Raw genomic sequence first — 72,089 nt, 5'->3', positions numbered from 1 at the left:
ATTCTGTATATGTCAGTTAAGTCTAAGTAATTGATTGTATTATTGAGTTCTATAGTTTCTTTGTTCAGCTTTTGTTTGGAAGATCTATCTAGTGGTGAAAGAGGTGTATTAAAGTCACCTAAAATTATTTTGTTATTGTCTGTTTGACTCTTGAACTTGAGAAGAGTTTGTTTGATGAACGTAGATGATCCATTGTTTGGGGCATATATATTTATAATTGTTAAGTCTTGTTGGTGTATGGTTCCCTTGAGCAGTATGTAGTGTCCTTCTTTATTCCTTTTGATTAACTTTAGCTTGAAGTCTACTTTATTTGATATGGGGATGGAAATCCCTGCTTGCTTCTACAATCCATGTGAGTGGTATGATTTTTCGCAACCTCTCACCTTCAGTCTGTTGATGTCTTTTCCTATGAGATGAGTCTCTTGGAGGCAGAATATTATTGGGTCTTTTTGTTTGTTTGTTTGTTTGTTTTTTGATCCAATCTGCTAGTCTATGCCTTTTGATTGGCGAGTTTAGGCCATTAACATTCAGGGTTATTATTGAGACATGGTTTGTATTCCCAGACATTTTTATTTATTTTTGGTCTTTAACTTGACTTGGTTTATCCTCTGATTATTTTTCCTTTAGTGTAATACCTCCCTCTGCTGATTTTCATCATTGTTTTTCATTTGCTCCTCATGGAAAATTTGCCAAGGATGTTCTATAGTGCAGGCTTTCTGATTGTAAGTTCTTTTTCCTTTTGTTCATCCTGGAAATTTTTTATTCCATCATCAAATCTAAAGCTTAATTTTGATGGATATAAGATTCTTTGTTGGCATCCATTTTATTTCATAGGTTGGTATATGTTGTTCTGTGACTTCCTAGCTTTGAGGTCTGGGTTGAAAAATCTGCTGAGATATGAATTGGTCTCCCTCTATATGTGATCTGATTCTTTTCTCTTGTGGCTTTCAAGATTTTATACTTACTCTGTATGCTAGGCATTTTCATTATAATGTGACTTGGTGTAGATATGTTGTAATTTTGTACATTTGATGTCCTGTAAGCCTCTTGTATTTGGTTTTCCAATTTCTTCTTCATGCTTGGGAAATTTTCTGATATTATTTCATTGAAGAGATCACGCATTCCTTTGGTTTGAAACTCTGTGCCTTCCTCTATCCCAATAACTCTTATATTTGGTCTTTTGATGCTGTCCCATAATTCTTGGATGTTCTGTTCATGGTTTTGTACTATCTTCACTGTGTGTTCAACTTTATTTTACATATTGTATACTTTGTCTTCATTATCTGAAGCTCTTTATTCCAAGTGATCTAGTTTGTTGGTTATGCTTTCTATTGAGTTTTTTTATTTGGTTTATTGTTTCTTTCATCTCAAGGACTTCTGACTGTTGTTTTTTTCAGTATCTCTATCTCTTTCTTGAAGTAATCTTTTGCTATCCTTATTTGCTCTCTTATCTTTTTTTTGGAGTGATCAATTTTTGCTGGTATTTGCTCATTTAGGTCATTTTTAAATTCACAGATCATTTTAATTATGAACCTTCCTAACTCCTTCTCTGATATTTCATCAACTTCACTCTTCATGGGTTCTGTTATTGTAGTATACTGGTTTGTTGGGGGCACTTTTCTCCCTTGTTTTTTCATGTTGTGTCCTCCTTTCTTGAAGTGTGTATCTTAAGATACTACAGTTTCTACCCTATATTCTTGTAGTGCCCATGCAGATTGTCTGTACCTTACCTTGATGTTGGGCTTCCAGACCCTGCTGGTGTCCGTCAGTGTATGATACTGCAACTAAAGGTGGTGGTGGTGGCAATAGTAGAGGTAACTCGAGGTAATAGTACGAGTGTCCCAAGATGGATGCAACATCTTACAGAGATGGGGTTGAAAGGGTGGGTCTTACACTGTCTTTGGGATGCCTGTTCTAAGATGCAATTGCTTTTAGGTCTTGTCAAAAAGGTAGGGGCTACTGCATGAGGAAGGCTATGGCAATGTCTGCAGTGTCCCAAGATGGAAGTGGGTTAGGCTTGGACTCCCAGGTTGGGGGTGGGGTGGAGGGGTGGCGAACTTGGACCTACCCTGGGCCTGGGGCCCTTGTATGTTGGTGTGGGCCCATCTGGGCTGGGTCTGGGCTCCAGTGGTGGTCTGCGGGTCTGAAGAGTTGTCTCCTGTGCCAGAGCCTGAGCTCTGGGGGTGTCTGCTGGTGGCGGGATGGACCCGGGCTTACTCTCTCCCGATTTCTTTAGTCCATTTTCTAGCCTTTCCTTTTGCCCATCCCTCAATGCAGGTTCTCTTATTTTGAACTTGGACCACCTCCATTTACTATTATATTTCCTTACTGAGTCTCAGCAGAGGCAGTGACCTATGTAGAATGACCTACTGTGTGATAGGCACTATGATAAGCATTGGGAATATGGAAGTTAATAACACAGTATCTCTACTCCAAGGAGCTCAGAGTCTGTGGATCTCAGGGAGGTGCTCTGATCTGCCAGTTCTTATAACACACTGCCTGTATACAAGCCCGTGGATAGCCACTTGCCTACACTGTTTTTGCTCTGTTGGTTCATCCCAGACAATAAGACATGAAAGTTTATGTTATTGGTAATCATTAGAGGAATTATAATGTATTGAAGTATATGTTTAGTCATCAATTTAATAATTTGTTGTATAGTGCATTTATATTTATGGATGTCATAAAAATAATTTCGGATAGTTTATTTTATGAGGAAACCCAACACAGTGTGCTAGACTATTAGACTAGAAGGATAATTCTAAATTAGATCTATTTCCATCTCCAGCATAAGAGGAGCTTCTGATTATAGATATACCTTCCAATTTTGCAGAATTTTTTTTCTTCCCTAACCCCCATTTCTAAACCTTTGTTAATTGTACTGTTGCAAAAAAAAAACAAAAACAAAAAAAAAAACTTGGCCAACATGAACTACTATCCATATTTCCAACAAATGCAGCACTGGAGGCAATTCAAGATAAAGCTCCATGAAGAGGGGAGCAGAGAAACGAAACCTGTTACTCAAACCTCAAAGAAGATTTCTGAGAAATAAACAACCCAGCCTTGGGAAGTAACTGGTGCCCTGCATCCCAGATGCCTTCATTAAAGGTATGTGACTGTCACAGCTAATCTTCCCTCCCTTCCATTTTAGAAAACTGGCTCCATTTACCTTTGCTAGGCACTTCTTTTATATTGGAAAGTGAAATGTGAAACACAATGGATGGTACTGTACTTAAGAATTCTCATCCAATTCCTGCTTTAGGCACTTAACCTTAACAACAAAAATGATGATTCAAGGACTAACTTGCACAGTAAGTAGAAAGGGTGTTTCAAAATCATCAAGCAGGGATCCAGTAGTTTCAAAAACAAACAAAAAAAAAAAAGAAAAAAGAAAGAAAGAAAACAGATTCATAGACTGTTGCATCTTAGAGTGGGGCAAACAGGATGTATGGGTAACAGGAGGCAGCTCCAGTATAGCTGGCATGGTGTCAATCAAAGGGCTAAGATGCCTAAGTATAGTCTGTGTGGAGCTCATGGTGCAAATCTTATCCCAAGTACATAAAACCTTTGCTTCTCAATTTAGTTTAAATTAATTCTAAAATTTAGTCCAAGTAGTGTATGTTGATTTGAGGGTGCTAGCCCTATAACAGACTGCTTAAGTTTATGTCCTTTTATAGCTGGTGGCTTTGGATAAGTTTCTCCAGTATCTGTGCCTCAATTTCCTAATCTGAAAATGGATAGAATGGTAGCAACTACTGCACAGAGCTATTGTGAGTTTTACTTGTTGTGAATACAAGTAAAGCTCTTTGCAGTAAGGGCTTGTTGATTTCCTATTAAAATGTGAAAGAAGGCACTTTGTAATCCTAGTCTCTCCCACAAAGAGAAAACCATTCTATGGTAAAAAAAGAACAAGTCAACACACAGACGGAGAGGGAAAGAGAAAGTCTCCATTTGAGCATTTGCATTGTTGACCTTAGTCATTCCTAGATCTACCTTAATCCTGCCCATACTACTTACTTATATGAAAGAGTACATCTTTATTAAAATATAATCATTTGGGTTTTGTGAATTACAGTCAAAGAATTCTGATTTATAAGACCTTAGCCAGTATCTAGTATGAGGCAGAATATGTATTAGATGTCTACTGGAAAATTAAATTCTGATGAATTATTCTAAGCTTTGGGATTCCATTTGGATTAATTGATTGCTGCTTCCCTATTCTGCTCCAGTTTACTTTCATGTTTCATTTTATTGCTTTCCCTGTTTCTTTTATCGTATGCATGGTTCTAACCAGAGTTCACTCTTCAAGTCTTCACCACTCCGTCTCATGCCTCTCTTACGTTCCTAGGGAATAATCTTATCCTTGTTGATGATAGCACCATATTTATTTGTGGTTTTTTAATTCTGTTTTTTTAAAGGAAAACATTTTTTTTGTTTGTTCTATACTTTCTTGATGGGGAAAGGATTGCTTCAGTATTAGTGGAAGTAAAAAGATAAACACTGAGCAGTGTAATGTAAAACTCAATACTATTTAAACAGGTTTTCTTTTAAGTTCCATTATCCAGCCCACGATTTGTATTTTTCTCCATTCTTTTACTTTGCCTTTGAAAAGCAAAGCAATTATCTAATTCCTTCATTTCATATCAAACAACAGCAGGGAAGAATTTGTGTATACAGTACAAACAGGAAGTCATGCTTTGATTGTATTTGATAAAAATTATACTGAACAGCAGAAAAGAAACTGGAAAAGAATCCTAATAATGAGAGTTAGTACAACTAAGGACAATCTCTAAAAGATTTAAATATGTGAGAAAATAGAGGCAAATGATGTTCTTCTATATAGAGGAAATTCTATTTTGGAAAGGATTGACCTTTACATAGTGGTTTGGACCCATTTCATCTCAAGTTTTCTGTGATTCTCTGATTAGAGCTCTTTAATATTAAATGTGTACTGTAAATGTATCTTCAAAAATTTTGTTTAAAATAAGCTGATGAGGCAAAATATGAGAACATATTTCTGAGAAAGTATTTAGAAAACCAGAAGTCGTACATCAGTGAAGAAAAAGACATGATAATATGTTCATATAGAGACTGAGAATTTGATAAGAATGCATTAAACAGAGTTGGTTAGCCAGAGATCATTACCTCATCTGGGAAAACTTTAACATATGAATGCCAAGATATTGAAAAAAGTTTAAAAAGAACTAACATTAATTATGTCTCAGTAACTACTATTTGTTTTCTATTGTTCAGCTGTGTTTAAATAAAATGAGAAAATTAGACCTAATTTGGTTAGCAGATTTAATTTCAGAAACCCTCTTCTTCAATGGGTCAAGTAAGAAACTCATTCCTTTAGAAAATACATGTAATTGAACCAATTAATATCCATTTTCCTCCCTGAATTCTTTTGAAAATATGATGGGTATTTATACAAAATCAGATCAGAGCATATCACCCTTAAGAGCTTAATATAAGAAAAAAAGGAATGTTATAAACTAGTGGTTATTATCAGTTTAATACTTTGCCTCATTTAGTGATTCCCTGTTGTTATTCTGAAAGTTAAAAATCTCCCCCTAATATTTTTAGGTTCTATTGTAGGCCACTTTAAATTTAAATTTATGTATCAAACTAAATCACTTTTGAATTTCTTTCATTTTTCAGGAGGCACCTACTGAAGTTATTAATCTTTCAAAATTTGTGTGTAAAGAAAACTATCTTTCCATCTAGTTTAAAAACTAAAATTAATGTGGTTTTACCTGGTCTGTATAAGTGCATTTATACAGCATTTTGTTAACTAAAAGTCATTAATAAGCATTTATACCAAATATTCAATTATACCAAAATATTCAATTGTCAAATAACACCTCTATGGCATTTAGCATTTGAGAAGAGATAATACATTATGGTTAACTAAGTCCTTCTTTGAAACCTGGGTAGTTTAACATATTTTAATTATCACATGTGTATATTTATTCCTGAATTTATCCACAAATAGCTTTCTTGTTATTGTTCTTTCTCAAATTTCATGGATCCTGGGGTTCAGAGAACAAGTCTATATTATTGGTTATTTTATAAATATCAATCAATTATCTTACATCTTTGCCAAGTTGCAAACTGTATGTCTGTTGTACAGACTGTATATACACCACACACACATGCATACACACACACACACACACAATTTTTTTTTAGCTTTTTCTTTGTCCATTCTCAGAAAAGTTTTCATTTTCTATTTTGTCTCTATAGTCTGCTTTTATTTCCATGTGTCGGTCTCCTACTTCTTTTTAAGGAATTCATCAAAAGTGATCTGTAGAAAAAAAGGGGTGGAAAAATAATATGTTGGAGAGAAAAAAGGGTAAGTCTAGTTTGCAAAGAAATCCACTAATCTGTTTATTCAGTACCAGTTCCTAAAGGATAGTTACAGAAAGCAAACAGGAGATAGTCCTGGGTTGAGACTATGTATCCATTTGTTTGTGTTTGTATTGTTTCGTGTGAAAGGCTCAGATTGATTCAAACTCACATGAGAAAATAGAAATTTATTATGATATTAGAAATACAACAGTTAATAAATTACACTAGCCTTTTGGAAGTTTTGACATTTGTTTCAGGTATATTAGGACCCGTTTCAACTTTAAAACTTAGGTAAACAGTGGCTTGTTACATAATAGTTAAAAATTGTTTATGCACCCAATGCATCTCAATTTACTTCTTAGGATGGTTTTCTTCAACTAGTAGTGATGTAAGACAGTAATGAATATTTACTTAAGAGACTTTAAGGAAATGTGATTAATTTGTTAGCAAAGATCGACTTAGTAGTTTTTTGAACTTGTATTCTTTTTTATTATATTAATTGTTTATTCTAATTTGATATACATGATGGCAGAATGCAATTCACTTCATATTATCATATAGAGCACAATTTTTCAAGTCACTGATTGTACACAAAGTATTTTCACACATTCATATATTCATACATGTACTTAGGGTATTGATGTCTAACTCATTCCACCATCATTCCAACTCCCTTGCCCATTCTTTTCCCCTCCCTCCCCTTTAGCCTATCTAAAGTTCCTCCATTTCTCCCATGCTACACACCCCCCATCACCATTAAGAGTCAGCATCCTCATATCAAAGGAAACATTCAGCCTTTGATTTATTGGGATTGACCTGCTTTACTTAGCATTGTATTTTCCAGCTTCATTCATTTACCTGCAAATGCCATGATTTTATTCTCTTTTAATGCTGAGTTATGTTCCATTGTATATATATACCAAAGTTTCCCTATTCATTCATCTACTGAAGGACATCTAGGTTGGTTCCATAATTTAGCTATTGTGAATTATGTTGCTATAAACATTGATATGGCTGTGTCTCTGTAATATGCTGTTTTTAAGTCCTTTGGGTAGAATCCGAGGAGTGGGATAGCTGAATCATGTGGTGGCTCCATTCCCAATTTTCCAAGAAATCTTCATACTGCTTTCCAGATTGGCTGCACCAATTTGCAGTGTACGAATATACCTTTTCCCCCACATCCTTGCCAACACTTATTGTTGTTTGTATTCTTGATAGCTATCATTCTGACTGGAGTGAGATGAAATCTTAGAGTAGTTTTGATTTGCATTTCTCTAATTACTAGAAATTGCATTTCTCTAATTATAATTTCTCTAATTATAGAGGTGTTGAACATTTTTCATATACTTGTTGATTGATTGCATATCCTCTTCTGTGAAGTGTCTGTTCAGTTCCTTGGCCCATTTATTGATTAGGTTATTTTTTGAGTTCTTTATATATCCTAGAGATTAGTGCTCTATCTGATGTGCTTGTGGTAAAGATTTGCCCTCATTCTGTAGGTTTCCTATTCACCTCACTGATTGTTTCTTTTGCTGAGAAGAAGCTTTTTAGTTTGAATCCATCCCATTTATTGATTCTTAGTTTTAATTATTACACTACAAGAGTTTTATTAAGAAAGTTGGGGCCTAATCCCAAATGATGGAGATTTTGGCCTACTTTTTCTTCTATTAGGCACAAGGTCTCTGATTTAATTCCTAGGTCCTTGATCCACTTTAAGTTGAGTTTTGTGAATTGTGAGAGAGAGAATTTTAATTTCATTTTATTACATGTGGATTTCCAGTTTTCCCAGCACCATTTGTTGAAGAGGCTATCTTTTCTCCAATGCATGTTTTTGGCACCTTTGTCTAATATAAGATAATTGTAATTTATCTGAAGTTTAGCAAATAACAGTTTACAAAACTCAGTCCCAATGCAAGCAGAAATAATAGAAACAAATTTTCAAATAACCAGGTTTTATATATGCCATATCATATTTTTCATGATGTCAGAGTAAAAAGAATACAGATTCATTATTTTTAAGATTCCAATTAGGAACTTTCCTGTATTATTATTTTATTTTTATAAGTAAAGATGTGTTCAAAAACATTTTCCTTATGATTTCCATAGTTATATTTATTTATGATTCAGTGAGAATTTGCTAAGATAAAGTTTTCTCAAAGAAGCTTCCCAAAGTGAGAAAGTACCTTCAAACTTTAAAAGTCATCAAAGTATTCTGAGACATCACAGCATTTCTACATTGTCCTTTTAAATGGAGTTTTGTTTTGTTTTCACAACCTAGTAACCTCCTTTTCCTTATTTTCCATTTTTATCCATTGCTTAAAACCTAATTAGAGACTGGGGTTCATGTTTAAGTTAAATAAAGGTAAAATCATAATTTTTTCTATTTATCAGTTGGTATTAAAAAAGTTAACAAATTTATTTGCTCCTAGGATTAAAATGTTGGTCTTTAGGGCCTAGGAAAATGCCAGACATATGCAAAAGTTATTGAATCCAAGGCTGCCTTGCTTTTGGATTAGGTATGATTGGGTTTGTACAGTATTGGTACTGTTCTACACCAGCTGGTAATCCTCCAGTGTCACTCCTACCTCCCTGGTCCCTTACCTGGAAATACACCTCCTGTCTCTTGATTCAGCATTTAATAGCTTAGCTCCTGACACACTAAAGAGTTAGTTCTCTGGACTTCAGCTCTGGGTGGTCAGTATTCAAAATGATTAGTTGTGATCGATTTTATTTTTGTATCTTTAATTTTTTAGATTTTTAATTTATATATGACAACAGAATGCATTACAATTCTTATTACATATACAGAGCACAATTTTTCATATCTCTGGTTGTATACATAATATATTCACACCAATTTTGTGATCGATTTTAAATATGATCTTTGGTCAAATTAATATTCCAAGTGTGGATTTAACATTATCTATTAGCCTTAATGCCAAAAAGGAGGAATGAAGAAGAATGTTCTAAAGAGTATGAGAGGTGAAAACAGGGAAGGTTAAAGAAGCAGGGAAGGCAGAAAAGAGGCAGAAGGAAAACCTGATTTTAAAAGCCCCACCACCTGCAGGGATCTGTTTCACATAATCACCTTTCTCATGGCCATCATCTGTAGTTCCAACTGTCTTCCTGGGATGGCTAGAGAGAGCTCTTTGAAAAGTCTATGGTACATATCTAAAACCAGACCTGTAATTACTGTGCTTGCAATTCTGACACCATTGTCTGTCTAATATTCTCTCTTTTTTAGTGTTTGTGCTGGTTTGCTGTGGGTTAAATAACATTAGTCAGATTCATATCTGACCCAGGTGAAATCCTGTTACAGTGCAAACCAAGGGAGTGTCTAAATTGTTCCATTGTGCTGGGATTGCACTGAATCAAATATTGTTGAAAATCTGGTACTTGTGAATCTTTTGGGTATGCTGAGATCTATTTTGGTGAAAGGATATTACACTCTGTAATCTAGAAAGCATTAAAAAATTGCTAAAAGTATGAATTACTTCTGCTTGCATTGGGACTGAGTTTTGTACTGTTCTTTGCTAAACTTCAGGAAAAGTGGGAGTGGGTTGGATGGTGGAAAAAGTTTGAGAAATACAATGCATGTGAGAATATTAAAGGCTCAAAGGAGTTACATGGTTTTAAAGGTTTCAACTGTTTTAAAGCCCAAGATTTCTTAAACTTCTGTCTGTTTCTCTGGACATTTTTTCATGGAACATCTAATGTGGGACACCAAGTTTGAAAATGCAAATGTTGGATCAGGGTAATTATTTCTGCATTTATTGAGGAGCTGTTTGGAAATGGGCCAGACTAGCAAAGCAAAGAAAAATAAGGCACAGTGCTTGTCACTGAAAGGCTAGTAGAAGAGATGCAATGCAAGTGATAGAGTTGTTTTGTTGTGTTGTTTTTTAAGTGTGGGAAAACGGGACACAAAGCAAGTGAGCAGAGCCTGAGAACGAGAGTGAGGGAAAGCTTCTCTGGTGGCAAAGTCTGGCTGTAAAAGTATATTCACACAAATGTCAGATAGGAGGGATTTACAAAATAGTGGGGCGGGGGAAGGGAGAGACTCTCTCATAACACATCCCAGCAATAAGAATGCCTTCTACCTCAGAGGAATGTCCCTTAAGACAGTCAGTTCTCATTTCAGGTAGTATCATGGAGGGTTAATAGAGCTCAAAGAGATAATCTGCACTTTCTTCTTTAAAACACACACACACACACACACACACACACCCACACACACACACACGCACACGCTCGCCCCCTTTGGATCTCAGTTGGACATCTACTGAGAGCCTAACTCTCTTCCCATTGCCGGACAGGGACTTAAGGATTGTGCCAGGTTCTCTTGGCTATGAACTTGTCTTTTCTTGTATCCAGCATGCACACTGGCATGGCCTTTTAACTAGTCATTCACAGGATGGGGAGTGGGGATAGAATGGAATCCTTGATGTGGTTCCAAACATTGCTGGCTTTTTCAGCCTTAAAACCAACAGCCCAAAGACATCTGAAGGTCTTTGATGTGTTCTATACAGTACCGAACACACTAGGTGCACAGCAGCACCATTATAGAAGAAAGAAAATGGGACTGGTTGCTCCCCCTTTCTATCCTTCATAGACAATGTATCTTAAACTCTGCTAACCGATTTCTACACATTATTTTGTTTAATTTTTACAACAACCACATGAAGTGGACACTTCAGTACTTTCACTAATACTGCTGGTACAAAAATGAAGGGACAAAGATATTAGGGATTTATCCAAGGTGCCAGAGTAGGGAGTAAAAAAAAGAAATTGACTTCATTCTGAAGCTTAAAAGTATTTTCCATTTTCCCACTGCAATGCCAGAATAAAAGGTCAACTAAGATGTGTTTTTACAAAATATATTCTAAAATAATAGCATTGCATTCCAATTTAGTGTGATAATCCAATGATATATCCTTTAGACAGGATACACAGCACAATATTTTCCTGATGGAAGTAGTAGACCATTACACTGTTCAAAATGCTTCACAACAGAATCCATCATTTCTGTATTCTTTTTCCTTTCTCTAATAAATGCATTCCTTAAAGGAATCAGTCTGGTTTCTTTTGAATAAGGAATGGAGAGATAAAGTTTAGGGTGGTACTTGGAGCTTGAATGGCTGTCCTGGTATCATTGGAAGAGACCAGTATTTACTTTACTTTTTGCCTTGACTATCTCTTTTCTCACACACATACAAAAGCAAAGGCTTTCCAAAATCTTTTGTTAGTTTAAGTTGACCTTTAAATATTTTTAGCTGTTGAAAAATAGTTTCATGATTGAAAGTACTTTGTCCAGAATAATGACTGATTGAAAGGCAAAATATTTCCTTGGGTTCTAAGATTTTTTAAAGGCCCTTACATCATACTCCAAATAATTAAAGAATAAAAGCAAAATTAAAATAGGCAAAGTTTTCAAGTGGATATGAAAAAAATAAAACTTGTCATCAGATGACTGTTTCAAAGAAATAGGATTTAAAGGGAAGATAGATGATCTGGGGTTACAGCTCAGTGGCAGAATGCTTGCCTTATATGAGTGAGGCACTGGGTTCGATCCTCAGCACCACATAAAAATAAATCAATAAAATGAAAATATTGTGTCCATCTACAACTAAAAATAAATGTTTTAAAAATAAAGGGAAGAAATGGATATCAGCAGTTCTTAAACAGTTAGAAGTAGACCCTTTGAGAATTTGAAGAATACTAAGAATTCCTTTTTTAGAAAAATAGACAAATATAGTCATGTCATGTATTCGGTGACTTTATAAATGTCTAAAGCCTTCTAATAGACCCCATTAGAAAGTTTTGATATAATCCTAAAGACCTTGAATAAAAATAGAAAATTGACAAGAATTAAGAAGAGCAAAGGCCATATAAATTCTCCAGGTAAATTTGTGTCTCTATTAGCCTTAAATCCTAATGACCTAATTTTTAAATGTTGCTCTATAGTCCTTGCCCTGAGAATTTTGTTTCCTATTTGAGGTATTCATAAAAACTCCAGGAGTGTACTGACCTGAATATTTCTGCCTTTTTCCAGAAAAAAAAAAAAACCAAAAACTAGGCAACCAAAGCCTCCAGATAGGCAATATTTATGTCAATTCTTGACTTTCTTCTGTTTAGCATTTCCCAAATGTTAATGTGCATGCAGGTCACCTGGGGATCTTCTTAAAGTGCAGATTCTGATACAGTAGGTCTGGGGTGGGCCAGGATTCTTCATTTCTAGCAAATTCCCCAGTTATGCTGATGATGCTAGTCAGTGGAGCATACTTAGTCAGTGGTAAGTCTCTGGTAGTGGCTCCTATTCTATGGATCTTCTGAAGAGCTCTGTTGAGAAGCCCCTCCCATCTTTCTATCATATATATCTTTGCATTACTCTATCTCACCAGTCAGCTAAAACCTAAACCTGCACAGAGAGAAGCCATCCTCGGGGTTTTGGGTAAGAGAAACTGACTTTTATTTTAGAATAAGGTTAAATAGTCATTAGAATTTGGTATTAAGTATTTCTTAGAATTTGGTATTAAGTCTTTCTCTGTCTACTTCTGTGATATTTAACATTTGGATGTTGCAAAGTGGGTAACAAGTAGTATATATGAATGGTTTATGTCTTTAAATTACAGTGAATTTAGGTTTAAAGTATTCCTTTCATTTGCTTTCAAGAGAGGAGCAAGAGATGAAATCAGAGTTAGCTGGTACTAAAAATTACAATATCACAACCTAATTAATAATTTGATGCCAAGCTCATGTAGATATAGCCATGTCCTCTCTGTATATGTTGGAGCTGAGAACCACTATCCTCCATTGCCATCCTTTGATCCTTCAAAATATGGATGATTCAAAGATGAGCAAGACCATAGGTCATAAAGAGAGATTTATTTCTGAGCCAGAGATTTAGAGATTTCTGTATGTTAGACACTTGCAAATGTTTTAGCAGCTGGTGTTGTTAATTACATTTTCAATTAAGAAGTTCCAGACAGTTCCTAAAATGAGGGCTGAATGAGCAATGTTGAAAAATCCTGAAAACTAATTTAGCATTTAATAAAATCATGCATACCTAAAGGCAGTCTAAGAATATGTCATTTCATTTTTTTCTAAGGGAATGAAACTCATGTCTTTTTTTTTTTTTTACAAATATTCTTACAAACACACAGAACAAAATTGGTTAATTTTTCACAGTTTAGTTCAATAATTTAAATATTTCTTTTACTATTTCTACTTCATGGAAATTGGATGAGGTAAAGTGTGTGTTTTTGACTAAATGTTAAGATAAAATAACACTACTGTGCAAAACAATATTCTAAACTCAGAGTGGAATAGAAGACACGTACCATAGAATATTTGCAGCTTGTTCCTGTTTTACCAAAAGTATGTATCTTGAAAAGCACGTCATTGTCTCCATTAGAAATATTCATTTTCCCCTTTCTACATATGTCAAAAATGTATTCTTCCTTCTCCTCTCTTTTGTTAGAATTCTGTTATTCAAAAGTAGCAAGTATGAGATTGTAGCTAGGAAAGTTAAGTCTACATACAAATAGAAGAGAATCCATTTAAATCCTTCATTGTAAGTACAAATGGGAAATTGTAAATAGTTTTTGAATGATTTCTATGTTTTATTTACAATTGTTGCATTTTCTTATTTATTTCAATGTTTATTCTTAATTATAAAATAATCGAAGATGTCAGATATTCATATACTCACCAAATAGTTTTAATAAATGTTAACATTTTGCATAGATATCTATTATGTTGTCTTTTAGCAAGATTTTTTTCAATGAAAATAAAACATTAAAAATATTTGTCACAAAAGCATGTTACAAATTAAAAAAAAACTTGTCAATATTGTCAATGAGGTAGTTAAATCACATATACTGAAATTATCTGCTAACTCACACATAGCAGCTTACCAGAACCTTAAAGGTTGACAAAATGGCCTCTAAGAAGTTCTTTCCTGGGTTTCTTACACCACCTCAGTGTCCAAAACTAACATTAATGATCACCAAGATTTAGATTTTCTTATGGGGAAAACACTTATTAAAAAAATTAAAACGATTTGTTGTATAGTTCTTACAAATATTTATTTTTGAAAAAAATAATTTTTGCTTTTACATTCTCATTTGTCCTGTACTTCATTTATAATCTATTAAACACACACACACACACACACACACACACACATATATAAACTTTAAAGATCTACTATACTCTCTTCTAAAAGTCCTTGATTGCCACTGGATATATTAAGTTGTGAGAAGTAACAAAGTACAAGTTTTAAGGTGTAAAAATTATTAATAATTGAAACAATAAATTAATATTTGTCATGTTTAGAAATAAATGTATACATAAATAATTTAGATGATGGGAGAAAATTTTGATTTTGGGGGGGTCATTTTTAGATATAGCTAGGAAGTGTAAAGTGGTTCATCTTTCCCTTACAGATGAAGGTTGAGAAGGAAATTCTCAAATTTCAGACTATATAGTTATTATTATTAAGTAAAGTTGAAGAAAGAGTTGTATGTGAAGCACTCTGGGCAACCACCTTTGATCGCTTAGGCTGTGAGTGCCTGTGTGGTGCACTGTGTTCCTTTAAATCTTGGTTTACAGTGACGATATTATGTGTATTTATCTTGGGGCAAATATCTTGTTTGTCTCATTTGAAGTCTAGAAAGATAATTCTCTGTCAGCTTAGTTTTTATTATTTGAGGTAGATTATCCCCCTTTTTTGGCTATTTTTTAATCATCATATGATGATACATAATTTTATAAAGCGTTTATAAAATCCTTTCTATAATATTATTTTGGGCTTCTGTGTAAAAGCTTAAAAATATATTTCAGAAATAAACTGCTTATGCCTATTTATTTGATATCTTTTCCTGTTGGACTTTAGACAAAATCTTGCTTAATGAAACTCACATATAATAATTTTTTTTCCATTTTACCCACAGAATTATTAGTTTAAAAACAACTATTTAAGATTGATAATGCTATGCTTTCTACGATAAATTTATAGTTTTGCAGTTTTATTCACTGTAAAGAATGCTTTTTTTAATATAGTTTTCTATGAGCTGGTTTCAATAACTACATCTTTTTGAAAGTACTTAGTTGTTTCAAAGTTTTATTCATAGTGTTTGACATCTTAAAGCATATTTTTCATGATTTGTGAAATATTTTCTTTTTTGCCTTATAATGTAATGAACTAATGGAAATGAACTTTTCAAAATTTTCAATATTATTTAATAGTGACAACCTGGTTAATTTTTGTTTCTTATTTCTGATCAAGGTAGTCAAGATGGCTTGAGATTCCTCAGTTCCTTAAAATGGAGTTCATGAATTCAGCCTTTTTTAAGCTGAAGTGTAATGATTCTTAGCTGCTTATTTCACACTATTAACCATTAGACACTACTGACCTCTCAACTGGAAACCTAGCTTACAGGGTACAGCACACAAACATTTCATTCCATTGAACTTTATAAAGAAAATTTTAAACTTTAATCTTTCATATAAACCTTGAGCTCAAGTGCTCATGCACATGCAACTTTGTAGTAAATCCATTGCATTAGAGTTTTCTGGTAGTTGGCTAAAGAAATGAGTACCGACTTATTAGAGAACATTTGATGAATATTTTCCATTTTGGTAGATTAAATGATTTTACATGGATATTTATTCCACCATTAATAAAATACCACTATAAATCTTTCTTCGCTCCACCCTCCAACCCTTCTGCAGAATTTTTCTTGGTGTTAATTAGACTGAAGTTTGCCAAAATTCAGTTGCATTCCCACAAAAGAAAAGAATTTCCCCCTTCTAATATTGAGGTGAAATATGTTCTCTGCTGGGCTTGCAGAGAACACAGACTAGTGGGACAGCCATGATTTCTGACTGGGTCATCTTGTTGGGTCTGTCTGCAGTTAACCACTCAGTGTTTACTTGAAAACTGGGAGATGGACAATATTATAGCCTCTGCCGTCAAGGAATCTAAACCCAAGGGGAAAGGATTTGAAAAGCATAAATCTCTCTTCCAGTATCGTACAGTACTGAATACGAATTCCACATTGTACAATAAGAATGACTAACATGTTTAGAGATGCCCCATTGCATTGCACAACGTCCATTTATCCAAAGAAAGGGCCAATAGAGAGATTCATGGCGCGCAGGCAGTCTAAAAGAGAGCAAAAAAGAACTCTGGGCATGGGTGAGCACTTGGAAAAACTTCATGGAGGAGATGGCATCTGAGCTAGGCCTTGAAGCACACACTGGGTCGCAGATGCCAGAGAAGCCACTATTAAGTGGGAGGACTCGCCTCTTGTCCGAAAGTCAGCATACCATCGGGCGGTGCTAACCGTCACGGTTTGAGAAGACCCCTACAAATGCAGGGATCTGACTTAGGACAGTCACTTCCGCTGTTCGGTTTGCCAAGTCTGGCTTCCAAAAGTACACCGCAGGGCTCCGGCTCACGCAGGTGGGCACCTTTCTCCTTTCCTTAGTTGTGACTCTTCGGTGAGACTCTCCCATCCGCAAAAGGCTGGTGAGGCTAAAATAGGTGCCTATTCCCCCACCAAATTCTGGTGCTCTGGAGCTGCGCGGTGGTGGAGACCTGGGTCCCGCCTTACCCTGCAGGAGGAGGCGCGGCGCCGCCGCTTTGGGTCGGGTCCCTGGCCGGGTGCAGCTCCCCTCCGCCTCCTTCTCGCGGTGGCAGCGGGAGCTGGGGGAGGGAGGCGAGGGGCGGGGCCGGGGCGGGGCCTCTGTGCTGGTGGCCCAGCGGCGGCAGGTGTGGATGAGCGGAGGTACGGCTTAGTGGATTCACGCCCGCTCAGCTGGTGGCTGGGGTTCGAGGTTCCGGGTTTCGGGGGCTGGGGGCCATGGGTGGCCTCCCCGGATGAGCAGCGCAAGCAGCTTCGACCTGTGCCCAACTTGGGGCACAGCCAGGGACGCGCAGGTTTCACGTCCGGCGCCTGCAGGAGACAGACGCGCGTCCCCGGTCACTGCGCCCGCGCCGGCTGGGGGACCGCGCCTGGTCCTGGGCCGGATCCGGGAGAAGGCGGCTAGGACTGGGACTGGGGCGGGATGCGGCCCCTGCCTGGGCGCGGGGGAGAGGCTGGTGCCGCCTTCGCTCTTCTACCGGGACCCGCAGGTAAGCGGGTAGAGCGTCGGTCCCGCTGCGCTGGGAGCGGGAGGGCGCGTCCCTCGTGGAGTTGAAGAGCTTCGGGGCCTGGGTACTCGGCGGTCAGCGCCCGGGTCCAGGGCCGCTCGCGCCGGTGGGCAACCGAGCGAGGATGCTGAGGCCGGGTCGGGCGCATCTCGGAGAGCCGCGGCCCCGGCCCTGGCCCTGGCCCTGGCCGAAACACCACCTCCTCCTGTCCAGATCGCAGGCTGTTATCCTGGGGCTATTTCCAGAGTCACAGGTTCGCTCTTCTTCACCACGCCACGAAAAAGGAGCCCTGTGGGTCTATGAGAGTGGTGGGGGCGAGCGCTCTCAATCAGGGATGTCGCTCTGAGCCCATTTGCCGTTTTAAATTACTGTCGCTTTAAAACTTACTCTGCTCCCCTCAGTTAAGAGTGAAGGGAAATTAGGCGTGTAAATCCATACCTCTTAGGATTAGAGTTTGTTTTCACTGTGTGCAGTGGGAAAATGATGTTCCATAGATCCTAATTTTTACAACAATACTTCACCTAGAGAACCCCGGGTCCTACAGACAGACAATGGCAGGCGTGAAAAAACAGCGGAAATTTCACAGCGCGGCAGTGGTAGGGGAGAAGTCAAGAAAAACTTGGGCATAAGTGACCTCTAAATGAGCTTCTTTCTGAAAGGGTTTTGCCCCCGCACTAGTGGCAGCAGGACAAGAATGACCACTCGGAGCCCGCACCCAGGTTTGAGCTGGGCCGTGGCTGGACTCCCTGGTCACCTGGGGACCCTCTTGTTTCTGGAATCGGGCCTTTCAACTTCCTTATTGAAATCGTGGAAGCTTTGAAGTGAAATTGGAGAAATGATACTATTTCTTTTCTTTCCCCTGTAGTGTTTATTACCTACTTAAATGTTTTTCTCATGGGCAGAAAAGTTAATAATATTTTACTTTATAATTTATTGCCATGATAAAAAATTGATTTAAAAATCAACTTTAGTTTTATGTGTTGTGAACTTTGTATTTGGTTGCAGGGAAGGATTAACGACTTATTTTTAAAGTCTAATTCTGGTTATTTTAAATTAAGGTGAATCCTTAGGTGAGGCTTTTATTTTGAATGTAAAGCAAAAAAGTAAAAACAACAGGTTTTAAGTGCGCTGGAAAGAACCTTCCCCTTCCACCTTTTTTTTTTTTTCCTTAACTTGTGGGGAGCCTCCTGAAAATTGGCCAATCTCTTTAAATTGAATTTTGGGTTCTATGTTAGAAAGTTTTGATTTGTGTTTATGTTACAGAATTATTGACTTATGGACTTATTAGCTTCTGATTTTTTTATTTATATCATATTAAGTCTTTATTGTAGATATGAATATTGCTTACATGATAGATGATTGTGGAGAGAACTCAAGAAATTTTTTAAAAGTTCCCAAGAGTTATTCTTTGGGTGAAATTTTATAATTTTACAGTCTTAAAAGTTCTGAAAAGTCTGTATCAAGATTAAGCAATTGATAACATGGATGGTTGACTCGTTTTGAATTTTTAAATAGGTTATTAAGAAGGGAGGTATGAAACGTCTTATATTTGAGCATCCTTTTAAAAAGTAGGAGTGGAAAGAAAAGTGAAGGACAACTTTTTGTACAGTGTATAACTAGATAATTCTAGAAGCTATGAAAATGCTTCAGAAAGTAAAATTAAAAGGTAGGTAAACTTGTATATTGTGTTTGTATAACTTTAAGGAGCATTCACACTTGTGAATCTCAAACCTTCAAGTATATAATATTGAACTGGATAAAAAAGAAGTTTACTGTATATCATGTTTTCCCTTAGATTAAAAGATTATCTTAGTTTGCCTTAAAATTGAAGCTCTAGTTAAATTTGGTGCTGATTTGGGATAATTCCAAAACTTTAATTTAATCTAACTCATTTATTTTAATACCTTATTTTCTTCAGTAATAGGTCTTTGTAAGATGCAATTGCTTGGGATGTTGACATTTAATGACATTAGATGTCACTAAATTTTTCAAAATTGCCTTGATTTTCCTTCATTATGTATATTCAGGTGGCATTAGCATATGAACATTATGAGGTCTCTTAGCAAATTTGAACTGTGAAAAAGCTATAGATGCAATTTCTTGGTTATTAACATTTCAGGGATGAAATCTAGCATTAAGATAAAAACGACTTTTTGAAGACATTTTAGAATATGTAATATATGTAATAATATAATTCTTAGAGAATGTTTTTAATAGTTCTTTTAATCATAAATAACAAAAGAACTGATAATTATACTTTAACAATTTCTTGATGCATTTAATGACTGTTTCCTCACAAGTAATCTCCCAAGTAGCTACAAAATTTTCATAGGAATGAAAATTTATTTTCTGTTAAAGCATATTTCTATATAGTAGGAAAAAAATAATCTCATTGAATCTTGAGTAGGTCAATCTTAACTATTAAACAGTGAAATTTAATCTTTGTATTGTGAACTATATTTTCACCGAGGACTTTTTAACTATGTCTTCATTTTAAATGCAAATAAATACATAGAAAGTTAACCAGTTATTCCATTAGTATAATATAAGTGCCCTAATGTGTATGGCTTATTTGTATAAAGTAAGTTTTTTTCGCTCACATCTTATGTGAGAGATGAGTCCAGGAAATTATTGAAAGAGTTTGGGGAAAAAACTTCTAAGTGTGATTATGTTGAAAATGTGTGTTGGTTTGTCATTGTAGGGGGGTTAAAAAGAAGAATTTGGGATCAAAATGTACTTTTAGATTTAGATTTCCTAGCACTTTCTACTTTGTTGTATAATTGCCTTTTTAGTCAGTATGTAAGTTTTGGATATACTACAGCAGACACCCTCCCCCAAAATAAAATAGTTCCTCATTGGAACATCCTTAATGATGGTTTCATCAAATGTACAACCTGTTCTGTATTGTCTGAGTACAATATTCCCAATGATTCAACATCTGAAGCCAATTCAAAAGTTAAATATATTAAAAATTAAATAACTAATTTCCATTTTAAGAGAAATATCCTCTTAAGAGATTGCTTTTTTTAAAATGTTACCAATAGCACCAGTCCTTTGAGTAAAATAATAGTTATAATAATTAAAATGTATACTTTTAGCAGGGGAAAAATGTAATTTATATTGACCTTGGGGGCATTTATACTGAGAAATTTGTGGCCCAGTTTCTATTTCTGTATCTGTGCTGCCTCTTCTAGAGGATTGGTCAGGTACTGAGAGAGGAAGAATTGTAGAGAAAATTAGTAAAACAAGCTATTTACGTTGGTCAGAGTTCTGCCTGATAAGCTTGTGTCCATGTGAATTTAGAACCAGGAGAGAAGCTCTGAGACTGTTTCACCATAGCACTTTTACTGATTCTTGAGAGTTAGAGAAGAAGGGAGCAGTCCTGTCTGACATTTGCAAAGCTGACTTCATGATGTATAGCAAATCAAACCCACGGAATCTTTCAGTCTTGTCCAATTCAGCTTCACTTCCTTGCCAGGGGCATAACAGCTGAAGTTGAAAGTCTTATGCCCAAATGGGAAAATTAGTGCCATTTGTGTACAGGCAGTAGCCTTATTCAAACTGCTTTCAACTTAATTAGGGAAAAAAACCCAAAAGACAGTATGATTTGATTAAAAGTCCTCCAGGGTAGGTAGAATACAGGCTTAAGACTGGGGCTCAAGAATGCATTTAGGCTTTCACTTATTTTGAATTATTAATAGATTGTGTTGTCATTCTCTGGTATGCTATTTTGTGATTTGCTTCAACCTCTACAGTTTGGATGATGAGAAAAATAAAACGAAATGGTGAATTTTAAAATGACCCATGTGGTATAACACTGATCATATATAGTTCTTCCACTTCTGCTGAGATATATCTTTGGGTTTTCTTCATTGTATTTTAAGTCTAAAGTTCTTTCCTTAGAAGTTATTCTGATTCTGAGAAGAGTGGCAGAAAAGGAAAAAGAACTGTATCTAATAGGCAATGCTATCTGACAACTGACATCTTAAATTATCTCTGTCAAATTTCAGGTGGACTTTGGCCTCAGTAGCAAATTAGATATGCATAGAATAAGATAAAGAAATCAACTCAGAAAGACTTGCCTCAGACACTTGCAGCACACCTGATTTTCTGACTTAAATGTGACATGTAATGATCAATCAAGACCAATATAATTGTACATTTGAGGTGAAACTACTTTACAGTTCAAGGTTTAGATGCAAGCAATGGATATATCCCCTCAAAGTCAAACTGATAAGATCATACTAACTAAAATAATCTGAGATTTTTGAATTCCAGTGCATGCTCAAGTAGAAATTCCAGTCATAAAGTCATTATTGAATAACCCTGTGAGTTTCGGGTCCTACCTTTTACTGATTATCTCAACTCCATTGATGTAATTTTTAAAAAGTTAAATAAGAATCAGTGGACTAAAGCAATAAGTATGATTTCTGTGGCAAAATCTACATGTAGTGAATGAAACCTTTTAAATTAGGATGGAACTAGCTTTAAACTGTAGTGAGTTATGAACTAACTGGTAATATGACATTTCCCTTTCATATTCTTTATCATGACTCAAAACTGATCTCCTTTATTATGGATGGAAGTGGATTGAATTTTAAAATCAAATAAGCAAGCTAACCTGAGCTTGCATCTTGACTTTAATAGTCTTATGAAACTGCTGCATGTTTGCTAGCATTCTCATAATGATAAAATTCCAGGTGGCTTTATTATTAATTTTTTGTCTCTGGATTTGGAATTAGGGTGATTTAAAAAGAATAAAAAATGTAACATTCACTTTTTAAATGACTGTATATCTGCAAATTAAGTAGTCTTCATGAAAAATAGTAGTTTAGATTGTAATCTGAAGTACAAAAAAATGACACTGGTACCTAGACCAAGTGTAGCATTTTAATTGCTTCTAATAATCAATTAGAATTGTATTGTAACTTTGTAACTTCTGAAAACAAATTTCTAGTTTACATAAAAGGAAAATTTAATAGGACATATTAATCTTACTAAACATTAACTCATATTAGCCAAAGGAGTTTTCTCATGGAGTTATACTTTTTCAACCAGAAGCAACTGAAAATATTTTGATAGGAAAAAAAAGAGAAATATAGGGGAAAATAATGGAAAGATAGAAAATAAAAGATTAACCAATTTGGATTGTTTTTTGAAGACTCTTTTACTTATTTATTTTGCAGTGCTGGAAATAGAACCAAGGGCCTTGCACATGGTAGGCAAGCGCCCTATCACTGAGCTACATCCCCAGTGCAAAACTCTTTAATATAATTTTTGGTACTTAAAGGTTTACAGATTCTGGAGAAGTGGCTGTAAATCTGAAGTAATGACAAAGGTAATGAAAACATTTGAAAGGTTCAGTTTCCTTTTAAAATAAATGTATTTGATAACTGATTAAGGCTCATGTTCTAAATTTCTTTTTTTAAATTAACACATTGTTAATTTAAATGAGACTCATAAAAATGAAAAACTAATTATAATTCATTCAAGAATAATTTAAAAAGTAAATTTATGTGAAAAGTAAATCTTTTGAAGATAATCATAATTGTAGGATTTTCTTGATGAAATTTACTAACGTAGAAATTATAAAATAGCTACATAATTTCAGAATAATACACAAGTTACTTGGTGTTAGATAGCTATAATTAGTCAAACTAAAACATTTTAACTATAAATATTAAAAAATAAATAAAATTATATAATTCATTATTATCTGCTTATTTCAAAAAACGTGTTCAAATTATTGAAAGTATTAGAATCAACAGAATTATTTTCCCAAACTGCTAGGGAATAAACACCATCCAAATCTTTTTTTCAAAATCAAACATTTAAGTAAGATACGTGTCCAACTCTTCTAACTGCCAGAGCCACAATAGCAACAACAGTTAAAGCTATATGCATTGATCATGTCCTGTGTGCCATGCTTTATTCTACATGCTCTATCTCTGTTACTGCAAATAATCTTCATGGTAGTCCTGTGATCTAAGTGCATGATAGTTCCTATTTTATGAATGTGAAAACTGTCCTCACAAAATTAAAGAGGTCAGATAGCAAGTAAATGGTATGACCCTGGGATTCAAATGTATCTTTTCTATATTCCTGTCTGTGCTCTTGATTACTTGGCAATACTTCATAGTCATTAAGCAGAATGTTTGTGAGACTTTTTTAAAAAGTTATTTGGAAATCATTTGTACAGCATCTTGAATGTCCTAGTTATAGTATGTGTTTTTTCCTTAGGTTTTCTGAACTAGTTCAAAGCCTTTCATCCCTAAGTCTGGCAAAAGACACAGATGATATAGGTTGTGATGTTTATGACCAAAGGAAGCAGCAGATAGTGTCTTAAAGTACTAAGTCTGATATTTTAGAGGAATTATAAATTTTCTCTGAAGATCATTCCTAAGACTTGGCTTATTTTTTTTTTGAAACCACGGTACTGGAATTGAAATACAGTTGTAGGCTTTGGGGCACCTAACTCATAATAGGTGTTCAATGACTAGTTCTTAAAAAATGAAAGAGGAAATTAATAAAATTACCTCTTCAGGTGTTGTGTTTTTTTTTTTTTTTTTTTTTGTGTGTGTGTGTTTTGTTATTTTTCCCCTATGAGCGCTCTAATGTATGCTGTGGATAGAGGAAACATAGTAGGAAGCCTGGTGATTTAATACTAACTATACAACCTGGGACAAGTTCTTGGACCTTCTGGAAACTCAATTTCTTCTCTTCTGAAATGTAAAGCATTCTATCCCCCTTACTAGTTGTAATGGTTATCTAAATTATAATTCCCTTTTATTATGACATCTGACCTTTAACATGGCATAAAGCCTATTGGAACCGTGGATATTAAGAGACAACTGGGTTTTTCATCTTTTGGGTTTTTTTTTTGGGTAGAATTCTAAGAAATGAATGGTGAACCGCTACTCTAGCAGGCAACAAGCGACTCCATTTCCATTCTTCCTCTGGTCAAATGTGTCTCTAGAAAAGATGCCTCTTCATCACCTACCACATTGGCTGGGCCCCGCTTTTCTCAGCCTTTTAAACATTAGAGCATATGAGAGATTTGGGGCTAAAATTCTTGGTAAGAAACATCCCTGGTAATTATAAAGGTTTTACTATTAAAAATAAAAAGTGAAATACTGGAGTAAGCAAAAGTTACACAGTGGCAATAGACCACAGGGAAATGAGCTCTCATTATTTTTCTCTTGTACCATATAAAAATGTATAAAAATTATCAAAAAGCTAATGTGCAGGGATATTGCCTTATTTGTCTATAAAAATGGAGCTCAGTAACATAACTGCTTCTTGGAGCTTTGGAATATTTTATCCTGTATTCTTGTTTGAATTCCTCCTCTATTTAAGATATATACATGGAATCGAAGTGTTTATGTAATAGTTCTATCCTTTTGCCTGCAGGTCAGTTGTAATAAATCTAGGATGTGATGATGAAAAAAAAAAAAGAGACAACTGTCACAGTCAGTCAGTCATAATTCTCAACACATGAGAAAGGGGCCCGTGTAATTGTTTCCATTAAAGAGTGAAAGCCAAGGAATAAGGAGGGCATGGTGCTTTACTGAGTCTCAAGTGGGTTAGAAATTCATCAGAGTAGTAGAGAAAAGGTCTTGGGGTCCAGTACAGAATCTCTAGTGTTTACTATCCTGTGGTTTTAGACAAGTCACCTGGGCTGTCTGTGTGTGAACTGAGGACACACTTCATGGCTGCATATGTTTCTTAAACACAGTCTCTTTTAAAGTTCTGCTTGCTTAGTTTTAAGTGCCTGTTGTCACTGTACCTCTTGTAGGGGAGTTAAGGAAACTCCCCACGGGAAGGCACTACCCTTACACACACACACACACACACACACACACACACACACACACACTTCCATAGTAAGGTAAAGCACTACCTGCACCTATGTTTCCCTGTTAGAACTGTTCTCCCCTGATTCCAGTCTTTCCCACTGCTCTCTATCCCAGTTGGCAAAGGAAGTTAGGACTGATTAGTTTTATCTTGTGGAGGTTAAAGATCTTGAACTCCTGAACAGGATAATTGCAAAGGCCCCTTTCAAAGCTAACATTTTGCAATGCCTGAAATTCAGCCTAGGCACCCAATAAAAGAGCAAAGTTGGAAGGCTGAAGAATGGACTAAGTCAGTTTTCAGACTGAAAAGAAAAAAAAAGACTACAAGAAATAGATAAAAAGATTAAAGAAAAAGAAATAAGAGTATATATGCTATTAAATATATGCATTAAATGTATGTACATTTGAGTTGAAATGAGTTCAAATGTCAAAGCAAAAATGTTAAAAACAATTAGATTTTCATGAGAAAAAAATAAAAATATAAAAGATAAATTTCATAATGGAAAAGTGACTTTTTAATAGTAAAAACAATGAAAGCTTTAGTTTTTTTCATCCGAGTTTCTCTTCAGACACTCATTAGAGTGGAGTGGTTATATTCCAGGAAAGCAAAGCTTTGCAAATGGGGAAAGCAAGTTGAAAGACAGGGTGATGTAAAACAGCATTCCAGAACAACACGAAAGACAACCAAACCTACACATTTTGAAAGAGAGATTTTTTTTTTAATAAAAGAATATTCTAAAGTATTCTGAAAGTAGGAAGCCATTGTCTCTTTTTGTGTCTGAAAATGAAACTCTGCAACTGCACAGATTGAAAGTTGAAATTTAAGCAATGGAAGAAAAAAAAACAGACCAGTTTGTCATCAAAAATAGCGTTGCTGGCACCTGTGGCATTCTAGAAAATGACACTAGTTTGTGCATAATCATATATGAGAGTAAGCAATGGAAATGAGCAAATGTTGCTTATCAGTTACCAACTGAGCAGGGCCTCTCCAACTGAGCAGCAGCTTGAGGTAGGTTGCTGTGGAGGGAACAATCTTAGCACACACTTGTCTCTAGCTCCCACCCCCATGTTACAGATACCAGGCAGGAGTCATGAGCTCTGCATGGACTTTGAAGGCGGCATGTATTTAAATCCCAGTTCAGAACTTAACTTCTGGGTGTGTCATTTGGACTAAAAGCTCCCTGCTTCACCTTTCTCATTTTTTAAATGGGGCTATGCTAAGCTCTAATATTCCCTCCCAGGAATGTTGTGAGGATCAGTGAGCTCATACATACGAAAATATTTTATAACTGTACCTGGATACTTTTACTCTAACACAGAGAGATCTTTTTGGAATTATTTCCAGGGAGAAGAGGGAATTAAACAAAGTGATGAGTCATCTTTTTTTAATTGTTGAAGTTCTTGAGCATTTAGGACATCATTTAAATTCAGGGATTCCTAGTCTGGAGACCATGGATTGTGAGGGAACCTGTAGACAGAATTCAGGAATTGTGAGCTTGTATACAAAACCAAAAAACTGCACTTTATTTTCACTAACCTGTAAGTGAAATTTATCATTGCCTTCAATTATGAAGGAGATAACAAGTTGCACACATATTTAACAGGACCTATGATTTTTCATCAGTAGGAATGAAACACTTTCGTATTACATTGCATGTGCTGATAGCTAGAAATTGTTTAATGCAGCTTTGATATTATAGTAATTATTAGGCCTGCTAGTTTGATCTTGTTATTTAATCTTTTAGTAAAGCAACACACATATGAATGCATCAAACTTTTTGTTTTGTAATTCAGGTATTTTGGTATCATTGGTTTCCTTTATAATCTGATATATTTTATCTTATGCATTTCATCTGAGGAGGGATCCATGGATTCAAAAGAGTTTTTGTTTTAAGTTCTTATTCTGATATGAGAATGGTATGCTTCACCAGATAAGGGCATTAAAGAGTAACCTATGTGCATACTAACTACTTTTCCAAGTAAAAGTTTCCAGTTATGCAAAGAAAAATAGCTGAATATTGTAATATAATGAAACAGTGCTCTGGACAAAAAAATGCATATTCTTTTCATTCTATATCTCAAAAGAGTATTATCTTTGTCAGGCATGGAGGATTCAGGCCAAACCAGGGTGACAATCTTAGTGAATGACAAACAGTATGCACACCTTACAGAGTCAATACCTTCCTAATACCTGTAGATGATGCCTGAACCACTCTGCCTGAAGTGCTCCCATCTAGAAACCCAAATTAAAAGATAAATGTTTACATTTCATTTTTAAATATTGTGTTTTGTCATTATGCATTTAATGTATAAAACTGAGAATAACTGAGATTACTCCACTCCTACAGACCTTTGTTTGAACCTTTGTACGAGTGCTCAGTGCATGCCTAATATATGTGCATCTTTCTCTCCACATAAGTCTTAGTTCCTTAAACTCTCAATCTTATCTTGGCATATTCTCTGCTGACTTTATTTAGCACTTAAGAAGAAATAATTGAGTAAATTATCCTGGTGCACATTTTAGGTCATTGGGACTTTTTATTGCATTCATAGTCTTTTCTGCAAACTCTGCCTTCTGCTTAAAATATTAGACTGCATTTGCAGAACACAACAACTAAGCAAGCATTTATTTCCTACATCAGGTTCATCTTGATTTCCCATGTTGGATATTTAAGCTTCCTCAATAACAGGCACTTGAGAGTTATGTTTATCCTGGGAATTGTCACATTCTTCGTTTTGCTTGGCCTTGGTGTCCTTACATCTGATGATGCATGTCCTTGAGGTCTGCTGTTCTTATGCGACAACCAGGAGCATCAAAACCTTTCTAACCTGGAAGGGCCCAATTTTGTTTTGGGTTGGTGATTGAAACCAAGGAAGGTGAAGGGACTCATTCAGGCTTCATAATGGGTCAATGGTAGACTTGAGCTGCTTCCGTTCTGTATATTTTCATCCATGCCTTTCTACCTCATCAGCCTTTCTACCTCATCAGCCTTTCTTTAAAGTTCATTCTAACCTCTAGATTCTGCATAGGATTCTTTGATCAGCTTTGAAAATTCTGCATTTTATGTATTTTACCTATTAAAGTTTCTGAGAATTTCCACAACAAAAAAACTTGTCTGATTTTTAATACACATTTTTTTGTTTATTTGACCACAGAATCCCCTTTTTCCCTTAGCACCACCTAATAAGAAGTTATACTGTGGGTCTCTACAACTCTGCACAGTGGTGAGCTTTGATGATGATGATGTTGATGCTTACAATAGTGACATTTACAATGTTGTAGACACTGTTTTAAACACTTCATATATATATACATATATATGTGTGTGTGTATGTGTGTATATATGTATGTATATGACTCATATTCCTCATAAAGATCCATTGAAGCAGGAACTATTGTACCATTCATTTTACAGATGAGGAAACTGAGGGCCAGAAAGGAGGCTGAAATGTAGTAGTTTGTTGCTCAAGTAATAGTGTGCTACTGTAAACCAGGCCTTCTCAATATTGGCACTATTGACATTTTGACCTTATAATTTGTTGTTATGGAAGGCTGCCCTGTGCATTGTAAGATTCTTGCCTTTTACCCATTTGTGTCAACCAATAATGTCTACAGATATTGCCACATGTCCTCTAAATTGCTTCTGTTGAGAACTGATGTTGTAAACCTGTAAAGAAATATACTTTCTTGAGAGCCTTCTTAGTAACTTTTGCAGTGACTCATGCTCATGATTGGGCAAATTACACATTGCAGGTTCTGTGACTATGTCAAGCAGTATACACTTGTGTGGAGGCGGATGTGAGTTAAACTTGACCCATGCTACTCTCTTTCGCACCAGTTCATTACACTGCTTCTGGTGAGAGCCAGAAGGCCACAATTGTTGATTCTGCTTTCACCTTCTTTTAACTACCTTCAGCACACACCCCCAATTCATGTATTGTTTCCATTTTATACTTCCCTTTGGACTTGACCCATATAAATACACATTACCCTCACCCCCCCCACACACACACACAAACACACACACACACAAAATCTTGTTTTTTCTCTGTGTAATAGAGGACTTAATACATCTGAATTACTCCACAGTAAGAACTTAGGCCTGAGCCAAGATTAACAGCTTCCAAGAAAAACATACCCAGCAATGAATAACTCACAAAGATTTGGCAAAGCAAAGGTAAAGTTATATGATGAAGTATATTACTAAGTTAGTGGGTTTTATTTTTCCAGTGCGATAACCTATTAAATTCACACACTTCAAATGGATTTGAGGCTTTGGGTCATTGTTTATTTGTAATTTAATATGCCATTTTCAGGAGGAGCTCAGGTATTAAAAAACAGCAGTGAAAACAGCCAGATTTAAATCACGTTCCTGCCAAACATTTACTATGTGACCTCATGTCTTTTTTTTAAGAGTTTGTTTCCCCACTATTAAAATGAGATAATGAGATGAAACTGATCATATAGTTGAAGAGTTGAAATGAGAAAATAGATGCACCGATATTTGGCCCAAGTCCTGGCATGCAAGTTTACCTCCTTCCTTTTCCAAGGCCAATTTCTCAGGGCTTTCAACTTCGCAATTGATTTTTTTTTTCAATTCTTTAGTTGTGAACCAATTGTTTTTTAAGGGGATCAGAGATATCATCAAGTAACCTAGTACAGGTAACTTGTATTACAAGGTGGGGATTGGAGAGCAGGGAGGGTAGGTACAGTATTCAAAACCATTGAGTTTTGAAAGCTTTATATTTAAAGATAGCAAGGTAGCAGAGGGAGGAAGCGTGAGGAGTCACAGAGGACCTGTGGAAACAAAGCTCTCCCTCTGATATTTGTGGCCATTGACTAATTCAACTTTCAATGGATATTTGAATGTCTACAATGTGCTGGAATACTGGGGATTCAAAGAGAGCAAAATACCGAAAATTAGCTACTCTATCCCTGCCCCATGAAAACTTTGTGACCCTGAAATTGGTTCTTAAGCTTAGGTGAACTTGGAAAGATTACTGAGATCCATTAATCATATCTGCTATGGGCAAGAGATAAAGGCAGAAATGGCACCGAGTTTGGTAGTCCTTAGGTTCAATATCTTTCAAAAGGTGGATTTGACCCAAATTATTATATCATGAATCAACTTCTTGAGTCACCACAGTGCTATTTCAGAAATAGAAGAGAAGGAAATAGAGAATTATCAAAGTGTATTATGCATAGTGGTTAGTGTCTTGTAAAACTTGGCTTTAGTTATGTATGTATTGTGTACCAGAGTGTGATGTAAAATACATTTCCTACAACGAGTTCCATAAAAATAATGAGAATAGTGACTACATAAACTACTCCTTTCTCTCTACATTCAAACTGTTTGTATGTCTGGCATTATGCGACACATTTGATAGTCTGGGCCCTGTTAATCAAAAACATAGAATAACGCATTTGTTCTAGTAGTCAGTCTTTAATACATAATATGTTTATTCTTTGAGTCTAATTTCATTAGAGTCTTCATAGTTTATGCAGAGTGGTTAGTAATTATATTTATATTTATGGTAAGTTAAGGAGGGAGGCAAAATAGCCAAGTATTTAGAAGGCACTAGAGTGATGCTTTGCAGTACAGGCCATGCCATTTTAGAGCTGCAAGGCCAAATTGTGATATCACATGGCAAGGCCTTATAGGAACAGCATCAGAGTTAAGCATAGCAATAAAGATGGTGCTAGGTATCACATGTTGGGAGCATGTCCATGGCAAAGAATTAGAAACTGCAAACACTGTTTTACCAGTTGACTTCACAGCTGTTGGTTCCATTTTATTTCAAAAGGGTAGAGAAAGAAATGAAACCCATAATAAGGATAAAAGAAATGTCCATGGGAGAGTATTTGGAAACGACAAGGAAAGAGGACTAGGAGCAAGACAATAAGAAAGATGATCATAACACTTTGCTTCTAATCTAAGGACTGATTTCAAGCACAGAATGGTCATTTCAAAGTCATATGTCAATACTTTGTGATTAGGGAAAAAACCAAAAAACCTTTGTCATGCAACAGGCTTGCATGGCAGTCCCAGGATGAGAACTGGATAGGACTAATTTGAACATAATTTTAAGACATGGTCAATTGAAAGCACCTTGAATTTGGGGCAAAAAAGAATAAGGTTTGAATCTGCTTTTGCCATCCTAGCTCTTTGGCCCTCAGCAGATCATGTCATCTCTTGGAAACCTAATCTTCTACACACACCAAATACATATATATAATCACAGTTCACAGGGTGATTATCAAGATTGACAAAAAGCTCATATGAGTGGTCAAATGGTTATTTCTCTCCAACACTCCACTCTATTGGAAAACACAGATTTACAGTGTATTTTTAAAGCATAAACAATTTCTATGTGAGCACATATGGAAACATGGGCAAGTTGAAGTTGGAAAACATACCAGAAACTTTCCAAAATGATCTTCGATTGTAAAGTAATGAAGTCTGTCACACCCTCCCTGTGTGCCTGTGGCTACTTGTTTTGTCTTGTTGCAGGGAACATGGGACAACAAGCTCACCAAGGTCATCCCTTCCACATTACTGTCCATTGCATTTTATACCATGATCCAGATCAGTGGTTGTGCATCATGCATGTGTAATGTAGACTTAGTATTTCTTGTAGGTTAAAGGGCCTAGTGGAAAACTTATTTTTACTTCTCTTAATTGGTTAAGTGATGCCATTAGACTATCTGGACTAGTTGAATAAGGATTCCATCCAAACTTTCACATCCTAAGAATCTGTGATTCTCCCTTCAATTGAATTGTGATCCACAGTTTGGCTCTGCTTTAGTTTTCTTCCACTTTGTTGGAAGACTTTTGAGCTTCCAGTTGGTTTGGATGGTTAACTACAGCTACAATTAGAACGAAAATAGCTGTCCCATCCCCAGCTCTTCAGTCCCTATCTCCTAAAATTAGTAGCTATAGGAAGGGAGCCCTCCTTTGTTTCCTTGAGATTTGCTGAAAGCAGGACTTCGTTTTCAAAAAAAATACAGCAAGTGCTTAGTGACAAGCCATACTTGCATGTGAACACAAAATGATGTTATCTTTATCCAAACATGTACCTGTTATGACATGTACTTTATAAAAACTCTCAGAAAAGTGCACCTCAGTGAATGGGCACTTTAAAAAAGCATTTATTCATTTAAATTACTGGGAAAACCAAACCAGAGCTGACCTTGTTTGCCCAAATGAAATACACCAAACTATGGTTTCTCTCGCCATTCCAAGTTTACTACCCTCTCTGTGACTTTGGTGTGTGTTTTCTATTCTGCTTCTCTGTAGATTGGCAATAATGTGACCAACAATTTATAGCTTTGCTGGACTTTGTATAAAAAAAATCTAGAGGAATGTTAACTTCATGGAAGGACTTGAAATTGCCATCCTGAATATTGGCAAATTGTCACCACAATTAAAATTCTAGGAGCTACTAATTAAGAGAAAAGACAAATGTTATTCCAACAGCACACAAGTCAGGTGTTTTATTGTTTTCCTGGACTTTGGAATCTTTTTATCAATTTCAAATTTGCAGTGCTTTATATTAAATTTATGAATTACTTTAATTTTACCTTGTAAGATTAAATGATTTAGAAGTTTGATCTTTAATACTTACATTTTGTTTTTTTTACAGATTTACTTGCAAAATACTGCAACTTTGAGTACTATAGAAATAAATGTCTTTTTAAAAATGTTATTCCCCTAGTCAGCTCCATTCAGCTTTTGTGCTGTTCATATTACACTTTTCAGATTGCTTGTTATAATCACTGTGATTTTATTGAATTTTTGAACACTTATTTATAATTTTAGGAAATCTCTATACAATGTAAAGAAAGACTAAATAGATACTAATATACAAAAATAAAATTATATTTAAAATAGATCCACATAAGAATTAAAATGTCTTATCTTAACATCTATTGACCATCCTCTAAAACTTTTTTAAAAACATTTTTGTCAGCTGAGGGGAGTAGCCCATGCCTATAATCACAATGACTCAAGAGGCTAAGGCAAGCGGATCACAAATTTAAAACCAGCCTCAGCAAATCACCTAGGCTCTGACCAACTTAGTGAGACCCAGTCTGAAATAAAATTTTTTTAAAAGTGGGGGCTGGTGATGTTGCTAATTGGTTAGCACACCTGGGTTTAATCCCTGATACAAAAAAAAAAAAAAAAATTGTCACTCAGCATCAAAGTGAGGGAAAATTTAAACAATTTGGTTTTTAGTTTTTATTCTTGCCAGTGGGCATTTTATGCTAATCAAGTTATTAAGTTGAAAAGCTGTCAAGGGTTTGGCGAACTGAATGTCATATTCTCCAAGAGCCAAGCCCTTTAAGTGCTTTTCTAGGGGCAGACGTTTTCTGATGTGCTCAGTCTCAATAATGCTGCTCACTTCTCTAAGTGACCTGATCCCAGGGTACCAAAAAAAAAAAAAAAAAAAAAGCTGTCTGGAAGGCCTCACAGTGTGAAGGCTTGTGAGTTTTGGGGGGCAGAGTGGGGGTGGGGTGGAAAACCTCACCATAGTTAAAAATTTCCAGTACAGGAATCTCTAGGCTTTCCTGTTCTTAGGCTCAATTTTCACTATTGGTTTCACTAGGAATCTGTCTTTTGAGAGATCACCATTATAAAGTCTTGTAAATTGTTTAAGCAAATTATATAATGGGTCACATCTCCATTGTCAATCTAAATCATGGTTCTTGATGATTTCACATTTAGAGTAAATGAACCAATTTCCAGTGCTTGGTTGTTTTGGGGGAGCAGAGTGTGGTCTCCAAGGACAGGGAGTCTTCAGGGAGCACAGACCATGTTGTCTGGTTTTTCAGCTATAGGAATTGATCACATCCTTGAGATTCAGAGTTGAAACTTCTAGTGTAGTGTTTCCTTCATGCTTAGAATAGTGCTTTTATATGTGCTTAGGGCCGAAAGTTTGAAGAGCAAAATGTGGTGCGAATAGTGCATTTTTGTTTGTTCCTTAGCTTGACTTTGCATTTACTTGAAAATACAGACTGTATTCTTACATCTGAATGGCCTCCTGACATTGGTGGGATTAAAAAACAAAACTAAAAGGCTGGGGATATAGCTCAGTGGTAGAGTACTTGCCTATCATGCACAAGGCTGTGGTGTCCCCAGCACTGGAAGAAAAACTCCTTAAAACAAAGCCAAAGATCACAAAAAAATTATAGAATGGCAGCTGCCTGTAGTTTTATTTTTTAAAAATAATTATTACTCTTGACAACATTTTATCTTCAAAGTGTTTGGTGAATATTAATTAACTTTTTAAAACTTTAAAGGAATCCAAGTCAGCTTGCTTTTTCATAGTGAATAGCCCATTGAAGTCATGTTGTATAAGATTGAGCTTTAATTGACCTATAATAGAATTATTAAAAGAATCTTAATGGTACGCCTGAGCTTCAAAGAACAGAGATCTAAGTGGAGTAAAGTAATGTGCATCTAAGAAAGTAATTTGGTTCATGCTGATGAAAAGCTGAATTTATTGTCTTTGCCAAATAAATTCATGGCCAAATAAAATCCCTTAGTGGTGAGTGAAACGGACTGGGTTTAATTTGATTGCTGCTTTTTTTCTTGAGGCTATAGAGTAATGTCTGACCTGACATCTGCAATCAACATTTAGAAGATGTGAATGTTTAGTCAATTTGGGCCCAATACTTTTCCCATACTTAATTGGAGAAGTAGCAAAAAAGTATTAATAATAAGCCCAGAAATCAACCCATCCAAATAAAAAATAAAAGGCCTGAAATAGTTAGCATTCAAAAACATTTTCAAAATAAAAGTACAGGTACTTAAAGGTTGATAACATAACTACAATTTCAAAATAATTTCCCTGCTGAATTTCTGAAAAATTTGCTTTTGTTGAAGGTTTCTCTTTTAAGGTGGTTATTCTAAAATGACATATATTATTTCCTGATGAACTGTTCCCCCATCTACTCACATTTATGCCATATCTCATAAATCCTCCCCTCCCCCACACATACCACAGACAGTTATCAGTGGTGAGTTAATTTTTAACCCTTGTGGCAATGAGGAAGTGCTCCAGTGGATAAATTCAAAACCCTGGACTCTAGTAATTCATAACCCCTTCTATGTAATGAGAGCAACTGATATAATACAGTAAAAGGAGAAATATTGCATGTATACATAATATGTAGACAAAGTAAATAACCATCCATGAGGATGTAATTCAAGGAATGTCTAAGGGAGCCTTTACTTACCCAAGCCTCACTTTTCTAATTTGTAATATGGCCTCAGAAAGCAAACAAAAAACATGTTTTTCACAAATGTGTATTATTTTCAAAGTCAAGATCCTTGCAAGTTCTTGCTGCAGAAAAAGACAACTGTTTAGTTCCTGACTGTTTTATGCCTGAGCATGTTGGCATGGGGGTGATGTCTCCTAGAGATCTACTTTGTTTTTTTTTTAAATATATATTTAAAATTTTTGATTAACATTAATCATACATATTAATGGGATTCTGTGTGACATTTTAGTACCTGTGTAGTGTGCACTGATTAAATCTTTTCCCTTTATCCACGCTGCCTTCCCACATCTAGTTGTCCCTATTCTATATTCATTAGTCTTTTATGCAGTCCTCAGTTCCTCTGAAGCTCTCTCTGACCTCCTTCGGGATAAAATTCATGAATGCTTTCCCTGTCTTTTTCCTCATCTTTACATGCTTCTATTATAGCTTGTATCATAGTGATGCATTATTTTTTATATGCTGGTAGTTCATCAGTGCTGAACTGTATCGAGTTCATCTCTGTTCTCTATTTCCTAGTATGTAAAGGTTGCATATTGAATTTTTATTGAGATAAAATGAAGTAAAAATGCTCACCCCAGTCACTCAAAGGTCTTTAAGATTTAGTTAAATGTAATGGAGCAGCTTTTTTAAAAAACACTCCATTTTTAAAGAGTAATATTATCTTGTTTTTTTTCCTACAATGTCAATCAGTTAAATGAAGAAATTTTGGAAGATACATATAGTAGTTCTCTTATCCATGGTTTCACTTTTTGTAGTTCCAGTTACCTGTGGTCAACTACAGTCCTGAAAATATTAAATGGAATATTCCAGAAACAATTAATGAGTTTTAAATAACTTTCATTATAGAATATAATTACAATTATCCTATTTTATTTTTCAGTTGTTGTTACCCTCTTTCTGTGCCTGATTTATAAAGTAAGACTCTATTGTAGGTATGTGAAAACATAGTATATATGACCCCATTAGTAGTCTTCAAACATATCCTCCACAGATTAACAGGGAGGTGGTGGGGGCTACTGTACATTTTTAATGAAGAACATTGAAATAATTTATTATTTCACCCCTCAGAGATAAACATTAATAATATTTTGATATATTTCCTCAGTCTTTTTACTTAAATATATACATATACATATTTATTTAAGTACAGTGGGGATGTTACAGCTTATGCTATTTTGTAACTGTTTTGCCTTTTGATAAGTAGCTTATACCATCATGTATCAGTAAATATTCATCTAAGATATATTTTAATGCTTCATCATATGAACCTACCATATAATGTATTGGTTAAAATGTAAGTTTTTCTAGTTTGGGTTGTTGTTATAAATTATTCTGTATGAACATCATTCTGTAAAGGATTTAGAATTCAACTGGTTTAACTACACTAGTTTAAAATATTAAAATATTTTCATACTAATTATAAAATAGTCACTGCCTGAGTCTTCTGCATCTCCTTCTGAACTGATGAATTAGTAGTCTAGTAGTGAAGGGGTTTGTGCCAGGCACAGGAGCAGGTAGCACAAATGGCATATATTTTGATTAGTCCTGATGGTGATTTATCTGTTCAAAATAGTTAACAACACCCTGATACTCCACAGATATTTCTCTTTTTTTGAAGCCCGACTTGTAAAAATCTTTGACCAACAAACGTGTCAGGATCCTATCAGGAACTGCTCCCTTGAGTTTCGATAATTCATGGAGACTCACTAAAGGTACTATTTAAAAAGGAAAGGAGAAGGAACCCACAGGGCAGATGAGAATAGAGACCATTTTAACCCCAAAGTGTAAAGTTGAGTGGTTACTAGAAACTGCCAGGAGAGAGCCACTTTGAAAAGAGCTATGACTTTTGATGAAGGGTCACAGTCAAGCAGTGACAGCCCTATGGAGAACAAGCCCAGGAGATGGAGATCCCAGCCTCCTCTTCCCTCTTCCCTCTGGCCTCCTATCAGGGCTCTTCTTTGCTGGCCACCACAGGAAGACCACTGGGAAACCTGTATCTATAGATCAGCCTCTCCGGGTGGAGAATTAATTTGGAAGGGTAAGCCCAGAGGAGAGCTGGCACACATTCAGCCACTATTCCATAATGAAAATTTGTTTCTAGAAAATTTTAGATCCTCAAATGTAGGCTATAATCAGGATATCAGTTGATTATATTTATAGATCATCTGAATTGACTTATGAGGGAGTGCACTCTGCGTCAGTGGTGGGAGGGAAGAATCACAGGGGTATGAGGCACCTGGGGATGTAGAAGCACCTTGGTTAACCCCTCCTGCCCCCAGAGTTCAGCAGCGGGAAGAGTGGGTATACATCTTCAGAGAAGGGGCGGATTCTCAGTTCTTTCTACACAGGACAGTGGGCCAACTCCTAGATTCATGGATGTTATAAAATTATCTCAGAAGAGACCTTAAAGAACATCTCTGTCAGCAATATTCCAACTGTTTTTAGTCACAGAGTTCTTTCATGAAATGAAATTTTATGCAGAAGCCCAACATATAAAGCAAACAAAAGTACAGCTGCTGTGGTGGGTAGGAGTGAGACTCCCATCCTCCCTTCTCCTCTTATTCTGTACCCTGGGGACTTAGAGGATTTGCCTAGGCACACAGCCTCCTGGTGACAAAGTCTCTGCCTGTGGATTATATTCTCTGTCTCTGGACAGAGCCTCCTCCAGTAGTTGTAAGTTTGTCATGAAGGCTTCTCACACAGTCTCCGCTTCACACTATGGTCTTAGCAGCTTGATAACAACAGTGAGCTGTGATATAACCCTCTGTCTGCTTCTGAGCCTTGTGTCTGTGTTCTATATCCTAACCACACTTTATAATCCTAACTACACTTCATAAACAAATCAGTGCTCCGGCCCTATCTCCAGAGAGCCTGCATTGTTCGCTGTGCACTGGGTGGATAGGCTTCAGTAGTTTTCAGAAGCTCAGAGGATTCCAGTGAACAACAAGGGCTGAGAATGTCTGTTCTGGTGGCAGCAAGCACTAGTTCCCAGAAAGGAGGTTTGCTTAGGTCGGACCCAGGCAGCAGCTGATACTTCTAGCAGTTCCCACACAGATTGTGAAATCCAGGGGAAATGAAATGTAAGCTACTCATCAGGAAGAAGATTGGAGTCTGATTTTGTGACATGGAAATTGGGACTAAATTGCTCATAATTATGTTGTTTTTAAGATACTTTGTAAATCAGAAATAAACTGAGTAATAAAACTCCAGTGAAAAGCAAATATCTGTGCATATAATAAGTGCTTGGAGGTAGAGTTATGTTTTCCCAAGAGTCACTCACTCATCGATATCCTATCATATATAAGCAGTTAAGCAGTTACAATGCCTTCTTTTTTTTGCACATACAAAAAATAAGTTTATTGGGATAAACATACAACATAAATTTTAACTGCAGGTGGTTATACTTTTAGTGTTTCTGAAATGGTTCAGTAGAATTATCTTAAGTTATAGAATAAAATTTTAGAAGGATTTAGGTGCATAAAGAGAGTAGTATTTTTAAGGATGTTCATTTCTCCCATATAATAAATAAATATTGTTAAGGTATAGATATGCAATTATAATTTATACGAAGACATTTCTGTAATTTGTTACCCAATGGTTTAAATGAATGAGAAATAAACCACATTTATTTTGGTTTACATTCTCTTCACAAACATTAATAAAATCTATGCTTTGCTTTTTTTTTTTCTAGTGGAGGGATTGAACCCATAGTTTCATGCATGCCAGGCAACCTCTATCCAACTGAGCTGTACCCCTAGTGAAGCCTCTGCATTTTTAGTTTTAGGCTGACTATCTCATTATATTTGAAAAATGCTTTATCAATCATTTTCTTCTTCCAAATATGGTCCACTCTGTTTCTTTATATCGGGTCTCTTTTTCCTTGTAATAAACATTTGGCAATATAGTAAATAGTACGTTTGCATTTTCCTATGGCTACCCAACACTGAAGTTACCTACCTAAAGCATTCTCGATCCTTATTTCTAGCTAAAACATTTTCCATCCCTTTAAAGTATTTTTTTTCCTCAAAGTCCAATAGAAGTTACAGCTCTAGAAAAGAAAACTAATGTAAATGAATTAGGAAAAGTTCTTCCTACATTTTGGTCTTAAAAGTGTAACGTGTTTATTTGCCTTAGAACGTCATGTGATAATTGTACCCATTAATGGCTGTTGTCGGGAAATGAAATTGTTGTGATTTTTGTGCTTCTTGGGTTTCAGAGAGACCATCTCAGGCCGACACCATAATTAAGACACAAGGCTTTAGAGAAAGATAATCTCTCTCAATACCAGCAGAAAAATAAACTTAAGACTATGTGAATGGCTTTTTACTGTAATAAAAATTAAACAGATTTGTAGTTATAAACCCAGTTCTGTGAAAACTAAAAATCCTGAGGCGGAGACTTTCTTGCCAACTGTGGGAAGAAGTGCTTTTCTTTTGTGGTTATATCATATTACTAGATGCTGTAGAGAGATTTGCATAAAGGGACAGTGAAGTCCATGCCATGGTACTGCTACCATGGTCCAGAGGGCAGCCCCTTCGGCTCCCTGCCAAGTCCTGTTACTCTGTCATAGTTGCCTTCTCTTCACTGCGCCGGGCTTGTGACTGGCTCTTCAGGATTTCTTTCAGCATCCTCGTTTCCTCTCTTTTGTTCTTGAATCTGGTATTGGTATTTACCAAGAAATGATGTATACACTTGAAGAAGTATTTCCAGGGCACCTTGAGTTATTTAAAAGAAAAATCTAAAAATGAACACATGTATCCTCACTCTTACTTCATGTGTGTTAAATATTTATCTTTCCTTGATGGGTATTAAAATGAAAGCATTTTAGCCCCGAGATACCTCTAGTAAAAGTGAAGCATAACTGGAGAAGGTGCAAAGGAAGAACATGAGGTGATTTTGTGTTTAAACAAAGCAGAATTCCTTTTCATGAATCAGATTTGGGTTATGAAGTGTCAGTTCTGCACATTCTTTATAAAGAGACTAAAATGGGAATGATGATGTTTGCCTTGCAGGGCTTTGGGAGGCTTGGAAACAATCCAGTAATAACATATATAAACCCCTAGCATGAAGCCTGCAGAGTGTAGAAACAAAGGGCAGCTCTTGTTAGCACTTCTGTTCTCTTCTGCAGACTGCCCACCCTCCATGCCTCACCCGAGTGTTAGTAGCCTCTTTTCTCTGACCATTCCTAGTCTCCCTTCCCTGGTCAGGCCATATTCCCTCCTGGAACCCCCAGTGGAATCCATCTCTGCTTGGAAGTTTGGTAGTCTTTGGATCCAGAAGCTGCTGTGTCAGCATTAGTGGCTCAGGGCATTAGATTTTAATAGAACAAAAGCCTCCATAAAAGCAAACAGTGATTGGGTTCAGTTTGCCAATATGCCTACATCAGCAACACCAAAGTGACTCGCAGGGAAAATTTGAAAAACAAAACTCCCCCAAAAACTTCCAGTAAATAAATGTAACATAGCATTCCTTGGTTTGTTTCTTTGTTGGAAGAAGGCCTTCAGCCTCGTCATCATTCTCATCGCATTAGTCTGTTTGAACTGCCGTAAAAGAAAAATGGCTTAGACAATATTAATTTCTTTTGTCACAGTTCTGAAGGCTGGAAGTCCCAGATCAAGGTTCCAGCTGGTTTGGTTTCTGATGAGGGCTCTTTTCTTGGCTTACAGTTCACCACTGTCCTGTCATGTCTTCACATGGCTTCTCTGCAGTTCCAATCTGTGGAGAGAGAGAGAGACAAAAGAGAGCTCTTTTTTTTTTATAAGTTCACTGGTGTCTCTTTATAATTCTGTTGGGTCAGGTCTCTGCCCTTTATCGCCTTTTCTTTGGTGTGTGTGTGGGGGTGTTTACCAGGGATTGAACTCAGGGGCACTTGACCACTGAGCCACATCCCCAGCCCTATTTTGTATTTTATTTAGAGACCAGGTCTCACTGAGTTGCTGAGGGCCTCACTTTTGCTGAAGCTGGCTTTGAGATCCTTCTGCCTCAGCCTCCCGAGCCACTGGAATTACGAACATGTGCCACGACACCCAACCCTTTATCGCCTTTTTTTTTTTTAACCTTAATTACTTCCTCAGAGTCCCTATCTCAAAATATAGCTGCACTGGGGGTTAGGGCTTCAGCATGTGAATGGAGAGGCACCAACATTCAGTCCATAATAATGGTCATTATCATTTATTTGATAACATTTATTGAACATTCAAAATACTAGGAGGTGATAGAAGGGGTGTATGTTAGGTTTTATTAAGATCTATGTTATAGCTGCTGTAGCAAATTTGTGCGAACATTATTTTTTAAAAAAATCTTAACTATATTGTTTCATTTGATTCTCAAGCAGCCCTCTATGAGACAGGCAGTATATGTCTCCATTTGATAGGTAGAAAATTAAGGTTTGAATAAATTTAGTAATTAGCTGATTATACAGTTTGCAAGCACGCGCAAGGACTGGAATGAGAAATGTGTTCTGTCGTGCAGCTGTGCTCTAAACCACTGCATCACAGCCTTATTGAGATAATGCTTGCATCATAGCTCTCAACAGCACAAGTTGACTAAGGCAAGTGACACAGCAAACTCCAGATTTAGCAGGTGCAGTGTCACATGGCTAGGGTGTGAATTCAGGGAGAATGGAAGTCAGTGTCATAATCAATCACAATGCTGTGTTTGCTCTTATTATACTTGTGCAAAACTTGATCAGAATTTACCAAACTGTGTGGAAATATATGCTGTGTCAAGAATTTACACTTATCCCAACTCCCACTTGGGAACCTACTGCAAGTAGACATTTAGCACCATGCTTGGCATAGACTAGATGCACATCAAGTGTTAAACTAATGGAATTATTAGTATGTTGGTGACCTGAGTCAGTTTCCTTGATATAACTAAGCCTTCTTGGTGTTACCTTAATCACTTATTAACAGGAGATAATAATATCTATCACTGCCATTTTCCTGAGGATTAAATATATACTATTTATTTTTAAAAAGTAGTTGCTTTTCCTCTCCTCCCTGCTTTTCACTGTGTTTCTATAAATTTGGGAAAATAGGAAATAGTTTAATTTTGGCCTGTTTCAGGCAAAGGGTTGTATAATGGGAATCCTCCTCATAAATATCTCCCACACTTTCTAATTAAAAACTGTATGATATTCAGCTAAAATTTTAGATCTCCTTGAAGGCATAAGGTCATTAGCCATTTGCAGTTCATCTTGCATTGTTATAGTGCTGGGGTAGATTTCTTCTTTCTCATTCCTATAGAGAATATGTGCAAAGGGAGTTTAGAGTGAGTAAAGTAGTATAACTGTGTTAATGAGGGCTCTTCGAAGAGGAACAAACCTGATAGGTACTACAGTGTGTGGGGCAGGGGAATGTGAAGCACAGGAGTGAGATAGGCAGAGGGAAGAGTGTGAGGACCTTCGGCAGGAAAGACAAGGATCCGCTGAGGTAAGCAGGGCATCAAAACTTAACTCTGCCCATTCCTCTGTACCTTGGAAGTTGAAGCCTGGGGATCATTTCTGATTGCTGATGCAGATATTGAGTTGTATCTCATGCAAATTCCTAAATTAAAAACAATTATGTTGCATTATACTTTTGATATTTTTCTTCCATAGAAAGAATTGCATCAATATTAAAATTGTACATGACATATATCTGCATCCACACTTGTACGTCTATGTACACAATCTTGCTGCTGAAAAGACACTTTGAAAAGCCTCACTGATATGATTTCCTTTTCTTAGTCATTCCTGTATTGCTTTTTTTTAAACTGTAAAAGTGTCTGTGATTTTTCCAGTAATTATTCTCAGGAATCCTATGATAATGTTTTAGCACAAGTGAATTGAATATATTTTTGCAGTAGCCATTTTTTCCTCATTGTGTCAGTTTTTGTATATGAATGAAAAGTGTATATAGAATGTGACATTAATACCTGGGGCCCTCCCTAAATCTTTAGCCCTCCAATGGCCATAATGTTATCTTTGCTCATTTCTGAGAAATATCATTTCTTCATTATAATAATGCATACACACACACAAACACATTTATGTGTGTGTGTGTATAACTAAAATCTTACTTTTTCGCAACCCACCAGATGTAAGGCAGACACACATCTGGCTTCTATCAGTTAGGGAGTAGCTTTAAGCACATCCTGTTAAATTGTCTGTTCCCAAAAGCAATCCCAACACATTCAGTGAATGTTATTTTTCCCCCACAGTTATGTTCTTGATTGGACCACAAATTTTTCCATAATACTCTACTTGAAAAATAGGACATTCTAGCTCCTTATTCATAATCAGCTCTCACCCCCAGCCTTTTTTAGAAAACTCTTATAAAAAAATGAGACATTAAGTGGATTGTGTTCCAGCTTTGGAAAGATAAGTGAGTATTAGTTGTACCATTTTTTAGTTGCGTTGATTAACTGGTTCTCATTCTTTGTGTTTGTGTACTGATTAGAGCTGGTGTAACTAACTCTCTCCTGTCCTTTACGTGTCTGAGATATACTAGATTTGCTGCTGGTTTTCAATCAATTACTTATAAAGGAAAGCAAATGATTAACTTCAAATAATTTAAAGTTAGTTAAAACAATTTGAAAAATTCTAGACTTTGAATGTTGCTAGTTTTACTACTGAAGGTTTGGAATATAAAAGAAAAAAATTCATCTTTTAGAGCAAGAAAATTATAAGAGGGCCCTGAATTTTCTCCAGTACACTTTATTGACAGCATGTTTCATAATTTAACCTTAACTACTAAGGTAGCCATAATACTTATTCTGTTTTCTAGTTGTTGCATAATTAATAATTAAGCTAGATTTTTACAGAAAATTTGATTTGCTGAAAATTTGATTTGCAGAAAATTTTTTGGAATTTTTGAAGAAAATAGTGCTGAAGGGGTGCATCTTATCAGTAATCTGGTGGAAGCCATGGTTCACTGGATACAACAGAGAAATTAAAGAAAGGAGCCATGTTTCAACAGTGGTAGCTTCCCTAACAGGGCAGAGGATAATCTTCCTTTAAGCTTTCAAATTGTAAGTAGAGAAATTACTCAATAACTTAAAAAGTTAAGTTTTTTCTCTTTTTAAGTATGGAAGCAAATAGGAAGAGGAGGGTAGGGTATGAATTATTGCATTACCCTGTCTTTTCCCTTTAAGCATTCCTCATATAAAATGCTCATAGGACTTCTCCAATATCTGCTGAATCATCTGGTAAATCAGATAATTACTAGCATTCAGTGTTCTCTGCAAAATGGATCTGAAAAGGCCACACAAAATTATTATTTTCAAATATGTAGCACATATCTTCTAAAAATGACACAACCTGTATCTACCTCTTAGTTGTGAATATCAGCGTTAGTAATATTTTTTTTAAAAAAGAATAGGCTTTTGGAGGAAACTTTATTTAATTAAATCTTTTTGATTCTGGATGTATTTTGTTAACTAGTCTGCATTGTATTTGGCATTGATTTTGATCCAGTGCTCTATACTTGATGAACCAAAAACTCCTAAATATTCTTACATTAGTTAGTATCTTTCTCATCAGTTAAAAATTCCAGAACAAGGTTTTATAGGGTCTTGTGCAATAGAACCATGGCACCCACTTCCCACATGAGAAACACATGCGGTATATTGCATATACGTAAGCAAGTGACAGCATGTGTGTACACCTCGTACCAAACTTAGGAAACACTCAACTTTTGTTTCTGAGTATGCTTCTCTCTTATTTGTATCTTGGTAGAACTCTAGCTAAATGTTTTACCTGTGTAATATATCTTGTGCTTATTTCTTTTTTATAAATAATATTTATTAAGTTTTAATAAAAACATGTATAAAGAGAACAACATTTTTAATTCTCTCTAGTTATTTTTAAAGTGAGAAATAATCATTTAAAAGAATAAATCACTCATGAACCCTTCAAGAAAAAATTTTTTTGTATATTCAGGATATGTGTGTGTGTGTGTCTGTCTGTGTATGTGTTTTCATACTTCTTCCTTAAACAATAGCATCACTATCCTACATAGTGTCGTTATTGTTATGCCTTAATCTTTTGTAAGGACCGTGAAATACTCTTTATTTTATGACTGTGTCAAAATGTACTTAGCCAATATCAATCATATTGATGAACATTCAGGGCATTTCTGTTTTTTTACTATTAAGAACATTATTTCAGTGAACCTTCATGGATATACAACTTATTGGTACTTTGCAAATGTATTTGTGCAGTAAATTCTAGCTGGAAATTGTTGGCTCAAAAGAGCATTATTTTTAAGAGCACATGAAGCAGTAAACTAACTTACACACTGTAGGGTAATAGTTTAATAGTGTTTAAGTATATCTGAGTGGCAGAAATTGACCAAGTAGAATTATTAGACTAAAAATAAAATTGTTGTGAGTCACTGGGATGTGCTGTGGACTGTGAATATGGTTGTAATAGCCTATAATTAACTGTCATCAACTTTAGGCTTTATGACTTGGAATTTTTGTCAGAATTTCCCCCTGTCATTTCACAAGCAGTTAGTAAACATTCTGAGGGTTCATTTTAGATCAAAAGCCATTTTTTAAAAAAGGAACTAGCCACAACCTTCCTGTGCTTAACTGTCTTTAAAATCAGACACTCTAAGGAACACTGTGTTAGGAAAAAAAGCTTGCATTTTCAATTAATGATTGTGTTTTCCTTCCTCAGGTGGAAGAGGAGATCTCAGAAAACAAAACACTACTGAGGCCTCTATTGCTCCTGTAACTTGGAACCGGAGAGGAGGCAAGATGCTGGCATAGCTGTTGAGCTGAGAACCTGCTATGCCAACATATTGCCATCTTTCCTGTCTGACAGCAGCCTGGCCTTCTGCACACCATTCTTCCTCGTCTTGCTGCAGATACGTGCCCTTCTATGGATGTGGGTTTTCTTGATATACCACCTTCCCACCGTGTACTGGGACACTCGCCCTGTTCTGGCCATGTTGACCTTTTTGGTTATTCTTGGATTCCACTGAGGATGTTCCTGCCTCTTAGTTTTCTTTCTCTCATCATTGGAGTCTCAGCAGGGACTCACATCTCAGAGAAGCCTTCCTTAATTACACTGTCTGTCACAGCTGTCATGTACCCCATCTTCCTCCTCCCATTACGCTGTGGTACCTTCAGAATCCTAGGTCACTCACTGAATGTGTCTGTTCTCGTGTTTGCTATCCTGTTTCTTGCACTAGAATATGAATTCCTCAAGGTTAGGGTTTGTCTATTGACCCATTGTATCCCCAGCACCAGACACCTAGTAAGCCTTCAGTACGTGTGTTTGAAACTCCAAAGGAATTTTATTCTACAATAGAGGGGTCAAGGAGTTACATTTTTCATGTTACCAATGGCTTTGATGTAACTCTGGCTCACAGGTAATAAAGAAATAAAGAGATGATGTTGAGTTCTTGGCCAGCAAGCCGAACACCTTAAAGCAGTCAAAATAAATGCTTTGTGGGGTCCACAGACCCAAGGCAGTAAGCATATTATAATGGAAAAGGCATCAGTTTCAAAATAAAAATTTCTGTTCCAGTCTCCCCACTGGTGTTTTCCTGCAGGTCCTCAGACAAGTCACTTAGCCTCTGAGCCACTGTTTTATCAGTTGTTAAAAGAAAATATTGATACCAACTCCACAGGATTCTTGCAAGGGATATTTTAACCAGAAGGTTTTTACCTTGCATCTAAAAGCATGTCTATAAAATTTCTGATATATATGCACTAATAAACATCCCACAAATTTTAAGTATTTTACTTTCTAGAAATTTTTTTTTCTTCAGTTAGAAACAGATAATTTTAAGTATGTCAAAACTGTAGTACATGTAGAACTCTGTATGAGACAAAGAAATCTGGAGCAACCAAGGAGTTAAGAAGGATTTCAAATTCTTCTTCTGGTTAGTTCACACTCTTCACCTTCTTTATTTCTAAAGTTACTCATTGTCGGGCTAGGGTTATAGCCCAGTGGTTGAGCGCTTGCCTCGCATGTGTGAGGCACTAGGTTTGATCCTCAGTGCTACAAAAATAAATAAATAAAACAAGATATTTTGTCCATGTATAACTTAAAAAAATATATTTGTTTAAACAGTCACTCATTGTGGACTTCTGACCTTTAAAGATTCACTTTCTTACAGAGTAAGAGTACTTGATAGGGAGTTGGATGGTAGAGCACTTGCCTAGCAAGTGTGAGGCACTGGCCTCAATTCTCAGCACCACATATAAATAAATGAATAAAATAAAGGTTCATCAACATCTAAAAATTTTTTTTTAAAAAGAGTATAAAACTCTGCTTTTAACAAACTAAATTTATGTTAATTTTGATGCTTTTCTAAGAAACAGAAAAATGATCATACTTCTCAACTGATACTATTTATTGTTACTCTGGGTATTAGAACTGTAATATTCAGAAAGTGCTGGTTATATCTTTATTTCATACTTCTGAAAGTACATCAAGTGAAGTTGTTCATTTAACAAAATTGTAAAGCTCAACACTGTGACAATTTTAGTCTATAGCTTTTGTAAGTGTTCTGTGTTAGGAGCCATCCATGGGCTGTGTGTGTGAGCTATGCGCATTTGAGTGTATGAGGGGACTGGTCTGGCGTTGCTTGCTGATTGGGCTGTGCAAAGCAAATGTGCCTTTTCTCGCACTCTGCCTGTGATCCCGCACAGCACCTGAGATGGGTGTGATTTGCCAAGGTGTCAATCAATCTGCTGACCACAGGACATCACCAAGAAAGACTCTACCTTCGAAACCCTACCCCTTGCCTTATTTGGGTGGAATCTTCTATCGAAAGTCTTCTCCCCAATAAATATGGGGGTTTTGGGTGTGCTCGCTCTCTTGCCTCTTGCTCTTTCCAGCACTGCCCAGTGTGGAGCTGAGGTGAGGTCACAGAGCCAACCTTGACCCCCCCCAAAAGTATTTTGTGTTTGTGTGGTTTTTTTCATTGCTAGCCCAGTTCATGCGGATTGACCCTGAATCCATTGCTGTGCTGGACGTGGGCGATAGTTCTGTTTATGCAAGCATAATTACTTTAAAGACATCATTTAAAAACTCACAGTGGGTGTGGCAGTGCACGCCTGTAATCCCAGTGGTTTGGGAGGCTGAGGCAGGAGAATCACGAGTTTGAAGGTAGCCTCAGCCAATTAGCAAGGCCCTAAGCAACTCAGTGAGACCCTGTCCCTAAACAAAATACAAAATAGGGCTGGGGATATGGCTTAGTGGTTAAGCACCCCGAGTTCAATCCCTAGAACCAAAAAACAAACAAACAAAAAAACTCAATATGACAAAAAAAGTACCTTAAGCAATATGAAGTACTTTAAGTTTTAGATTGTTTCTCTTGGTGGCTTGTGTATTCATCACCTTGTTTCATTCCTTCATTTCTTAAATTTATTCTTCATTTCTTAAATCTATATATTCAGAAACAAATATATAGAACAACAGCCTCTAGCCCTGGAAGGCCATTGTACAAGACCTATGTTAGCCATAACTTTGAAGAACTCACTGAAAATTGACAGTCATAACACCTTGTTCATTCTTTACCCTGATAGTGAAAGTACTTTCTTGAGGGAATCAAGAGGCCAGATAATATAGCTTCTTGTTTTTTTATTTACTTTTTTTTAACCTATAACTTAGTTTATAAAATTTGTTTCATGAGTTTGAGTTTCTTTGCCTTCTTCAGAGTTCCATCCACATCAGTTATAGACATATCCATTGCTCCCTTGACCTCCATGCAGTTGATGAGCTGGATTCCAAGAATGGAAATGAACTTTGAACTCACTTAGATCAACCCTACACATCTGAATATGTTTTACTGTCATTGCTGAACACCCATACCTTCCTTTATTCCCCCAAGTAAACAGTCATGGAAGGGGACAATTTGGACATAACAACATTATAGTGAAAGGCTGAAACATTAATATTCTTAAGTATCCACTATCTTCTTTCTATCAGTGGGTTTTACATTTGAATGTTATTCTGCCAATCACTTGGAGAGCTTGTTTAAAAACAGACTCCCAAACCATCCTCCAGGCATTCAGATTTAATAGATCTTGACTGAAATTTAAGAATCTTCATTTCTAATGAGCACCCTATTGATGTTGATTCAGTTTGAGAATGCATTATACTTTCTCTCAAGTCTTAAGTCAGAGGGCAGGTTTTCAAATTTCTTAAATGAGTCTCAATATGGAACTTAGGCCTGGTGGTAAAAGGAGTCTGCTTTCTCACTATGCCTGGGCTTACGGAAAACTGGACCAACGTTTTGTAGCTGTGCTTTATCCTCTGAGGTTTCTTACATAAACAGCCCACATAACTACGCACAGGAGCATTGCACCAGGGGCTACCCATGTGCTTCTGCGGAGCTGTTTTTAACTTCAATCATCTTTTCTCCACTGGTATACATTACAGTTTCCAAGATGTTGTATTTTCTTTCCTGATTGACTGGATATTGACCCAAAGTCTTTACCTCTAAATATTCTCCTTTCTGTAGGATTTCTGTCAAAATGGAAAATGATATATGAGCTCCTTGAGGCTACAGACTAGGTCTAATTATGTAGAAGGAAATTTTTCAAAATTTATAGGGCTCTTACAGTGGTAAATCTTTATGTAAACAAAGGATCATATCTTAATTGATCTATTTCTTAAGTTTAGATTTTTGTGGATTCTCTTTTAAATTGGGACATCTTTCCTTTGTGAGGCAGTGTGGTATAGTAGAAAGAACTTCAGAATGAAGTACAAAAAGTTCTGGCTTCTTGTATTGGTCCTGTCCTTTTCCAGCCCTGCATGTGACTTTGCACAGCTCATTTAATCATTTTCCTTAGTTGTAAATTGGGGGTAATAGTAGGAGACCTTATATGTTAGGAAGAAAAGAGAGAAAGGAGAAATAACAGCTGTGAAAAGTAAACCTGTGGTCATATTGGAATATAACCTACAAAAAGAATAGTTGAGGGTTTGAGTAGTAATTAATTTTATTTTTTTCAACATTTTATTGCTTTGGGTTGTAATTGTCTAATTGAACATAAGAAAAAAATAGAGATGCAGGTAGAAGGCAGATAACTTTTTTCTCATCCAACCTGAACCACTTATTTTCAATCTAATTCCTGTCCAAGAAAAGAAAACTAGTATTTTAGTTAGCTTCATCTTGAGGGAATGTCCTGCTTCTCTTCTGCTGTTTAAAAGCCTAAAAATATGATAATGATTCTGTGACTCACACGCTTGCTTTCTCATTGGCTTACTATGTGATTCAAATCAGATAAGGTATAATAAACTGCTTTGAAAAATGGTAAGAAGCTCTGAAAAAAGAAAGAATGAAGTTCTAAGATATTGTTTACAAATCTTTTCTCCCTTTACACCTACAAAATTTTATATTTGAAATGATTGAGATTTTAATAAAATCAAAAAATTTTCTTCTAAGCCTGGCTATAATGGTTTCATATGTAGCAATCTAATTGTTTATCATTTTGTTTGTAGTAGCTAGTCTACAGGAGATTGGGGGGAAGGGGTAAGCATCTCCTTTCATCTATGCTTGTATCCACTACAATAGATTTCATATTCCATCAACATGTATCTGTCTCAAAACCACAATAAAAGAAAGCAAAGTACTGCTTTAAGTTTTCACTATAGCTTGGGTGGTTTTTTTATTCCCACATGAATGTTTTGTATATTTATTTAATATTAGAAACAACACATATTAGTTTCCTTTTCAAAGTTTTTTAAATGTTTTGAAAGTTAATTTAAATAAAATATTAAGAAATTTATGATAGGTGAATATAACAAAAATTTTGTGGAGGTGTGGCTCAAACTTTAGAAGACCTAATTAGAAAGTTTAGATAAGCAAGAATCTGCTATGGAGTAGCAGAGGAAAGCTATATGATGAACATGTTAGATGTTACCTAAAGTTTCTCCAATGTATGTTTCAATTTGAGAAATGTGTATTATTCTTGGATGAAGAAAATTTCAGTTTTAAGTGAGAATTAATTTACTTTGCACATGAATTGCATATATGTTATATATTTAGTTGCTGTCAAGGATTAATAGTATTTCCCAGATATAAGGGCATTATTATACATTGTGTCTTTAAAAGCAAATGATAAGCAAGTTTGTTTATAAATTGATTATAGTCAATATGAGTAGGCATGTGTCCCTTTTTTGGAGACAAGATGATTCTCATTGCCAAACTGTAGCAATTTATGACAGAGAAGAAACATTATCTGCAGATGTGCAACAAAAGCAGAAACCCTTTCTTTAGTTTAGAAAGTTTTTAAAGTCTCAGCTTGTATCAGAAAATAACACTGGGGTAATTGCCTTATAGTGCCTACATAATGCCATGAGACATGCAAATTAGAAAAAAAAATATCATCAAAGATAATTTGCTAAACATGGACTTCAATATCTAGATGTATAAAAAAATGTAGCAAAGAGACTCATCAAGCGTGCATGAGAAAACAAAACTGGGAGAATGATGTAGTTACTGGGAAGCAAGCCACCTTCATGGTTTGCATACTTTGAAAATATGTTCCATCTGATTGCTTAAATCTGGAGAAAAATGAGTGATTTGAATTTCTGACTCCAAATTAATCATTTGGCCATTGAAAGAATTTACAGAAGATATTCATGGAATTTGTATGACCTAGAATGATCTCACCCGTCTCTCCCTTCCCTCCCTCCCTCCCTCCCTCCCTTCCTTCCTTCCCTCCTTCCTTCCTTCCTTCCTTCCTTCCTTCCTTTTTTTCTGGAAATGGGGATCCTTCCTTCCTTCCTTCCTTCCTTTTTTTCTGGTAATAGGGATCAAGCGTAGGGGTGCTTTATTACTGGGCTATATTCCCAGCCCTTTCTCTTTTTTATTATTATTTTTTTTATTTTGAGGTAGGGCTTTGCTAAGTTTCTGAGGCTTGCTTTGAACTTGTAATTCTTTTGCCTCAGCCTCCTGGGTAGCTGGGATTATAGGCATGTACCACCATATCTGGCTCTATTCATGTTCTCTCATCTGCTTTTCCACTTGCAAACCTTTCCTAATTCCTAAAACTTATAAGAGATACCCAGATACTGAACTTCAGTGAATTGTCATAAAAAGTTGAGTTGAGTCTATTGCTGGATTGTAGGGAAATGAGATATATATATATATATATATATATATATATATATATAGAGAGAGAGAGAGAGAGAGAGAGAGAGAGAGAGAGAGAGAGAGAGAAGCTTATTTGGGGAGGGAGATACAGATCTAATTCACTTGAAAGAATAGCACCCGAGAATAAAGAAAGAGGTTTTTAAAAAAAGAAGCAAATACATATGGTGATGAGGTCACAAACTGAAAAACAGGAGAAAGGCCACATTTAAAAATTAAAATGATTAGTTGTCAGATGAATATTTACCCTCAATTTAACATTTTTAAAATAAATAATTTTGTAATATATATATAACTGTTATATATTATCATATATTATGAATTACAGAATCCTTTGCATAATTGAATTAGAAATAAATCTCTAAGTTTTTTGAGAATAAAAATTTTTATCCAACTTCCTATGTCTTGAGATGGATTTTTTAGATTATTTATTCATCATTCAATACTAATCAATTAATTAATAACTTCTCACATACCAGGTACAGAGTAGCTCTCCACTGCTTACATTCTAAGAAAACAGATAAACAAGTCATCACAAGTTGGACTGCAATAAGGAACTACTTTTGTCTGTGGAAACATAATAAGGGAACCTGAAAAACTACTCCAAGGAGATTTTTGCTGTTGATTATTAGGGTAAAAAGTAAGGGGAAAAGTGTCAGAAAGCACATGAGAAAGTTCTGAAGCTAGGAATTTTGGCACAAAAAGACCTGGGATGTCTGGGATGTTGAGTGTAGTGAGGAAGAGAAGGGATTGGGGGATGCAGTGAGGGGAGGGGAACCTGATGAATGTGCAGGTTATACCTTATACAAGGCCACTGAGGAACTAAAAGTCAATGCCTCATGGTGAGATTTTTTTTTCTTGAATATTCATCTCTTCTCCACAGGTTTATTCACTTCTTCCCTCTCACATTTCCTAAAATTTAAACTTCCCTTAATGCTGTCACTCCTCTTTGTTACTGGCTCATCCTTCTCTTTGTACACTAACTTCCAGCAAAAATAGCAAATGCTTACAGGCTCTGCTTCTTGATGAACTGTTCACTCCTTACCCTTTGCAATCTGCCTTCTGTTCCCAGGTGGAACTGCACTTTCCAAGAGGTCCTTGACTTGATGGTCACAAGCCAGCAGCCACCCATTTTTGTGTACCGATTTCCTCAACACTCCCTTTCTGAGGTCTGTGATACCACCTTGTCTATTCATAGCATCTCTAGCAACTGTCTCTGTCTTCTCACCTTCACCCTTCATCCTTCTATTTTTGGCCTATTTCCAATTGTTTCCTCTCCTTTATTTCCTCTTGATTCTCTTTTTTTCCTGGACTATCTGCCTCTACCACTTGGGTTTCAGCTCTTATGAACACTGAAGATGTCTTATCTACCTGTCCAATCTAGATTGCTCTTTTACTGTTTTACTTTTTTTTTTTTTCTAGTTGCCTCTTTTGTAGCTACAAATGGCTGTGCCATTCGTACCACAAACTTTTAGAAAGTCAGAAACCCACTTCACCCAGGTGACTTCTTTTCTTATCTTGGTTAAGTTTCATCACCAATCCACCCTGGGAACCTAAATATCATCTTTCATCCCTTTCTTACCTGTCCTCATACCATTTCTCCCACGTAATCACTTGTTAAATCCTATTGCTTCTACTCACCAATGTCTCTCATGGAGTTACTTCCCATTCCAGCTGCTGCTGCCTTCATTCAGAACCAGTTCCCACTTAGCCATGGTAAAATCTTCTAATTCATCTCCCAGCCTCTATTTGCAGCTTCACCTAATCCAAATCTATTTCCCATTCCTGTTAAAGCAATCCTCCTAAAATGTACATTTGGTGATCTTAGTGTCTTGCTTGTTTTGAAAAAAGTTATAAATCCTTAGCCTGAAAGTGAATGGGCCCCACAGGTTTGCAATAAACTATTTTTTTCTCTTTCATCTTCTTTATTTCTGTGCCCTGCCCAAAACAGACTGTTTTAAAAGTCTGACATATATTCATTCACACTTTCATTGCTTCATATTTTTCTAGGCTTTCTGAACTGCAAAACTGTTCATTCCATGGTGCCAATGAAAATGGTAATTCTTCAATGAGATCATCCCCTGATCCTCCCAATTAAAATTAATTGCTATATTCTACATCTTCCATGAGTATTTTGTATGTGATTCTGTCACAGAGAACATTTATCCCTTAAAATATCATTATGCACTTGTCATGTGTAAAGGACAGAATTTGTTGTTTGTTTGTTTTTACTGTCTCATGTGAAGGTATCTTCCCAATTCCTAGAACAAAATTAAATATACAATGCATTTGATGAATATATGGTGATTATCAGTTGTTCTGTTGATATACAAAGTACTTCCAAAGACTCAGCTTTTATTAAAGTATAAACACACACACACACACACACAAAAAGTCCCTGTAGCCTCTTTTGCTAAATGAAAACATCTTTTCCTGCCCAGGATCGTCAGGAGCTCTTTCTTATAAAGTTGTTTTTTTTCTTTCTATTTAAGGATGAGAGACTTGCTTGGACCATCTTGAGGAGAAGAGGTCCAGTGTAAGAATTCATAAGGTCTGAAATTAGAAGATGTCAAGAACCAAAGCAGCTCTGAGGCTGTGCTCTTCTCTCCAGCTGTCATCTTCAATGTAGTGATTGCTCATTCCCCCTCCCCTGAGAGTTGCTTCATTATCTTCTTTGTTCAATTTTCTCCTCTTACTCATCTTTATCTTCTTGTAGCCTTGGTTTGGAAGGAACCTATTGAGGTGCCACCACCTACTCTTTTGGACTCTGTATCTATGTCATGGCCTTTCAGCTTTATCCCCCACCTTTCCATATTTCCCAATTCCCAGAATCTATGGGAGCACCTCTGGGCCCATCACCTCTGGCCTGCTGTAGATCTTGATGGCCTAGGCCAGGAACTATGAACCAGGTACTTTTTTTTCACAAGGGGCATGAGCCCTAACTGTCCACACTCACCAAATGCCATCACCAAATGGCATGTACTTATATTCCAATGTGTACTTAACATTTGGAATTATTTTCCTCCTATCATATATTCTAACATAACACTAAAATAATTTTATTGATTAAAAAGAAATCATAACCTCAATTTTTGTTTCTCTTCTTTTTTATAATGTGCTTTGTCCTTCAAATCACCCCCTTATAAGATTTAGGATTGCTGATATTCCAAAAAGTCACAAACCTTAGAGATTCTATTTCTCCTTTTCTTCCTCACCTTTCTTAATAGAGCCCTTGTAAATACCAAATTTCTGATGTTTGCCCTTAATTTTCTTGCTTCTGGGAATTTTTGACAGACTGTTAAGAGAAGACACAAGGCTGGAGTCTTCGTTTCCTGCTGTACTACAGGCTGTTGCTCTTTGACACTTAACCCTCAAAAGAATTTTATGCTCTGTAATTTGCTGAGTGAACAAGTTAGAGAGACCATGAAAAGAAAAAAAAGGAGGGACTTTTCTAGATTAAAGTTATCAGGTCTAATGTCCTGGGAAATTTCCAAGATTGTTTAACTTAGTAATTCCCAAATTACATAATTCCTCAGTTCCATATCTTAATAAACCACATTATGCCCATAGCAAAAACAGTCTCAGTTTCTAATTTAATCTCATTTTATATTTTTCTTTATGATCTCTTAAAAATGTCCTTTTATGGCTGCAGCCAGAATCGGAGTTAAATGTTCCTTTATCTTGGCCGTCTTTAATTTTTTTAATTGACTGAGTTTTTAAAAATAGTAATCAAGTGCAAAGTCTTCTATGGCATGTCTTTTGCCTCTAGCTAATATTTGTAATTCCTTGTTAATGTGTTTTGGTATGTGAGTTTTATTCCCCAGCTCCATTTAGGTCATGACAAAATTAGAAGAGAATCTAAAACTAACAACTTATTCTTCATGTCAGGAAGCCCAAAAGGAGTGATAATTAAGAAAAACAATGTAATGTAACATGAAAATCAATCTCTAAGGAATCAAATGTGGACTATCTAGATTTCTCTGTTGTCATTGGCAGGCACTCAGTACATACTCATTAAAATAACTGCCAGAACTTTTATTAAGTGAACAGTGTTTTCTAGGGTTATTTCAAATCTTCACTATCAAGATCTTAAAGGAATATGTATTTAAAAACAAAATTAATTTTGGAGGAACATTCAGAGTGATTAATGACAACACGGCCTTCCAGAAAAGTCTCAAGTTAATTGTGTGTCATGCACTAGAGTGTCATCCTTTGAAAAGGCTGCAAAAGACATTCACGTTGCACATGTACAAGGTCCTTCTCTTCCATGAGTCACCACATCAGTGTCCTCATTTATGTATGGGGCCCTGGGTAAGAAGCATGCTTGGTTTCCTTCCTGTGTATTTCACAGCCTGAAATTGCCTTTCTGCTGGAAGATCAATGGTCTTGGTCTATTGCTTTCTAACTTAACTTTAATCGAAAGAACCCTAGCAGTCATAGTGCTTTTAGCAGAACATCCTGAGGGTTGCTTTGATAACCTTAATTACATATTACAGACACATCTGTTGCCACCTTGAGAAGCCAAGATATATCATTGTTCATATTAATGGTTTGAGACAAATTTATGTTGGAAAGTGCTTAGAATTTAAAAAGCTATCTCCATTAACTTATTTGTGCATGAATTGGGAAATGCCTGCTATTTTTTAATTTTAGCGGTAAATCATCAAACTTGATGAAATCTTGGTTCCATTAAGAACCAATGGTTTTTATGATTTACCTCCTGACAATTAAGCAGAATGATAAGCTGTCTAAAGTCTAAAGTAATATTTTGAGACTGTCAGAAAATTTATCACTGCTTTTGTAACTTAAGAAAATGTTTGTGCCTATATTTGTATCTCAGTAAGTTATAAAATGAATTGTACCTCTTGTCCCTCTTTTAGTGCACTCAGCTTCATACTACCTATATGCACATTTTTTGTTTCATATTAGTGTATGATTTTTAAAATTATTACCAAATATGTCAACTGGGAAACATGAATTAGAGTTAGAAAAGTTCCATTTTACTAAAATCTGAACTTAGCACTGTGATGTTCTGGTTCATACTATTCTTAAAACAAGTATCATTGTCTGTCTTTTACCATTTAGGATGGTCATGTGAAAGCCAAATGGATGTGATCAAGAATTATAGTTCAAAATTACACGTTTTTAAAAAAAAAATCATGACAACCCTCAAAGTTGTGAAATACCATAATACTTTGTATCTCAGCACTCAGTTACAAAAAGCAGCTGACTAGCAACCATTTCTCAGTGTCTATTTTGCCCCTGCTGTGATATAGATTATTTTCTTTAAAAATGCTATTTTCTGCTTTGTACCTAATATGTATGCTGATGGGTTCCCTGGGGGCCTTGGAAGCTGATAGAATGAAATCACCTTGAAAGTTATCAGCACACCTGCATCCAGGAGCTGGTTTGTTTGGGGGCGATCTTAATCTTGTTCTGACCTTCAGGATGGATGAGATGAGCAGGAAGAAGCACAGTTTATGTTCCCAAGGCAAATGAATGGTGTCGTTATAGGACCAGACTATATCTACTGCACAGCCACAGTGACAAAGAGGACATTTGTTTCTCTGTGTTAAGCTTTTGTTAAGAACCTTTATTCCTGCCCCAAACTGTCACCACACAAGATGCTTATCAAAGACACTGACAACTTTCCAGGCTGCTTTCTCTGCCTGTGCCCCAGTTGCTGCCTGCTTTTGGGTGTCTGTTACCATTTCTAAGCCAACTTCTCTTGCATTTCACTAGCCACTCTGAGCAGCAGTCTCCAGGTTACACACTTCAGAAAAAACTTCTCTCATCTGGATTTATACGTGACAGGAGGCAGCACTAGTTGGGTTTCCCCACTTCATATATTAGCCAAAGCGAACTGTGACACTGATATTGGGGTCAGGAGGGCTTCCCCTTAGGAAGGTGATCAAGATAAATTGTCCTATGTTAATAGGGGTAATTAAGCCGAGAAAAATATTGAACTTGAATTTGAGTAAATATGCCTGGTATTCTTTCCTCTTCAAATTCCAAGCACAGATTTTATGAAACATGTTTTTCAGATCTAGTATTGCACTTTTAATTTTTTTTAACTTAACTAGCCATATCTTGTCTTAGTTTCTTGTTTGTTTGTTTGTTTAGAAGAGTACCTTGTTTACTTGAGACAGCAGTTCTTATCTTGACCCATAAAAGTACTTTTACCTCATATCCAGATGAACTTGTGTTCCTGGCATGGCAGGCTATAGGTCATTTGGACAGTCTCCCAGCTGGTCTTTTGATACTCTTGCACTGGTCTCAGCATTTTCTGTAACCATTTTAGGTCACAGTCTCCATACTAGTCATCCTTCATTCTGGGTCCTGACTGTGTCAAGAGTAATGTGTGACCAGGTAGTCAGACTTCGTTGCTTAGCAAATTCATTAATCTCTGGGCCAGGTCAGGCATCAGTCTTTATATCTGATCTCTAGTGGTTACACGAGGTATGCAGTATTGATTTTAGACAACTTTGTCACTTGATAATTGCTTAGTGCCTTGAAAAATGTAGTCTAGATTAAGAAGGCAAAGGGCAAAGGTTCTAGCTCTTTAAAATGTTGTACTTTTCAGGTTTATTTTTCTCTTTGCTCTATCAGGGAGTAAAAGGAGCCAACCAAGTTCTTCTAGAAATTCTGGTTAATAAATCCCCAAAGGAACAAAACCTATGAGGTTACAGTGATTTCTTTGGTATTTGTCTCATTTAATTTCTCAAATGTTTAAAAAAATGGGAGAATTGACAATTGTAAATTGAGGGAGTTCATATCAGAGGGCCATTGAGATGGAATCTTAGATTAGTTCCCCAAAACAGAGGATTTCTTAGTATCAAGAAATAAAACAAATATGAGTTAGGGGTTGGGGAAGGTCCAAAAGGTCAGGAAACAAATAAATATGAAGTTACTAATACTAGGCAATTTATAGATGTTATTTAATTCTTACAATTACTCTTCAAGGTCATTATCAGTAAGCCTCTCTCATAAAAACAGCCTTACTAAAGTTAATTCTCAAGTACCAGTAGGCTAGATTTCAGACCCAGCACTATGTCAGTATAAACCACAGAACCTTTCCAAAGCCTTATTTTTGTTCCAAGGAGAAAATAGAACATTCATTCCAATATAAAGTTATGTTTCCTATATTATATTGGCATAACATGTGATTTCTATCTAGAATGCTTGTCAACATTTTTAGGTCAGAAGGTTAATGTTAAGACTTTGCAAATTCTTTTAAGAGAAAACATATCATTTAGATCATCTAACCCATTGACTTTTAAAGTGTCCAGAAGCTTGGTTCAAAAGCCCTTTTGAGAACCAGGAACAAACCCCCTACATATGTGCATACACACACACACACACACACACACACACCACAACTTTTCCTAAGCTTGGTTGAGGCCTTTCAATCAGTGGTGATTATTCAGTTTCTTGAGCCCAAGTGAGAAATTTCAGGGTTCTCCCCTACCAGCACGTGCCAAGCAGGGTGACAATACTTTTTACCTGTAATCTCACTTATTGCTTTTGGAGGTGAGCCTTCCTTCCCAATTTTTCAAAGATTCATGCAAGTTGACCTAGCTAATAAATTACAGAGTAGAATTGGAGCCTACATCTTGACTCTAAACTCCACTCTTCTTTGTATCACTTTGTCTATTCACAGATCCTCTGCTGGGGTGAAATGTATATTTTTGTAGGTAGACGTAGCATTTTATAGAGCATCATAAAATGAGAAGCACAGTGGGAAAATGATAAGACCTTAGAGTCACATAGAACTGGTTTTTAATTCTACCCATAATCTTGACTATTTTGGTTCTGTCTTTGATGTGCTTGGCTGTTAATCCCATCTAGTAAAATTTTGAGATATTGTATTCTCAAATCTTGAATTTTTCTCTTTGGTTCTTAGTTTTTTAGTTTACACCTATCATGTGCATGCTTGTTTTCCTCTCTATTCTTGAACATACAGAGTATTTTATAATACCTGTTTTAATACCATGTTCTGCTAATCTCATCATCTCTTGGTCAGTTTTTATTAACTAATTTTTCTTCTGATTGTAGGTCATCTTTTCTTGTTTCTCATATGCCCAATAATTTTTATTGAATGCCCAACATTCAGTAAATTGTGATTTTCATGTTTTTGTGCACTCTATTTTATTGCCCTTCTTTGAAGAATTTTGGGCTTGATTCTGGTAGGCTGCTGCATTTGTGTGGGCTAGTTTGATTCTTTAAATTCTTGTTCCTAAGCTCTTTTAGGACAGATCTAGAGTAGATATTAACTTTAGGACTAACTTATCCCCATGTTTAAGGTTTGGCCCTTGAGAGGCCTTTACTGAATGTTCTGTGTATTCAGCAAGGTCTCTCCCCTGTGGCTGGTGTAAACTGGAGCAATTTCCAGCCTTGCATGTGCTCCCAGATTGTTTGGCTTGAAGTTTCCCAGGAAATTTTCTTTCTTTGGAGGTTGCACTTGAGGCCTTGAGGGGCTTTTACTCAGCCATGTGAAGGTTTCTGTAACTTCTCTAAGTAGCTCCCTCCTTTGGGGTGTCTGTCCTGCACATGCTAGCTGCTCTGGCCCCCTCAAGCTCTGATCAGTCCCTCAGTGAGATTGTCCACGGAGGTTTCTCCTCTCTGCTGCACAGTCTAGAAACTGCCCCCAGAAGAGCCTCACTTGTTTCTATCTCTCAGGAATCACTGCAGCCCAATGGCTGAAAATAGTTGTTTCTTATATTTTGTCCGGTTTTCTGTTTGTAGCGGGAGAGTAATTCTTGACCCTGTCAATTCCTCAAGAACAGAGGTCCCAGCTGACTGTGTTTGGAAATGTTATTTAACTGCTCTGAATCACAGTTTTATTTGTTCATTTTCAAAGAAATCATATTATTATAAGATCTACTTCTCAGTAACATTGTAAATAATAGAAATAATATTATATTTAGTAGCACACATAACATTTGATTTAGTATGTGTCTCAGATTCCTTAATTGTATGATGGGGGTGATAGCTGTGTGGATTAAATGAGTTAATATTTGTAATTTATTTAGAGCAATGCTTAGCTTTCTAAAGGATTAGACAGGGGTATATTGTCTACTACCAGAAAGAAAACAAACTTATCATTAATCAATAGGGAGCACACCTAGTGTTAAAGAACACTCAAACTACTTTATAATGTCCTAATGAGATACTTTCTGTCCATGGAGAGTCCATCTTAAGTGGCTGTCTAGGGCCTCATGTTTCCCAACTCCTCCCCTTCTTTCTCTCTGCTTTAATCCCACTTTCCTTTCCTGTCCAATTTCCTGGTTCACTCCTGGCCACATGATACAATATCCTCAGGATCATGATGGCTGTGCTTGCCTACATCTTTTAAAAGCATTAATATACATTTTAACATTCAGCTTTTAAAAACTTTTAATGTTTTCATATTGGAGCATCTATAGGACAAACCTTTCCCTTGATAGATAGGTCACTTCTAATATAATCTTGATGTGATATGTGAGTCTGTGTAGTTTTACTAGACAGACCAAAGAATTCTGCTAAAGATTGGAGGGTAAATGAAAGGATTGGAAGGAAATTGGAAGAAGAGATTGAGACCAAACACTCAAAGATCTTTGAGAACTGTCTTATATATAGTATATATTCAGGAAATGGTAGCTGTTGTATTGATATTGTCATTTGAATGGATACACAAGTGATTGCTATCTAAAAAGTATTAAGATGAAAGAAAAAATGAAGTCAGCTGTTAAATATTATCAAAGAGTTTTAGAAGAATTGCATTGCCTCTGAACTTAATCATATGTATGTGCAATCTAATTAATCTGTTATAGACTCTGGGGTCTAATATTCCCACTGCTCTCCTATTAATGTAGAAATTCTTTGTTTCATGGTCATTTAGTTGAATTCCATTGATAAAGCCCCAACTCAGAATAAACCATGATTCTTCTCCATTTCTGCTCAAATCAAGGCAAGTTGATGCCACTGTTACCTTAGGATCACCGATCTATATAACCAAATATTTAAATTTGCTTTCCTACTCTCTCTTACCCCCCATATGGCTGACTATACTTTACATTCTTGCTTTCACAACTCTACATTGTTTCCCTTTCTCTTCAAAGCACCTTTTCTTTCCTTCCCCATTGACTTCCTACATAAATCCAATATTTATTGACTACCTACTCTGATCAGGGTTAAGATTATGGTGTGCTAGACTATGAGGTTGCAATGGGAACAAAACCTGGACTTGGTCAGGGTCCCCTGGGGGAAGAGAGAGAGACAAAAATCATCAAGTGGTCACAAATCTTATGAACACTGACTATGATGAAAGCAATAATTGGAGCTGTGAGAGGCTGCCTAAGAGAATATCAGTGGGTCAAGAGCAGGAGGATGTGGAAACAAGTAGGGCTTTCAAGGGAAAAGAGATCATGTGCCAAGGCGTGTGTTCATCTCATAGATGCTTTCTTCAGGTGAGGTAGATGCCCACTTCATCAAGGGAACTCTGGAAACTGTCAGTATGAAACTTGACTTCCTCTTTTACACCTGCAATTCTCCTATCCTTTTTCCTTCTTCCTGTTACAGAGAAAGACAGACCTGAGTGTTCTCATTTCATTTCTCTCTTTCACTCTCCTCTCTTTCTCTTTCTTGCTCTTACTCTTCTAGTCAAGAGTTTTCATCACCTTAAAAAGAAAAGAAAATGAAAATGAAAACCTTCCAAGCTTCCGTTGAAGCTCCCACTCCTGCTTCCACTTAATTTCCCCCCTCCATGTAGTGATCCATTTCTTGCTGGCATGGCCTATGGTTGGTTTTTGTTTACAATTTTTTATTAAGAGCAATGGAATCAAGCTTCCACTTTTACTCTACTGGAAATTCTATTCATCAAAGTCACTAATGACCATTGGGTATGGTGGTGCACTCCTGTAATCCCATCAACGGGGGAGGCTCAGAAGGCAAGAGGATCGCAAGTTCAAAGTCAGCCTCAGCAAAAGCAAGGTATTAAGTAATTTAGTGAGACCCTATCTTTAAATAAAATACAAAATAGGACTAGGGATGTGACTCAGTGGCTGAGTACCCCTGAAATCAATCCCCAGTACCCTCCACCCCCCAAAAAAGTCACTGAAGACTTCCATGTCATTGACTCCAACATAATTTTTTTTTTGCATTTTTTTTTTTTAGTTGTAGATGGACACAATATTTATTTATTTATTTATTTATGTGGTGCTCTGGATAGAACCCAATGTCTCACGCTTGTGAGGCAAGCACTCTACCACTGAGCTACAACCACTAAAACACTGTGGTTTTGCTATTCTTAGGCTACTAAATAGGTGAGATAGTGTGTATGTGATGGTAGGTACATGTTTTAGTCAGCTTTTTTGCTACTGTGACCAAAAGATCCAGCAAGAAAAAAAAAAATTAAAGGAGGAAAAATTTATTTGGTGTTTGTGGTTTCTAGGGTCTTAGTTCATAATGTTGGGTTCCCAAGGTGAAGCAGAACATCATGGTAGAAGAGTATAGAGGAGGAAACAGCTCAGGACATGGCCACTAGGAGGCAGAGAGAGACAATTCCACTCTCCAGGAACAAAATATATAACCCAAAGTCATGCCCCAGTGACCCACCTCCTCCAGCCACACCCTACCTGCTCACAGTTACCACACAGTTAATCCCTGTCAGGGGATTAGTGCACTGATGAGGTTAAGGCTCTCATAACCCAATCACTTCACTTCTGAACTTTCTTGCATTGTCTCACATATGAGCTTTTGGGGGACAACTAATAGCTAAACCTTAGCAGTGCCAAAAGAATGTTCTGCCCCATTAGTTCTCAATTATCACATCTTAAATATGGATTGTTTAATTTAAAACACACACACACACACACACACACACGCATGCTTTTTTTTCAGTTTGGAATGATTACAAAAGTTACAAATATGTTAGAGAAACCTTGTGGTTTTTTTCCCCTTTATTGGTTCTTTTTACTTATACATGACAATAGGATTCATTTTTACATAATTATAAAAGCATGGAATTTAATTTGTTCTAATTCAGTCCTTAGTATTTCCCCTTCCCCTCCCCTCGCCCCTCCTTTTGTTCTCTTCCCTCTACTCTACTCATCTTCCTGCTATTTAATTATAGTGTTTTTTTTTTAAATTAGTGTCTTGTGTATGTTCATAATGGTGAGATTTTCTGTTTTTGAAACAACAGATTAAGTTACCAATCTAATGTTCTAATACTCCTAAGTATTTATAAATAAATGTATATTTCCTACCCATAGGCCCATTTCCCCCCATATAACCACAATACATTCACCACAATTCAGAAATCAATGTTGTTACATTAACACCATTTAATATTCAGTCTTCATAATTAAATTTGTCCAGTTGTCCCAATCTCTACTTGCAAATGAATCATTTCAAGTCAAGGAGTGTATTCAGTTGTCCTATCCTTTAGCCCCTTTTAGTCTGGGATAGTTGTTTGGTCTTTCTTTCTTTCTTTCTTTCTTTCTTTCTTTCTTTCTTTCTTTCTTTCTTTCTTTCTTTCTTTCTTTTTTTAATGGCCTTGAAAGATTATGGGGCAGTTACTTTGCAGACCATTCTTCCTCATCCCACTCAGGCTATGATTCCCCACAGGCAAGTCCTCCTTGACAGGTTCTCACTTGCTGTGCTCATTCTCTGACAGCCCATGCCAGGTTCTCTCTCCACATGGACACTCACTTCACCCTGTCTGAGCTCCAGCACTGTGGACCCCTTCCTCTTCTAGTACATTGCTTACCATTTTTTTTTCCCAGCTCTTGGCTTGAGGGCAGAATTGTGGAGGAAGGGAAGGGGATACAGAGATTAGATGTCATTTAAGATCACATCCACTTCCAGTGTTCTATGACAAATAAAGTAATATGGTTAAATATTGGCAAGCCCAGGCTCAGAAAATGGGGTCGAGATCATTGGAACAAATGACCATGCCTAAATGAATCAACGAGGCTAGAGCAAAGTGAGGCTATAGCAAAGTGAGGCCCTGAGTAACTCAGTCTGGGGCTACATATGACACACTGGGAAGTATGACTGAAAGCATAAGATCTGAGAATGAACAAAGAATTCAGGATATGCTTACCCATGGTGCCCCCCAAAAGGAAGGGGAGATGATGGTGGATGTTGCCCAGAAAGCAATAAATATTCATTAGGGTAGATCAGGCAAGAGAGGAAAATATTTAACAATATTAATCAGCAAGAATCTTAATCCACATCAGAGAGATTAGTGATCTTATGCATTGTGGGAACAATTAATCTAGCCTAAGTAATACTATACTGATGATCACATAGTATTACTTACTGCTACAGATGCCATGAACTTGATGCCGTGAACTCACCAACTGCGAAGCCAATGCCAGCATTTATGTAATTAATGTTATGCTGCCATCCTTTGGTTGAATTTAAAATGGCTTCTCTACTAATTAAAACTATTATATTCTCAACACAAAGAGGGTATCCTGACTTTAATTATAGTATTACTTTCTTAGATAAACAGTAATGATAAAGAAATAATTTATGAAAATAGGAAATAAATAAAAATATACATTTATTGTTATGGTTTGGGTATGAGGTGACCCCAAACACTCTTGTGTAAATGCAGGAGTGTTCAGAGGTAAAATGATTGGATTTTGTGAGCTGTAAACTAATCAGTCCACCCTAGTTTGAATGGACTGACTGGTAACTGTAGATAGGTGTGGCATGGATGGGGGAGGTGGGTCACTGGGGACATGACCTGGAAGGGTGTGTCTTCCATGTGGCTTCTCCTCACCTCTGCTTCCTGATCCCACCATGAACTGAGCAGCTTTCCTTTGCTAAGCCCTTCCACCATGATGTGCTGCCTTACCTTTGGCCCATAGTAATGGAGCCAGCCATCTATGGACTGAGACCTCTGAACTCCTGAGTCCCAAATACACTTTGCCTCCTTTAAGTTGTTCTTGTTGGGTATTTGAGTCACAGTGACACAAGTTGACTAATACATATCTACATTAATTTAAAAGTCTTCAAAAAACTCATTCTAGTTAAAAATAGACTGACACCACTAGGCCTTGACTTGCTTCAAAGACTTTTCTCATGCTCAGTGATACTATTTAGATCCTTTTTGTCACTATGACACTTTTCTATTGTTTTTTTCCTAGTTTGATATAAGCATGCAGTGAATTTCCTTATAAAATAAGCATGCTTTTATGAAAAAAAATTAATATTTTAATATTTATTTTACATTACATTTTAAAATAAAATATATTAAAATGTGTAAATTTTTAACAAAATTGTATTTTATTTTTAGTCTTTTAGGTCAGGGTCCAGCAAACTTTTTTTTTAATAAAAGACCAATGGTAACTATTTTAGGCTTTGCAGACTATTTAGTTTTGTCAGCTCTGCTATTGTAGCCTGAAAGTGTCATAAACAATATATTTAAAATGTGCATGGTTATATTCCAATAAAACCTTATTTACAAAAATCAGATGTGGGCCAGATTTACCCCATAGATTTTAGGTTGTCAACTCCTACTTTAATTTTGACAGAACTTCCAGCCATGAGGAACGACCAGATTTATCTTCTCACTTTAAACAACTAAAAACTGAATAAAATATAAGAGAAAATGTTTTTTCAGACAATAGACAACAGGAAGCATAGGATAATGATTCCTGAGGAAAAGTAAGTAATACAATGAGTCCTATAATTGTTTCAGCCTACTCTGGGAAGAGAGTTTCTTGGCTGCAGTGCAAGGAAGAGAAAAGCCAAATGGGTGAGGATTTCATGAGATGGTAAGTCAGAGGTTTGAGTTTAGGAAGCAGATAGAGATTTGAAGGACAAGATTTTGAAGAAAATTATTGTCCTACAGAGAGAGACTTGGATATAAAGGGACATTCACAATGATCTCTAGAAGTGCCTGTAGGAGTCTTTAGCTGATAGGTAATCTCTTCATGCATGCGAAAGAATTACCCATAACTGAGGAAAGAACACCCAGAAAGGAGACGTGCTGGAAATAGTCTATGTTTCCCCCTGCCCGAGAGTAAAGACTGCCTGATACAGGAAACATTGAATAGAGTCCTCACAAGAATGTATCCTTGGTGTGGGACACATTGCCCTGGACTATTAAATCTGCCTCTCCTATGCAAAGAAAGCTTAAAGGCAAATCTTAAAGGAATCAAACAGATTTCAAGTCACCACATCCTAAAACAAAATCTTACAACATTTTAAGATCTTAACAAGTTCAATATCCAGTAAAATAAAATTTATAATGTTCAGAATCCAGTCAAAAGTTACCAGGCATGAAAAAAAAAAAAACCCACAGGAAAATAAGACACATAAACAGTAAGAAAAATATAATTCAAAGAACCAGACCTAGAAATGACACAAATGATAGAATTATCAGACAAGGAAATTAAAACACACACTATAAATTACCTTATTTGTCCTATGAAGTAAAGGAAAGCAAGAAATGATATCAAATAAGAAACAAATTCAACACCTAGAGAAGAAAAAATATATCTTATATGATAAATGTACTTGATCAACTGAAGAGTAGATAACATATTACAGAAGAAAATATCAATGAACTTAAAGACAGACATAGAAAGTGTGAACGATAAGATCACAAGTTCAAAGCAAGCCTGGGCAACTAGTGAAACTTTGTCACAAAAAATAGAGTGGAGTTGGCGTGGGAGTAGTCTGGGGATGTAGTTGAGCACCCTGGGTTCAATCCACAGTAACACACACACACACACACACACACACACACATAAATAAATAAATAAATAAAAGATTTACCATAAGTCTTCTCTCTGGTTGTCTATCTGTGTGTCACTCACTCTTTCTGGGGTAAGCTGACAGTTGATTCTATTTAATGATACCCGACTAAGTGATACCAACACAGAGTTGAGCTAGTATAAATGAGATTACACATGTGTTTGTTTTCAACACTTGGGGATTCACCCAACAGATGCCTGAAAAGAAATAATCAAAAATAAGATTTAATATCCTATATTGCTTCATGGCAGAACATATAAATTCACTCTAAATCAACACTTATTTATGAAACATCTACTATTGCTGTATGGGTAGTAAAAAGTATGAGTGTTTATTATATCTTCTTCTGAGGGTTTTAACCTTGGGAGCTTGTAAATAAAAAGGTACAAAGTGTTGTGGGAAGAGTGTAATTATAGCTCCTGGGAGAGATCTAGGCTTCAAAGGGCAAGTAGTGCTTAGTCTTTGCATAGACAAATCCTCAGTGGAGGAAGAAAACAAGGAGATGTTTCAGAGAAAATGTAATCAATGAACACAAACATACCATACACACAGCACAATATACAATATTAGGGCAATAGTGAGTCCTTTTCTCCATCTTAAGTTTGGGTTTCCTCACACTCTATTTAGAGCAATAGTGGGAAGATGGGAAAAATAGATTGGGGGCTTATGCAGGTGAACCTAGAAGATGGAACTTGGTGTTTGTCATGCAAGAGGAATTATTGAGGCAGACATATTCACATTAGTTTACCATACCTTTTGCTACTCTGGGGAATATAGATGAACTAACTACCACTAAATTTCTTCGCAAACATATTTTATCACTTAGAATGTTTCATAACATTTCATTATATGGGGGAACCAAACTATATGTAACCATTCTCCTGTTGTGGAACCTGAAGTTTGTTTCTACGATTCTGCTACTACTGTAGTATCCTAACAGCCTTCTTTTACTATATTTTACTCTTTCACATATGCCATACGCTTAGATTTTAGATATTATACTGATTGGACAAGATATAAAGCAATCTAAAATTGCTGATACATATTTTAAGATTATTTGCTCAAGCACTTATGCAAAACCAGTTATATTTAACACTTTAAATTTAGTAATCTGTATGGATTTTAATTTTTGCCTTTGAGTGCCATGTAGGTGCTTCTGAGCCTCTGATAAATATTTCCCCATGAAGGACTACTGCTTTCAAAAAAAAAGTTTTACTCTCAATAAAAAAAAAAGTCTAATAAGATTGACTAAATATTTAGAAAGCACATTGTGTTAAGTGAAACTTTGTATGTAATAAATAATATGGGTAACAGAAGATCATCTTGGATAACTAGGTTTGTAAATGTCTCAATAAAAGCACACAGTGAGATAAGTTCTTTTGGTTACTTCCTCAAACAACCAACACAATGGGGAAAGTGGAGGAAATGATCCATGAACAGCACAAAAAGGGAACCAGAAAACTTGACGTGTAAACTTGGAGAAATGACAACAATTAGAATCAAACCCAACAACAACAACGACAAAAAAAAAAAAAAAACACTCCAGAATAAGGTGAGAAGCATGAAAAACAAACATTCCCTAGTACTGGGGTTTAACTAGGTCTGCATAAGAGATAAGTAGCATATTTGACCTTCACCATGATTCACAAGCAATTCCCTGGCATTGTGTTGGTGCTACTGGTCTTCTTTGTAGAACTGAAACTAGTTCTCCTCCAACAAAGAATAAAGGAAGAGAGTTTACAACTACTGAATAATTTGCAAACCTCATCAATCCAGCAGTGTCTGCCATACAGGAAAAATTTCCGGCTTCCTCAGAATTCTGTGAATTTTCACCAGTACCCAAAAGGGCATGTACTGGCCATTCTCCATGAGATGCTTCAGCAGATCTTCAACCTCTTCAAGAAAAATATTTCTCTGGGCAGTGGGGAGGAAAACCACATTCCAATATTCCTCACTGACCTTCACCAACAGCTAGAATACTTGGAAACACTCTTGGGATTGGAAGCAGAACATAAAAGCCATGCCCTGGGGAGTAAGAACCTTAGATTGCAGGTTAAAGCATACTTTCGAAGGATCCATAATTACCTGGAAAGCCAGCGACACAGCAGTTGTGCCTGGACCATTGTTCATGCAGAAATCAATCGGTGTCTGGTCTTTGTATTCAGACTCATCAGACAAGAAATAGACCCTTGACTGGTGTGGAGCAAGAGCCAACCACAGATTTTAAGTGGATAAGGTTGGTGAAAGAGCAAGAGGACGTATGTAGAACATTATTACCTTTTGCCATAAAATGATAGCCTTGTTTTGGTTTTGTGTGTGTGTGTGTGTGTGTGTGTGTATATATATATATATATATATAAAATTATATATATATAATATATATTTTTATATATATATATAAATATTATATATTTATATATATAATATATATAAAATGTATATATATATATATTTATATATATATAAAATTGTGTTTTAATTTTATGTATAATTGACTGTGATTGTTTTTATTTTGCCATGCCACTTTATTTTATTAAACTGTGAGTCACAATAAATTCATTAATAACTCTAATTGGTTCCTCAAATAGATATGTTGTCATAGAAGTTGGTGGGTAGATAGAATGAATATCTAAAACTTGCATGTTTGTAAAATGACTTAGATTTAATATTCACTGCAGCATTATTTATAATATCTAAATATAGGAAGCCACCTGAATTATTCTAAATAGAGATAGTTAAGCTGTATTCACATAAAGGAATATCACTCAGCTAGAGAAAAGAATGAGGAGCCTCTTTCTAGTCTAAAAAGAGTAAAGAAAAGAAAAAGAAAGGCAAGATACAGAATAGTGCATATAAAATGTTGGGTAAAATGTAAAATAAATTTAATTTACTGTGTAAAAATAAAGAATATATAAGAAATAAATTTCAATGATTACCTGTATTTGTGAAAAAGGAGGGCAAACTGAGAGAAGAAAACAATAAAGGAAAGATTTACACTTCATTTTTATATTTTATTTTTGAATTATGTGACTATTACAAGTTAAAATAATACTTTAGAATGTATCTAACAAGTCACAGTTATCGGAAATATGCATGAAGGAGTTTTGTTGGTGAAAGGTCAGAAGAAACAGGATGGGCCAGCCTGTCCTTGGTTGGGATAGCTGGGAGGCAGAAGGCTGGAGAGAAGTGGAGAGCTGGATCCATGTCAAGGGAGAGAGTTCCAGCTCCCGAGATGCTGCTGATGAAGAGATTATAGCTCTTCTAAATAGGAGCCCTCAGAAATCATCATGGATCAAATGTGGGGCCAGATCACTGAATTTCCTTGAGACTTGGTGACTTTCCCACATTGGCCTCATGTAGGCAACATAACCATAGTCCCAAACTTCAGAACTAGTTTCACCACTTTATGTAACGTTCTGTGCAGATTCGTTGCATGATTCAAGACAAAAGTAGTTATTGAAAGTAAAAACTTGCTGAGGAACAAAACATAATCCAGTTCAGTTTAATTAGTGCAGTTAAGTAGATTAACTATTGCCTGATGATTCTAGATTTAGTTTGAAAGAGAAGGGTAGGAATTGACTAAGATACTAGAA

General features: G+C 36.1%; 1 protein-coding gene and 1 long non-coding RNA gene across 2 annotated transcripts; both read left to right on the top strand.

Moving 5' to 3' along the window:
- The first annotated feature begins 17,132 nt into the window (after positions 1 to 17,132).
- On the top strand, positions 17,133 to 51,032 carry LOC124108831 (uncharacterized). The gene is made up of 2 exons (XR_006856788.2): positions 17,133 to 44,656; positions 46,308 to 51,032. It is a non-coding gene; the product is annotated as an uncharacterized LOC124108831 (long non-coding RNA).
- Positions 51,033 to 70,119: 19,087 nt separating this feature from the next.
- On the top strand, positions 70,120 to 70,817 carry Ifne (interferon epsilon). The gene has a single exon (XM_046467312.2). The coding sequence runs from the start codon at positions 70,135 to 70,137 to the stop codon at positions 70,687 to 70,689; it is 555 nt and encodes a 184-aa protein (XP_046323268.1). The 5' UTR covers positions 70,120 to 70,134; the 3' UTR covers positions 70,690 to 70,817.
- Positions 70,818 to 72,089: the final 1,272 nt, after the last annotated feature.

The sequence above is a fragment of the Marmota monax genome, unplaced genomic scaffold (genome assembly GCF_021218885.2).
Source record: "Marmota monax isolate L192 unplaced genomic scaffold, Marmota_monax_Labrador192_F-V1.1 WCK01_AAM20220418_F8-fsc00033, whole genome shotgun sequence".
Lineage (NCBI taxonomy): Eukaryota > Metazoa > Chordata > Mammalia > Rodentia > Sciuridae > Marmota > Marmota monax.
Note: the sequence above shows the minus strand (reverse complement) of the source record. Positions and strands in the feature narration are given on the sequence as shown.

What these genes read in the sequence shown, in the direction of transcription:
- Ifne (XM_046467312.2), top strand. Translation starts at nt 70,135, where the DNA reads ATGATTCACAAGCAATTCCCTGGCATTGTGTTGGTGCTACTGGTCTTC.